General features: G+C 38.4%; 1 protein-coding gene and 1 non-coding gene across 2 annotated transcripts; both read left to right on the forward strand.

Annotated features, from left to right (window-relative positions):
* The first annotated feature begins 28,383 nt into the window (after window positions 1-28,383).
* On the forward strand, window positions 28,384-30,489 carry LOC145116365 (putative F-box protein At3g16210). Its single transcript, XM_079052704.1, has 2 exons — window positions 28,384-28,686; window positions 29,122-30,489. The coding sequence occupies exon 2, from the start codon at window positions 29,131-29,133 to the stop codon at window positions 30,259-30,261; it is 1,131 nt and encodes a 376-aa protein (XP_078908830.1). The 5' UTR covers window positions 28,384-28,686; window positions 29,122-29,130; the 3' UTR covers window positions 30,262-30,489.
* Window positions 30,490-61,429: 30,940 nt separating this feature from the next.
* Window positions 61,430-61,536, forward strand: LOC145118275 (small nucleolar RNA R71). The gene has a single exon (XR_013713234.1). It is a non-coding gene; the product is annotated as a small nucleolar RNA R71 (small nucleolar RNA).
* The last annotated feature ends 10,553 nt before the right edge of the window (window positions 61,537-72,089 follow it).

The raw sequence follows: 72,089 nt of genomic DNA on the forward strand, positions 1-72,089 counted from the left end.
AGTCACCAATCTACTCGACGAGTCACCTCCTTATTGAGATTCCTTCCCCTTTCTAAGTCTTTTGAATTCAGGGTGCTACATACACATATTAGCCACTCGAGGCTATAACTCTGAAAGACCCTCCGGTCAATGTGTCTTAGTGGGACCCTCCAGTCCCACAACTCTGATGGACCCTCGGTTCCTAACTCCGTGGACCCTCCGGTCCTAACTCTGAATAACACATAACATAGCATATATATCACACAGACAAAATGCATAACTCAAGTAAGCACATAAGACCCTCTGGTCACACACAAATAACACTCAAGGTAAAGTATAGTGAGAAGGCTCACTAGGCAAGCAGCAATCAATCATCCTCGAACTCGCATCTCGAACTAGCCATTGCATAACACATAGGGTAAATATCTCTAATTAATACTCGACTCCCGACTCCAAGTAACCAAATGTTACTCTTCTCTCTCTAACTCTTGAATTGGGTAAAAGACCATTTTACCCCTCTATGGTCTCCATTACTCATGTTGACCAACCCTAAAGTCAACAGAAGTCAAACTCGGGTCAACAATCCATGTTTGACCCGAATCGTCGAGTGCACTCTTTCGACTCATCGAGTCCCCTCGTTTCCTCAGAAGCCTCGAAAAGGTCCAGCTCAACTCGTCGAGTTGACCCCCAACTCGCCGAGTTGTCGCATGCTCAAGCTCATCGAGACAAACCCTCACCGACTCGTCAAGTCAACCCATGGACTCGGCGAGTCCCTTCGATCAGATTTCTCATTCAGACGATTTAAAATAGATCTATCACTCCAAACACTACATCTGTCATCCCAAGGCTCAATAGTCACGTAAAGCTTTGATCTTTAGGTTCATGCATTATTTTATTGCTCCAAAATGCTAATACATGCCCTTCATGAATGATTAAGCCCAAAAACCCTCATATAGATGAATAAAGCTGGGACACCTAGACTCTAAGGACCTCACAAGGTCCAGATCTGAGGCCTAGACTCCTTGATAACTCATGCTACTCAAAAACCTAAACAAAAGATGACAAAAATCCCGAAAACTCCATAGATATGAGATCTATCCAAAATAAGAATAAAGGTGAAGACTTCTTACCTTCCTCGGGAGCTCTGGACAAGAAATCATTGGATCCAAGGACCTCACCTCCAGCTCCTTGCTTGATAACCTCATCCTCTTCCTCAAATGATGCACAAGAACCACAATATGATCTTCTCTCTCACTCTCTAGCTCAAATAGCAATTAGGGTTTGCTCTCAGGGGTGTAGGGTAACTGATGAGATGAAAATGGAGGCATAAGTTCCCTTATATAGGTCCCAACCCCGGGAAATTAGGGTTTCTCTGCCCAGCTCCTACTCGGCGAGTCGGTTCTCTGACTCGTCGAGTCCACTCATTAATTCCACGCGAGCAGTTCGACTCGACTCGGCGAGTTAGACCCTCAACTCGTCGAGTCTCTCCCCAAACCTCAAAATTAAGATACACAACAACGAACCTGAAAATTCGGATGTTACATTCTTTCATATATGAGATTGCTCATTGTGTTGAAATCCTTCATTTGTTTTACATGGAGATTGCTTGTGAAGCAAATCAACTATCGGTTTTTGGAGCAAAAGAGACAAGCCAGCTATCTGTTTCTGTTTCTAGTGGAAAAAGACAAGTAAAATTTGATATTTGAATGATTTATTTTATTAATTTCAAATGTTTTTTAAACTCTTGTTCAACAGGAGATATTGAGTCACTCAATGAACCTTCAATGGTAAGCATAAACTTCTTTATCACACTCATAGCTACATTTTGGCCGATTCTTTCAATTTGTATATTAAGTGAGTAATTGTAGATTAACATTATAATGTAGCAGAAACATTTGGAGAAATGACACAAATGCCCTATGAAGTTTCTACGGTTGGTCCATTCAGTCCCTAAAGTGTTTTTGTTGCTTTATAAGAGCATAAGGTAGGTTACAACCTACTCTTTTAGTCAATTTAAACCATTAATAACCTGTACATCATGCGACAAAGATCATTTAGACCAAATGAACTCTCATTATGCCCCCATAAAGCCAAAAAAATAATTTGAGGGATCATTTAAACCAAAACTCAAACAATTCATAAAAACAAAAATTTTGCATCGTTTCATGGTGGTGTTGTTAGGAGGAAGTTGCAATTCAAGTGGGGATTTTAACTAGACTGTTGACAGCGAGTTGGATTCAGAGGAAGGAATGAAATTGGAATAAGGAACTACTTGCATTGACGATGTTGGTGTGGGTAACTCGAGTGGGACAACGACGATATCAATTTTCCAATTGGTCCAACCTGGGTGGCGCTCCGGTGAGGGATATCATGTGTGACTGAATTTTTCCATGACAGAAGTATGTTGTTAGCACGTAAGTAGTGTCGATATCTCGTTTTCAGCTTCACTTGTCTCCCGTGCCCTATCGACTCCCACTCTACCGACGAGTCGAGGCAATTGGGAATAATGTGGAGGACTTTTTACGGTCATTCCGAGCAGGAGACGGTGGCATTGCGTTTTTGGGGAATGGATTCCTGATTGTCGTCGGCATGTAATTATTCATTTGATTAAGGAAAATGTTTCTTTTTATGAATTCTTTGAGTTTTGGTTTAAATAATCCTCCAACTTATTTTTTTGGCTTTATGGGGGCATAGTGTGAGTTTTGTTTGCTCAAAATGGTCCTTGTCGCATGGTGTACCGGTTATTAAAGGTTAAAAAGGGACTAAAAGAGCACGTTGTAACCTATATTATGCCCTTATAAAGCAACAAAAATACTTGAAGGATTGAATGGACCAACGCTAGAAACTTCGTAGGGCATTTATGTCATTTACCCTGAACATTTTCGACATTTAAACATTTTGGTTTTGTCTAGTAGTTCATTGAGCTTGTTTCATATGTGATAACTAAACCTTTAATATATGTCATCCTTTTTTAATAAAGTACCCCCCCTCTCCAATACTATCTTCATATAAGCTTTTTCATGATTAAAAGATGTGTAACATCCGGATTTCCAGGTATGATAAAATGAGTATTTATTTTCGAAGTTATGAGGAGTGACTCGACGAGTTGGCGCCTTAACTCGTCGAGTAGGGTCGCGGCTTGGTGAGGTGAAAAATGAATGGACTCGACGAGTCGGAAAGCTGACTCGTCGAGTCAGCGCTGTTAACAGAAACCCTAATTCTCTCGGGCCTGGGCCTATTTAAAGGCACTTATAGCCTCCTTGGCCCCTTCCCATCAGTGTCTTCGTCCCTTTAAAGAAACCCTAGAGTTATTTGTGAGCTAAGAGGAGATAGAGGCTAATTGGAGGTCATTTCTTTGAGAATAAGGTCAAGGGTGTTGCAAGGATCTTAGATGAGAGTTGGTGGATCAGTTTCATCTTCATTTCAAGCTTCAGATCTGGTACAAGATCTTGTCTCCCTTGTATTTGAGTAGATTTCCTTTGGTGGTTAAGTTAGGGCTTGTATCACCTTGTTGATGGGGTTTGGGTGCATCCAAACCCTTTTTTGAGTTATTTTGTAGATCTGGACCTTGTGAGGTCCAGAGAACCTGAAAGTAGGCGGCCATGAAGGAGTAACCTTGGAGATTTGAAGCTATGAAGCTTCAATGGAGTCATAATGATGTATAGAGCAAAATACACCATGCATGAGCCTGAAGTTCAGACCTTTACATGACTTTTGGGTGCTAGAAGGCCAGATCTATAAGTTAGAGAAACAGATCTGACCTCAGAAGGTCATTTGAGTGTTGCCATGGATGGAACTCGCCGAGTCCATAAGGGGACTCGACGATTCGAGTCGGGTTGCCCCGCGATTCGTGACCCGTGGTAACCCGTCGAGTGGAAGGATCACTCGACGAGTCAAGTGAGGCCTTAGGAGGATTCATAGGACACGCTTACACTCGCCGAGTCACCCATGTGCACTCGACGAGTCTGGTCAAAGTTTGACCGTTGACTAGAGTTGACTTCAGTTGACCTTGGGGTTTTGGTCAAGCTGATTCAAGAGAGTCCAGAGAGGGGTAGAATGGTCTTATACCCATTACTAGAGATGAGAACATGAGAGGATTTTGATTAGAGATGTTATCCTGTTGATAGGAGGCTAGGTCGGGATATTCGAGCATGAGAGTTTATCCGACTTCATACGAGGTGAGTCTTCTCACTATACATTACCTAGATTGGTATCTATGTGCAGACCAGAGGGTCTTATGTGTTATGTGTATGTTCGAGATTATGTGCCTTGTGATATATGTATGCTATATGTTATATAGACCGGACTGGAGAGTCCAACGATATAGATCGGACCGAAGGGTCCAACGATATAGACCGGACCGAAAGGTCCAACGATTCAGACCGGACCAGAGGGTCCAACGAGCTACGGTACCGGAGGGTCCCACTGAGACACATCGACCGGAGGGTCGTACTGTGTTATAGCCTTGAGTGGCATATGTGTTGTGTGTGCTATTTTGGGGAACTCACTAAGCATTTATGCTTACTGTGTTATGTGATATGTGTTTCAGGTACTAGCGAGGATCGCGGGAAGGCGCCGGCATGGTCTGTACACACTGATGAAGATTTATGTACTTGAGATTCTGGGGTTGTTTATTGAGATAATATGTGATACAATGGGTTTTGAAATTGTTCTTATGAAATTTATTATGATTGAAAATGAAAAATTGTTTTGGAAATTCACGTTGTTACAAGTTGGTATCAGAGCCTTGGTTTGAGCGATTCGGATGCACCTTCGGGCGTATCTGAACTCAAACTGAGGATTTGAGAAAGTTTTTCATAAAAAGGAACAATTTTTCTAAAAGAGTAAAAGACTTTGAGAAAAGCAGAAAGGAGCAGTGTGTACGATCAGCCAGCGCCCGAACGGTGATTTCCCAAAATACCCTTACATTATGTATTATGAGATATGATATGATATGCTATGCATGCTAGAGTAGGCTAGGTATTCATATTAGGAGTAGAGTGGCCTGATTTGTGATGCATTAGCTTAGGAGGTTACTGCTACTATGAGATACTTCGAGAGCGAGTAGGTATCAGTGAGGAGCTTATGAGTGATCTGCCGGAAGGTAGCCTATGATTAGCAAGATATAGAGTACTTGTGATTTGGGATCCTAGGAGGAGGACTTGGGGTGAATGCTGATGCGGTGTGGAAAGTCGTATAGGGCCCGTACTACTGGAAGCATCGGATCAGTGAGCAGTCCAAGTAAGAATCCTTGGGATGCTAAGGAACAAGTAAGGCTGAGTGATCGAGTGCAAGTATACTCGAGCGAGTCTCTGATTCTTTTATGTTGAGAGACATCATGGTTGGTACACCACACACACCGGAGACCAGCGGTGTTAGCGATGATGAGATTCGCCGTATGATTCATGACGATATGGCCGCGGCGATCCGGAAGGCTAATCCGGAGGATTCTAAAGTAGCGGATTGAGAAGTGATGACATGGTTCGAGTACCATGATAAGTAGCGGATTGAGAAGTGATGACATGGTTCGAGTACCATGATAAGTAGTAGATTGAGAAGTGATAACATGGTTCGAGTACCATGATAAGTAGCAGATTGAGAAGTGATGTCATGGTTCGAGTACCATGATAAGTAGCGGATTGAGAAGTGACGTCATGGTTCGAGTACCATGAGTTGTAGCAGGTCAAGAGGTGATGTCATGGTTCGAGTTCCATGATGTGAGGTGGATTGAGAAGAGGGAACATGGTTCGAGTACCATGATTCGTAGAAGATTAAGAGGAGATAACATGGTACAGGTACCATGATTCAGAGCAGATCGAGAGGTGGCCACACGGTTTGAGTATCATGTCATGTGGCGGTTAGTGTTTCTGGTTTTTACCGGTTATTCTGTGGGGATTGTCTAGACTGAGATCAGAGGTGAATGAGTATGGGGCCAAAAGGCCATGATGAACAAGTTTTAGTGGAGCATCCCTTGAAAGGGGAAATCGAGTGAGCTCCGAGGGATTGTGGGCGATATGCCAGTTGGAGTCGCAAGACTCAGGGATGAGTAGGGATGGTGCGCTATGGGAGAATACGGTCTGCGCTGGGCGACCGGCCGATAGCGGAGAGATCACTTTCTGTGACCTGAGTGGTGCTATTTCCGTTTCCTGTGGAAGACATAAGAGGTGTTGAGATTTCGGTTTTTGAGTTTGGGGGTGAGCCATGTGGGATTGCACGGATGGTGATCTTCAACCAGAGTATATGGCAGTAGGTCTGCCGCAAGGTAAAGATATAGCTTGAACAGGTCGTCAGTGGGGACTGAGATGGTCGAGGACCAGGATACACCCTAATTGAGTATAGTAGGGCATGTGTTAGCTGCAGCGTCAGACGATCAAGAGGAGTATATCAGGGCGGTGGCCCTTATTGTCTTTGATGCGTGTTAAGAGTGGAAGTATGGTTTCTGCTCTTATGACAAGTGACGTGATGGAACGTTGGTTGAGGAGTCGATGATGAGGAGTACGGTAGATCATTACTTCCAGACTAATATTTAGGGTTAATACTAGACAGTTGGGAGGTCCGGTGATGGAATGGTGTGAGATTCTTAATGACTAGCGGCAGTCATGGTGGGAAGTTCTGAGGATCTCATCTGAGTTCGGGGCATTTGGAGTTGCTCGATCTCTGTCGGGAGATCATCGAGCGCTGCGTAGCACCTTCCAAGAGTAGGTGCGATGTTACTGGTGGAAGCAGTCTGTGGGATAGATTGCAGGTGCACCGTTTGGGGATGGTTCGAACCCTAAGTGGGGGAGAACCGGGTATTTATTTGAAGGGATCATAGATTCGATCGAGAATGGTTAGAAATCGGGATATAGAGACCGGCGGTGTGAATTCATGAGCCCAGGGTTATTGGTGATCGAGGCTAGGTGCAGAGCGAGATAATATTTGTGATATGTGTTTGAGAAAGAATGAGCGAATTGGAAGATTCTTTGTGGCCTGTGCTTCTCGGGGTTAACATATGTCGAGTTCGAGTGCGATCGGGTCGCTGGATTGCGGGTTCAATAGCTGGGATTTGCAAGTGAAGGTATAGACTGTAATCTATACCCCTGAAAGGGGCAGCGGTTGATTCGTCAACCAGTTTCAGGGTCGAGATGAGTAGTTCCGTATGAGTAGTGACCAGTAGAGGGGGAGTTTCGGGTTCTCGACAACATGTTCTGAGCCATTATCGATGCCTTGATGTTTTAAGTTGGGAGATGGAATACTCTGAGGGTTCAAGTGGTGCGAGAGGAAGATCGGTTGAGAGGTTCTGAAAGAGCAATGCGGTATCCAAGCAGGGTGTTGTGATACTGCGGGGAGCCGTAGTACTCACTAGTCAGCGAGAGGGTGTTGTGATACTGTGGGGAGAAGTAGTACTCACTAGTCAGCGAGAGGGTGTTGTGATACTGCGGGGAGCCGTAGTACTCACTAGTCAGTAAGAGGGCGTCATGTTGCGGCAGGGAGCCGCGTTAATTGTTGATCAGAGCATGATGTAGGAGAGTTCTTAGGCTTGAGTAGCCTTATTGGGTTGAGTATTCGGGATCGTGGGGGCCAGATCAGGAAAGAGACGAAGGTCTCTATATTTGTCGGGAATCGTTATACTCTGATTTGAGTTGTGGTTGTCGCAACCCAAGGGAATTGGAGAAGAGGTACACACGCGGGTTGCAGGTCATGAGTCGTGAGTTGAGTGCTTCATTGGATTGAGCGGTTCCAACTCTGGGTCGGACCAAACTCTCGAGTTTGAGTTTGGCTCTGGTGATGCGTTGGATAGGCGATATGAGATTCTGGATTCTGAGGTGGGTTCCACGTTGAGGAGTATTGTTTGTCATCTGATGTCTTAGACCTGTGTGGGTCAGTACTTGGGTACGGGAGGTACTGCAAGTTGCATGGAACTATGAGCAACAGATGACAGAGGTCGGGGTTGAGTCGATCTTCAGTTAGGAAGGTAGCATTCTCTTAGGTTAAGCGAACTTCGTTACTTGTGTGTCACATTGGGCCGATGTGGTTATAGTAAGAAGGAAACCATGGAGACAGTTGGGATAATGCAACAGATGAGGAATACAGCTGAGGCTTGTGATTTTTAGATGTCTGAGGACATTTCAGAGCGAGCACGATTATTCTTTTGGGTTTGAGGGCAGAGAGTTGAGAATTCTTTGTTCGGTTGGGTTCCGATAGCAGTTTAGTGGATGAGCCCTGCTTGGACGTGAACCCTTCTGTTTCTTGGGGCGTGATTCGTATGGTTGCTATGTTTGATATGAGGGATCGGTAGCCGATTATTGGATTATGTCTGGAGAGAATCTGAAGGGTTGGTTTTCCTCCGGGATTGGGAATCCCTGTGGGGATCCAAGTGTACAGAGAGGATGGAAGCTATGTGACATGAGATCCTATCGATGGTGTCATTTGGTTATTGGATTCGATCTGTATGTGGAGGAGCGATTTCGAGGGCGGAATCTAATTTAAGTGGGGGAGAATTGTAACATCCGGATTTCCAGGTATGATAAAATGAGTAATTATTTTCGAAGTTATGAGGAGTGACTCGATGAGTTGGCGCCTTAACTAGTCGAGTAGGGTCGCGTCTTGGTGACATGGAAAATGAATGGTCTCGACGAGTCGGAAAGCTGACTCGCCGAGTCAGCGCTGTTAACAGAAACCCTAATTCTCTCGGGCCTGGGCCTATTTAAAGGCACTTATAGCCTCCTTGTCCCCTTCCCATCAGTGTCTTAGTCCCTTGAGAGAAACCCTAGAGTTATTTGTGAGCTAAGAGGAGAGAGAGGCTAATTGGAGGTCATTTCTTTGAGAAGAAGGTCAAGGGTGTTGCAAGGATCTCAGAGGAGAGTTGGTGGATCAGTTTCATCTTCATTTCAAGCTTCAGATCTGGTACAAGCTCTTGTCTCCCTTGTGTTTGAGTAGATTTCCTTTGGTGGTTAAGTTAGGGCTTGTATCACCTTGTTGATGGGGTTTGGGTGCATCCAAACCCTTTTTCGAGTTATTTTGTAGATCTGGACCTTGTGAGGTCCAGAGAACCTGAAAGTAGGCGGCCATGAAGGAGTAACCTTGGAGCTTTGAAGCTATGAAGCTTCAATGGAGTCATAATGATGTATAGAGCAAAATACACCATGCACGAGCCTCAAGTTCAGACCTTTACGTGACTTTTGGGTGCTAGAAGGCCAGATCTATAAGTTAGAGAAACAGATCTGACCTCAGAAGGTCATTTGAGTGTTGCCATGGAGGGAACTCACCGAGTCCATAAGGGGACTCGACGAGTCGAGTCGGGTTGCCCCGCGATTCGTGACCCGTGGTAACCTGTCGAGTGGAAGGATCACTAGACGAGTCAAGTGAGGCCTTAGGAGGATTCAGAGGACACGCTTGGACTCGCCGAGTCACCCATGTGCACTCGACGAGTCTGGTCAAAGTTTGACCGTTGACTAGAGTTGACTTCAGTTGACCTTGGGGTTTTGGTCAAGCTGATTCAAGAGAGGTTAGAGAGGGGTAGAATGGTCTTCTACCCATTACTAGAGATGAGAACATGAGAGGATTTTGATTAGAGATGTTATCCTGTTGATAGGAGGAGGCTAGGTCGGGATATTCGAGCATGAGAGTTTATCCGACTTCATACGAGGTGAGTCTTCTCACTATACATTACCTAGATTGGTATCTATGTGCAGACCAGAGGGTCTTATGTGTTATGTGTATGTTCGAGATTATGTGCCTTGTGATATATGTATGCTATATGTTATATAGACCGGACTGGAGAGTCCAACGATATAGATCGGACCGAAGGGTCCAACGATATAGACCGGACCGAAAGGTCCAACGATTCAGACCGGAGCAGAGGGTCCAACGAGCTACGGAACTGGAGGGTCCCGCTGAGAAACATCGATCGGAGGGCCGTACTTTGTTATAGCCTTGAGTGGCGTATGTGTTGTGTGTGGTATTTTGGGGAACTCACTAAGCATTTATGCTTACTGTGTTATGTGATATGTGTTTCAGGTACTAGCGAGGATCGCGGGAAGGCGCCGACATGGTCTGTACACACTGATGAAGATTTATGTACTTGAGATTCTGGGGTTATTTATTGAGATAATATGTGATACAGTGGGTTTTGAAATTGTTCTTATGAAATTTATTATGATTGAAAATGAAAAATTGTTTTGGAAATTCATGTTGTTACAAGATGTAACACTCGGATTCTAGTATGTCCCTTTTACTCCTTAGGTTGTTAATTTTAAAAATGAAGCCACTTCGTACGTTGGGCATACGTCTATGTATGTTAGGCGTACGTTTATGTACGCTTAGCGTACTAGGGCATGCAGAGTCGGGACCTTGAGCAATGTACGCGGGGCGTACATAGCCATTCACTAAAACCCTAATTTTAGGGAATGAGCGCTATTTAAGCTCACATATGACCTTAGGACCTCACTTTTATCGGCCTCTACTGCCTCTTAACGTCCCTAAAAAACCTAGTACCCCTTAAGAGTTATCATTGAGCTTGAAAGTGACTTTGGTGGCCTTTTTGGTGTGTTTTCAAGAAGAAGAAGTTGGTGAGCAAGCCTTGGACGTGGTTGAGCTTCAAGATCCTGAATCTACATCATCGTAGGAGACTTTTGGAGGTAAAAAGCTCCTACCTTGTTAATCCTTTTGATACATAGAGTTAGGTTTTGTTTATAAGCTCATTTTAGGTCTGTGGATTCTCTTTTGTGAGTTTGGGCAACTCCAGAAGCTTGCAACGCTAGATCTTAATCACTTTGGTGTATTAGAGGCATAAAATTGCTATCTTGATGGTTGTTATGGCACCATGCATGAATATAGGTCCTTAAAGTGAGTCTTAATGGAAAAAATGGGATGTTGGGCTGCCATCAGGCATGCAAAGGCATAAAGTTGCCAACTTATTCCCTTGGACCCCTTAAATGACCGAGATCTGGAAGTTGACAAAGTGACTACATGAATTAAGCACTTAATGGTTGAAAGTGCTTAACAGCTTAGTACGTTAGGCGTACTAAGATGTACTCTGCGCGTAATGCTTGAAGATCGAGGACGCGAACCATATTGATGTTGTGCTGCGCGTACGCCCAGTGGGTCGTTGGTCTATTATTGGACTCTTGTGACTTGTGGGCTTAACTACTTTTGGGCATTAACATGTTTAGGACAGATGGGCCTACATTTCTGTTGTGGGCCTTGTGTGTCATGATTTTGTCCTTTTGGGTCGGGGAGCCCGTTATTGTGATTGGGATGAAAGTGGTTAGGCCCATTATGGGAAAAATGAATGGGACAATTTTAGGAGTAGGACTTAGGGTTTTGGTCCATGTTTTGAATCTGTGACCTAATTCTGATTAGGGTAATTTGTGTATATTCAGTGTGAGATTGTCGGATCGGTAGTCGGGCAATTAGTATTACCAACAGACTGATGTGAGTGTCCTTACTATGTGTTTGCTTGTCTGAAAGACCTTGGGGGTAGCCCGTGGCACTTATGTAAAAGACCACGGGGGTATCCCATGGCATGGAAGACCGTGGGGGTAGCCTATGGTACTTGGATATTAGACCATGGGGGTAGCCCATGGCATTTCAGGGAAAAGATCATCGGGGTAGCCCATGGCAATTGTATGTATGTTATGTGTTATTTGTGGGGAACTCATTAAGCTTTTGCTTACATTTTCTATTGTGGTTTCAAGTACTTCCGGTACTAAAAGGAAGGGCCCGACTTAATGGCCCAGGTTTTACTCTCCATTATTTTCCGCACTTACTGATGTTGTTACTCTAATAATTTGACACGTTTATTTTGTAATGGATTTTGGAAACAAATTACTACTGTAATTCTTAATTGAAAATGAAAATTTTTTATCTGGTTTTTCGGCTGTTACGAGTTGGTATATGAGCCTTGGTTTGAGGGATTCGGGCACACTCTCCCCTATGTCAGAACTCAAACCGAGGAATGATAATCTTTTAAAAGAAAAATACTTGAATTTTTCTGAAAAAGTTTTTCTTAAGTAAAAAGGGAGAGTGCAATGTGTGCGATCGGCCGAGCTCAAGTATGTGTTTCTCAATTTGCCCATGCTTATGTGTTATGATTAGTATGCTTGATATGTGAAATTGCATGCTAGAGAAAGGGTATGGATGCCATCAGGAGCTATATGATAGAATTTCTTGAATTGTGTGATGCCTTATAGCCTAGGAATAATTTGATGCCATGTATTACTTAAAATCGATGTTGACTCTGTTAATTGCTAAGTTTATGCTTTCAAAGTTATATATGCTTAGGATTGCATATCCCTGGAATGATGGATTCTGCGTCATTTCCTATTCCTTGTTTGCATGTGGACTTAGGGTAGAAACTTTATTTGACAATCTATGTGATTATGTTTATGTATAAATTGCATGCATATGGCAACCAACGATGTTGATTGAGGTTTCTGGTGCTGTGAGGATTGAGAAATCCTAGAAGAATCTAGGATATGTGTGTGTTGTGTTGTATGAGTTATGTTTCTATGTATAGTATGGTGAATTGGAGGAATCAGGCTTGACCTCAAGGAAGGTATAGGTAGGTGTGGAAGGTAGTATTGGGCCCGTACTACTGGAAACACATGACTTGTACCCGAGACGAGTGCATACCTTGAGACTCCAAGGAGACCGGTGAGGAGAAGTCCCCTCGAACCTCTTTATCAATCGTTTTTTATGTTGTATTTTCAGTTTGAGGATGGTGATGACTACACGAGGAGGTTCAGGTTCAGGATTGGGCTCTGGTTTGGGTTCAGGTTCAGGTGCCGAGCCGATTGATTAGAGGCTCCATGAGCTCATCACAACCATGGTTACTCGCGACATCCTTGACACAACCCCGGTGATTTTTAGTAATGTCAAGGAGGGGATTATGGAGATCATGGAGGAGTGGCTCAGGTCATTTCGAGCCGAGATTTCCGCAGGTCAGATTGGAGCTCATAATCCCTTGTTTTGGGAGTTCAAGGCATGAAGAGTGCTTGAGTTCTTTATGGCTAAGGACCTCATCGTTAGCCGATGCTGGATCGCTAACATGGAGAATGCTCAGCGCACGGGCTTTTGCCCCGAGGCAGCAAAAGTGGGATTCGCATCCTGCATGCTGAGGGACCAAGCGTGGGACTGATGGGCAGAGGTTACACGTGATGTACGGATGGCGGGTGTGACAATTATGACATGGGAGAATTTTGTGCAGAGGTTTCATCAGAAGTTTTCACCGGCTATTGAGGTACAACAACTGGCGAGGGAGTTCCAAGACCTTCGCCAGACTACTAAGACTGTGGCGGAGATCACCGCCAAGTTCAGGGGGATGGAATTGCTAATTCCATTGTATTTTGCGGATGAGGAGATGAAGAAGACGAGATATCATGTTATTTTGAGGGTTGATATCAGAGAGTTCGAGAGCTTTTCAGGGTGCAAGACCCTGAATGATATGATTGAGGAGGCACGTGAGCGGGAAATTGAGTGGAGTTGCGAACGAAGTTTGTCACAACTAGGAATTTTGATGCTTTGTAACAACAACAATGATAACATTTGTGAACCAAAAATGTGAAAGCATGTATGATGCTTATTCAATAACAACAAACTTCCATCAAACACTTTATACAAACACTGCAAATAGTCAACAAAGAATTGGAAACCCTAGAAATCCTGGTTTAAGTCCATTTTGGACTAGGATTTTCATATTGGGTCTAATGGACCGATAAGCTTCCAAATTGACTATTTTGTGCTTAGAACTATTAAATGGACCCTAATTGGACCCTTTTACATGAAAGTTAAACTTTTGGGCCTTATAAGCCTAAAATGAACTAGGTTATCTTTAATTGGCCTTATTGGGCCATAACAAATCTAATTAGCCCTTATGGGCCATAAAACTCATTTCTTGACTTATTTTGGGCCGTGAACCCTCTCCAAAGACCAATTGGGCCAAAAATCATCTAATTGGGCCAACATATGGACTTAAGCACAAAAATCCCAAATTCTTTTCTTTCTTCTCCTTCTCTCCGCCCAACTACACAAATGGGGGGAAAAAGAGTTGACTTTCCTACATGCCACCTCACCATTATACATGGGACATCCATGCAAATATCCCATACTTCCAAGCACCTATCACTTCACACTCTCTCTTCTCCCCTCTCTTTTCTTCTTCGCCCGAGAACACATCACACACACTCACACTCTTCCAAATTCTCTCCAAACACTCTCAAAGAACACTCTTGCTTCTTCATAAAAAATTTCGAGATTTAAGGGCTTTTCAAAGAAGTTATTCCACAAAAATCATCATCTTAGGTAAGTTGATGCTTGGATCCATAATCTAGACTCTTTGTTTTATCAAAAACCTCTCCTTAACTCATACAAAATTCGTTATCTTGCATCTTAGAACACATCTAAGCCATAGATCCTCCAAGAAGCTTGCTAGGCCGAGAATAGCATCAAACTTCTTCCATTCTTCTTCAAAACCGAACCGACAAAATCAAGGTGAGTTCATACCCATCTCTTTTCGGTTTTCATAAGTTTTATGGGGGGAGAATACAAGTAAAATGTGTAGATCTATGTGTATGTGTATGCTATGTATGATTTTATGCATGTATGTGTGATTATAAGTGTTTATGTGGTAAGTATGTAACAAAAGGGAAGAAATCACGAAATCTATGGCATAAGAAGGAAAACAAACATGAACTAAGATATATTACACTAAACAAGTCAAGAAAATTACCCTCCAAGATTATGATAAACATATTGTAACATAAAACCCATTTTTGGTCCTAAATTGTCAAATAAACAAAAGTTGGGTTAAAAATTGCCATTCACGGTTTTCTTAAGGGTCAAAAGTGTCAAAACAGTTAAAATAAATGTTTTTATGAATATTATGCTCTTCAAAGGACTTGAAATGTAAATATTAGCTTAATGGGCCAATTTTTGGGCTTTTCGGCCCATTAAGCCCAAAGTTGCGAAAAACATGATTTTCAAATGGCTGAAATGATAAATTCCTCAAAACAGGGGATAAAAAGTTAAACAAAACTATTTCAAGGGTTAAAATGCTTTTCTTTTCCAAAAAGGATCAAAAATGTAAAGTTTTTTTTGGATTTTGGGCCAAAATTGTAAAAGTTGCAAAAAGTTTGGACTTTAACCGAAAAATACTTTTCTGGAAGGTCTGAAACTGCCAAAGAGTAATTTTTGAGCCAAAAATATCACTTGAACAAGTCTATGGGTCAAATGTGTCAAGAAAATGGTTTAAGGGCTAAAATGTCTTTTTTTTATATAAGGGACTAAAATTGTCATCTTTATTAAAGAAGGGCTGAAATGGGTCAAACCAATATTTTGAATCAATTCTTTTACTATTAAGATGTTTGAGTCAAAAATACAAAACTACAACTCATGAAGATGAATATATGTATAATTCCAAAAATCGTTAAAAACAACCGAACGGCCTCGTGCCGATTCAAAATTATCAATCGTTCAATCGAACTTTCCAACAATTATGCAATACCTAAAACAAGTAAACATTCAAAACTTTGGGCTTGAAAGTTCCAATCATGCTTGTTGGGCCTTTGTGATCCATTAACATGATTTTTGGGCCCAAGGGATAATAATAATAAATGTTATTGAGCCTTCTATGACCCAATTTCATATTAAAGGGACCCTCAATGGATTTTAAGTGCTATTGGGCCTTAGTGGCCCATTAGCATTGCTAGTAAGGTCCAAGTAATCAAATGCGAAATGGGCCAACGTGTCCTTCGTATACCCAACAGCCTAAAATAACTCACAAAAGTAACAGGGCTTTGTATTCCTCTTCTCCTCGTTTGTTAGGCTTATGCGTAATCAAAGTAAACAAATTCAGGTCGTTAATCAACAGTAATCAAAGTTGTTTGGATTAAGTGAGTAATAACGGGCGACACCTCTAAGGGTCGTTCGTAGTCTGTAGTTATAATCAAAGTCTCCTGGAAGGAGAGCGAGAGTTTGTGTATAGATCTATACGGGGGTGACTCCCCCACACCTCAGTTGTTCGCTACAGTTAGACTCGGCCAGTGTAGGGTGACAAAATCTTAAGATCAATCCCGGTGTACGATAGATTGCCAAGACAGACGAACTAGTCATTATTATGCATGGTTATAACGACTCACAAAATTAATTAATCCAATACCATCCGAGTAATCAAGGAAGAGTAATAAAAAATCATTCGTTGTGGCGGTATAGCAATTTGAGAAACAACTATATTTTATGTATTCGGAAAACATCGAGTTTTTTGAGGAAATCAACACCACTCGCTTGTATTTTTCTATAACTATAATACAAAACTCCCTTTTATACACGTTTTGAAATCATTCATGCATCAACTTATGGATCTTCACACTTTGGTAAAATATTGTCTTTTCAGAAAATATCGGATTTTCTGGGTTTTATAAACTACACAAATCATTTTTATCACAACCCTGCTTATGAACTCACCAACATTTCATATTTTGACGTTTTTCAAATAACTTGTATTCTCAGGTAACAGGTAAGCTGCAGGGTAATATCAAGTATGGTAGGAAGCTATGTTTTGAAAACTCTTAAACAATTTATGTTATGGATGTGTAATATTTAAAACAATGTACTGGATGTGAACAATATCAGTTGTAATATATTGATGCATGGTGATGTTTATGTTATGATTCATGAATATTCATTGTGATGATATTCAATTTAAGTCACGCGAGCCCTCGGACGTTTCCGCCGTCTGGTTTCGGGGGCGTGACAAAGTTGAAACCGGAATAAGTGCATATAGCAGTGGGTTAGGCCAAGAAGCCCAAGACCTCTGATAATTCTAGCAGAGGCCAACATGTTAAAGTCGTTGTGCCAAGTGTGGCAGGCCGCACAGTGGGGCCTATCAGGTAGCAGGCTCGGTATGTTACAATTATGGTCAGTCGGGCCACATGACCAGAGAGTGCCCCAAGAAGGGCTTGATTTGTTTTCACTGCAACTAGACTAACCATAAAAAGGTCGATTGTTCGAGGTTGTCTGGTGGAGCAGTGGTGACGCCTGCACCAGCTACCTTGAGGATTACCGATGGCCTCCAGGGTAAGGCAGAGACTCATGTGGTGAAGAGCAGAGCATTTCAGTTGACCACCGATGAGTCCCGTGCAGCGGCAGATGTAGTTACTGGTATGTGACTTAACTTTATCTTTTATTGCTTTCTTGTTATGCTTATTTTTTTTATGATCTTGTATAGGGACATTTTTGGTCAATGGGTTGTCTGCTCATGTTTTGTTTGATTCATGGGCTACCCGATCCTTTGTATCTCTTGTGCTCAGCAAGAAGTTTTGAGACGCTCCGAGAACCTTGGACTCCCCTCTGGAGGTGGAGATCGTGGACGATCATACTGTGAGCACTGTGAGGGTATTCTGAGGATGTGTTCTGAACATGTTTAGTGAGAGGTTTCCTATTGATTTGGTACCAATCCCCTTAAGGGGATTGAAGGTGATCATCGGGATGGACTGGTTGGGGCCTAATGGGGCGGTGATTGATTGTGAGCAGCAGTTAGTGAGAGTTTGAACCCCAAGTGGGGGAGAGCTAGTCATTACTGGTGAGAGAGCTTCGAATGGGCCAACTGTATGTTTATCTGCGAGGGCTAGGATGCTTCTTCAGCAAGGTTGTTTTAGGTTTTGGCCTATGTTTCGGATACACGGGTTGATGCCACATCAGAGTTGAGCAGGGTACCCATTGTACGAGATTTTCCTGATGTATTTTCATGGGAGTTTCCGGTAGTGCCTCTCGAGCGATAGGTCAGGATTCAGATTGATCTGATGCCTAGTTCGGCTCCCATAGCCCAGGCACCATACCGCCTAGCACCGTCTCAGATGCAGGGGGTTGTCTATGCAGCTGCAGGAGCTGCTAGATAAGGGTTTCATCTGTCTGAGCAGTTCCCCATGGGGAGCATCGATCTTGTTCGTGAAAAAGAAGGATGGGTCACACAGGATGTGTATCGATTATTGGGATTTGAACAATCTAACGGTGAAGAACCGTTACCCACTTCCGAGGATCGACAATTTATTTTAGCAGCTTTAGGGTGCATCTCAGTTCTCCAAGGTTGATCTTCGGTCAGTATACCATCAAATGAGGATCAGGGATGAGGATGTTTAAAATACGGCCTTTAGAACTTGTTATGGTTATTACGAGTTCATGGTGATGCCTTTCGGGCTCACCAATGCACCAGCAACGTTCATGAATCTCATGAACTAGGTTAGCAGGCCAATGCTGTATCGGCTGTGATTATTTTAATTGATGATATTTTGTTCTACTCTAAGACCAAGGAGCAGCATGAGCAGCATTTGCAAGAGGTGTTGGAGACCTTGAGGAGGGAGAGGCTTTATGCCAAATTCTCCAAATACGAGTTTTGGTTGCATGAGGTACAATTTTTTGGGTACATAATCAAGCATGGTGGTATCTTGGTGGACCCGGCCAAGATCGAGGTTGTGATGCGTTGGGAAGTTCCGAAGAATGCATATGAGATTCGGAGTTTCTTGGGTCTTGGGGGGTATTATCGAAGATTTAGTCAGGACTTCTCCAAGATTGCAGTGCCTCTAACCCACTTGACCAAGAAGAATGTGACCTTTTGGTGGGGTTCAGATAAGTAGTTGGCCTTTGAGACTCTGAGGAAAAGATTGTGTAAGGCCCCGATTCTTGCGTTACTTGAGGGATTGGATGATTTTGTGGATTATTACAACGCTTATATTTCAGGATTAGGAGTTGTCCTTATGCAGAGAGGGATTGTGATTGCTTACGCCTCGATGGAGCTGAAGCCTCATGAGGAAAATTCCCCCACGCATGATTTGGAATTGGAGGCGGTGGTGTTTGCCCTCAAAATCTGGAGGCACTACTTGTACGGGGTCTGATGCACTATCTACACCGATCATAAGAGTTTGAAGTATTTGATGGATCATCGGAACTTGAATATGTGGTAGCGGAGGTGGTTATATGTGGTAAAAGACTATGACTGCGAGATTTTGTATCACCCCGGGAAGGCCAAATGTGGTGGCTGATGCTGTGAGCGGTAAGATGGTGTGCCCATCGATCCGAGATATTTGTTTGAGGATGACTGTTACTTTACCTTTGATGGATTTGATCAAAGAGGGTTAGGTAGAAGGATTGCAAAAGGAAAATTGGAAGACTGAGCGAATTAGAGAGCAAATTCCTTTGTTTATTAGAGACAATTGGGGGTTATTAACCTAGTGTGGTAGGGTATGGGTTCCGACATCAAATGGGGTGAGACAGACGATTTTGGAGGAGGCTCATAAATCAATGTTTTCTATCCAATTGGGGGCCACAAAGATGTACCAAGATTTGAGGTTGAGTTACTGGTGGCCTGCATGAAAAGAGAAGTTGCTTGGTTTGTTGAGCAGTGTTTGACTTGTAGGAAGGTCAAAGCTGAACATCAGAGACCTCCCAGAAAGGCGCAGCCGTTACCCATCTCTATGTGGAAATGGGAGGACATCACTATGGACTTCATCACCAAATTTCCCATGACGGCATAGGGTGTTGACTCTATTTAGGTCATTGTGGACAGGTTGACCGAGAGTGCACATTTTATTCCAATTTCCGAGAGTATATCCGCAGAAAAAGTTAGCAGATATCTATGTTTGGGAGGTGGTAGTCAGGCATGGGGTGTTGGTATCTGTGGTCTCGGACATTGATGTTTGTTTCACCTCCAGATTTTGAAGGAAGTTCCATGAGGAGTTAGTCACTCAATTGCATTTTAGTACAACATACCACCCCTAGACAGACGGTCAGAGCGAGCGGACGATCCAAACACTCAAGGATATGCTCAGGGCTTGTGTGCTGGATTTTGGAGGGTGTTGGGATACTTACCTTCCAGTGGCAGAGTTCTCCTACAAAAATAGTTATCATGCTAGTATTGATCGACCGCGCATTCGAGATGTTGTATGGAAGGAGGTGTAGGACCCTGATTTGTTTTGGAGAAGTCGTACATTGGGTCATGGGAAGCACTGAGTTAGTGCTCAAGACCACTGAGTTGATTCAGTAGGTCCATGACAGGTTGCAGGTCGCGCAGAGTCACCAAAAGAGTTACGCAGACCGACACCGTTCAGACCTTGAGTTTCAGGTGGGAGACTTTGTGTTGCTGAAGGTTTCACCTTGGAATGGTGTCATCCGATTTCGGAAGAGGGGAAAGCTGGGTCCCTGATTCATTGGTCTATTCAAGATTTATGCCCGTGTTGGCAAGGTTGCATATTGGCTGGATCTTCCTGATGATCTCAGTCAGATCCATAACACCTTCCATGTATCTCAGTAGCGGAAATGTGTAGCCGATGATTCTACAGTGATCTCATTGAATGATATTCAGGTGGATGAGTTCCTGAATTATGTGGAGAATCCCATTAGGATTCTATACAGGAAGACTAAAACTCTGCGTAACAAGGTGGTGAATTTGGTGAAGGAGCAATGGCAACACCGAAGGGGCTCCGACTGGATATAGGAACCATAGGACGAGATGAGAGAGCACTACGCAGATTTTTCGCGATAGCAAACTTTGAGGACAAAGTCTAATTCAAGTGGGGGAGATTTGTAACACACGGATTCTGGTATGTCCCATTTAGTCCTTGCGTTGTTGATTTTATTTCAAAAGAAGCCCCTTCGTACGCTAGGCATACGCCTATGTACGCTTAGCGTACAAGGGCATGGGAGTCGGGACCTTGAGCTACATGCGTGGGGCGTATATCGTCATTCACTAAAACCCTAATTTTAGGGCATGAGCCATATTTAAGCTCACTTATGACCTTGGGCCCTTACTCTTATCAATCTCCATTGCCTTTGAACGTCCCTAAAAACCCTAGTACCATTTGAGAATGATCATTGAGCTTGAAAGTGACTTTGGTGGCCTTTTTGGTGTGTTTTGCTAGAAGAAGAAGTTGGTGAGTGTGCCTTGGACATGGTTGAGCTTCAAGATCTTGAATCTACATCATCTTAGGAGGCTTTTGGAGGTAAAAACCTCCTACCTTGTTAATCCTTTTGATACTTAGAGTTAGGGTTTGTTTATAAGCTCATTTTTGGCCCATAAGGCATGCAAAGGCATAAACTTGCCAACTTTATGCCCCAGGACCCCTTAAATGACCGAGATTTAGAAGTTGATGAAATGACTGCATGGATCTAACACTTAATGGTTGAAAGTGCTTAATAGCTTAGTACGTTGGGCATACCAATATGTACGTTGCACGTATTGCGTGAGGATCGAGTACGCTAAGCGTAGTGATGTTACACTGCGCGTACGCCCAGTTGGCCGTTGGTCAATTATTCTACTTTTGTAACTTGTGGGCCTTAACTATTTTTGGGCCTTAGCCTATTTAGGATAGTTGGGGCCGGTTTTCTATTGTGGGCCTTGTGTGTCATGGCTTGGGCCTTTTGGGTCGGGGAGCCTGTTATTGTGATTAGGCCGAAAATGGTTAGACCCATTATGGGAAAAACGAATGGGACATTTTTTAGGAGTTGGACTTAGGGTTTTGGCCCATGTTTTGTATCTGTGACCTAAATTTCATTAGGGCAATTTGTGTATATTCAGTGTGAGATTGTCGGACCAGTAGCCGAGCAATTAGTATTACCAGTAGACCGAGGTGATTCTCCTCACTATATCCATGGGTCGAAGGCATCAATGTCGGCCCATTACTTATCTTGTGGAATGTTAGTTGCCTATGTGTTTGCTTGTATGAAAGACCTCGGGGGTAGCCCGTGACACTTCTATGAAAGACCATAGGGGTAGCCCATGGCATGGAAGACCATTGGAGTAGACCATGGCACTTGGATATTAGACCATGGGGGTATCCCATGGAATTTCAGGAAAAGACTATGTGGGTAGCCTATAGCAATTGTATGTATGTTATGTGGTATTTGTGGGGAACTCATTAAGCTTTTGCTTACAATTTGTATTGTGGTTTCAGGCACTTCCCGTACTAATGAGAAAGGTCTGGCTTAATAGCGCAACATTCACTCTCCACTATTTTCCACAATTACTGATGTTGTTACTCTGATAATTTGACATGTTTATTTTTAATGGATTTTGGAAACAAATTATGGCTGTAATTCTTAATTGAAAATGAAAAATTTTTATCCAGTTTTTGGGCTGTTACAAAAAGATACGTCCTGGATTTATATCATGATTACTGTTATATATATATATATATATATATATATATATATATATATATATATATATATATATATATGTATTTCTAACATAGGGTTTTGAGACTTTTCTAGTTTCTTTATTATTGTTTCATGATTTAGGTGTTGGTTCAGCTCCTACGATCTTTGAATAAATAAGAAAAAAACAAGTAGGTATGCTTTGTTGCTACTACTCTACACGAGAAGAAAAAAAGAAGAAAAACATATGAAACCTTGTTTCTTTTATTCAAAAGGTTGCTTCATTAACCTAAAAGCAAAAGGCTATAAATAGCCTACAATGACTCAATTGAAGTAAATAATATCAAACATCATTTATTCAAACACTAAAAAAAACAAATAAAAGACTAAGGCGCTATTTGTTTTTTGTCTGCAGATCTTAATGGCCTCTTTTGTCTGCGCCGTACAAACAACGCATAGACATTAGTCATCGCACATTGTTTGTTTTTTTTTTGAAGACTGTAGACCTAAAAAGGTCTACGCGTCGTATTCTTGGCGCAGATGTGGACCAGAGTATTCTAACATCTTCAAGCCTCTTTAACCTAAAAAAACACATATATCTTCGTTTTCTTTAGGTTTTTTTTTAACTTAGATTTCTTCCAACTTTATTAATGATAAACAATTTGGAAAAAAAGTTAAAAAACTTAAAAAAAAGTTCGGCGACACAAAAATGTCCTTTTGTCAAATTTATAAATGAAGATGTAACGCCCCAATTTCCCGAGTATCAATTTATGGTTATAAATTTACATGAGTTCAGGGCTACTCGACGAGTTGATTGCCTGACTCGCCGAGTAGCAGCGGGCGAGTCCACCAGTTTAAGTGACCTGCTCGCCGAGTCCAAGAAGGGACTCAGCGAGTAGGAGCTGGAGGATGAAACCCTAATTTCTGGTGTTTTACACCCTATTTAAAGGATCATAAGCCTCCTTTAGCCCCTTTACAGCCCCTTGAGAGCCCAGAAGACCCCTCTTTCGTGTGAGAGCTTTTGTATGTGTGTTTTGAGCTTTGGAGAGTGGATTTTGTGGAGAAAGCTTGAAGGTCAAGTAGCTTGCAACAAGGGACTCGTGGGGGATCTTCAAAATCTACCTCAGTTAGCTTCCTTGGAGGTATCAATTCGTGATCTTGGCCTCTTTTATTTCTAGATCTCATATGGGTGAAGTTTAGGGTTATTTTGTCTTGGTTATGAAGTTATGGTTGTGTATGAGCTAGATCTGAGGTTGCAACTTCAGATATGGATCCTTCTTGGGTTCTAGGTTCATAAAGTTTCGAGCTTGGTCATGTATGAAGATTTCCTTTTTAGTTAGACTCCATTTCAAGTTGGATTTGGCATAATGAGCCATTAGATCCATGCATGCACGTAAAGTTCGCAACTTTACGTGATAAACATGCATTGGGAAGATGGATCTACAATTTGGAGCCTTAGCATGGCTTAAAAATCCTCTGTATGGATGAAGTACTGAAGGGACTCGACGAGTCGGACAGTCAACTCGACGAGTCCGATGGAGATTGTCGTAGACCCGGCGAGTCAGATGATTTACTCGGCGAGTCCGTTGAAGATTGTCGTGGGCTCAGCGAGTTATATGAGTGACTCGGCGAATGGTCGAGTTATGCAAGGAACTCGGCGAGTGGCTGAGGGTACTCGACGAGTTGAGGTCAACATGGACTATTGACCTTGACCATTGACTGGGACTTTGACCAGGTTTTACTGAGTTTGACTTCTGAGGGGCATTTTGGTAAATTGGATATTTATGGCAATGGATCATTGATGGTTATAGGTGTTGGAGTTTGGGGCAGTGGTTCGGGAGCGTGATTTCGTGCTTAGGTTCGTCAGTTGCGAGGTGAGTTATCCTCACTTTATCAACATGGTCTAAGGCACCAAGGCCGACCCTTTATGGATTGTGTTCAAATTATTGCAAGTTATGTTTACTGATTTACATCCTGTTAGTTAGGATGGTGATATGCTATGTTATGCTTAGTGACCTGGTTAGGTCGGTGTCCTTGTATATATGGTGATGCTATGTTAGTGACCGGTTAGGTCGGTATCCTGGTTAGGATGTTGCTATGTTAGTGATCGGTTAGACCGGTTTGGTTATTTATGGACTGTTATGTGATTATCTGTTTCTGTGCACATGTTGTTGGTATAGAGGTTGGGTTGAGGCGGGTCCTGCTTTGTGCTGTAGGCCAACATACCCAGGGCGGACCGGATAGACTGCAGACCCGGGAGGGCACATAGTCAGGCTGAAGGCCCGGCGAGCGGTCCGGATAGGCTGAAGGCCCCGAGAGGACGGTCCAGATGTGCCGAGGCTTGGAGAGTGGGCCAGATAGACTGAAGGCCCGATGCGGGCGGTCCAGTCATATTGTAGACTCAGAGAGTGGACCAGGTGGACTGAAGGCCCGGTGCGGGCGGACCAGTCACACTGTAGACTCGAGATGCATGGTTGTTCTGTATTTGTTATATGATATGTTATGGTTATATGAGGTTGGTACTTTGGGGGTAACTCACTAAGCCTTCGAGCTTACATTTATCGATTATCGTGTCAGGTACAGCGGATGACCGCGGGAAGGCGAAGGTGTGACCGTACACTTCCTCATATTTTGATTTGGATTTCTGGGATACTCTGATATGAAACTATTTTGAAAACAGATTTGTAATGACTAATGGTTTTTGAATGTTTTAAAAAGTTTAAATTGGCTTGATTTTTATGGATGTTACAAAAGATTTATTACAATAATGGTTATTGAATCTGGTTTTACAAATATGATAAAAATAATAATATTGTCTTATATTTTTGTGTCAAATTTTATAAGATATTATTTAATGCAGTATCATTAATTTCTTGGAAAAAATACTTACGGTATGTTTTTAATTGATTTAATAGACAAGTAAAATGAGAATTTTGAAACTTTTTATTTTAAAATCGAAGTTTATTTCCATCCATCTTATTTGTTAAATTCTTTGATCCCTAATTAAAATGCTAAGGTGTAACTTTGCGACCAAAATTGTTAGTTTTCATCAAACATATATATTAATTCGTACCATTTTATTTTCATTTTTTATACAATAGTACATAAAAGTTGATCCATATTTGTTAATTATCTATAATAACTTCATAAAAAGATTAAAACAACACTTTGATGTTAAAAAAACAATTTATTCAGATTTTAGTTTATTTTAGAAGCCCGCAGGTGTTAAAAAAACAAATAGTCTTCTTCTTTCAGATTACAGATGTACGGTCCACCTCTTTTACTGCAGAGGTCTACAGATGTGGTCCGCAAACTGCATATATTTTGCCCAAAAAAAAACAAACAAACCTAACTATTTGAACCATACCCATAATTCAAATAGCATATCCATGTCAAGATTACCCAAGGTTGTAAAAAACGTTCGACGTTAGCTAGTCGGTGGACTGGGGTCAAGGGATTAATCAGCTAGGCGGAGATTAATCGGGGTCCATTAATTGCTAATTTGTTGAATTTTAAAAAATTAAATATGACTAATATCATATCAAAGTACGTAAATACCACTAATATGATAACAAAATAGGTGAATATGATTAATACAACACTAATCGTGCCTCAAATAGTTTCCAATGAGATAAAAATTCTTCAAAATGTTACAAGTTCATCGTTTTATAATGTTTCATTCATTATGTATGCTAGGATTAATCGCTAGGTGCCCTCTAATCGGTCGAGTAGCGCCTATGGATTATTCGGAGATTAATCGGGAAGTCGGAATTTTTACAACAGTGAGATTACCCAAAACTAGGTTGTTATGTGTATATAAATTGAGGCTTATCTATAAGCAAGTTTTTTTTTCTAGATTTTTAGATTATTCACATGATATCAGAGCCTTATCCTTAGTCCTGCTTGAATCTCACTGGAACTCTACGCAGTGTGTCCGACCTTCTGAAAACCTTTAGATCTTGTTCCAGTTGTTTCTCGTCCGAGTTAGCCCCGTGTCATGTCGAAGCTCATGACGGAAAAGACTCAAGAGATATGAAACTTTTGATGTAACGCACCCATCATCTTTCGGGAGAATAATTCACCATGATTTCAAGGATAAAAACAAAATTATGAAAAAAATATATCAATTGGGCTTATTTTAATTATTATTATGTTTGTATTTCATTTTAATATGTATGCAATATTTAGTTTACTTTTGAATTAATGAAAAATTTTGTTCAAAAATCTATCGAAAAGTCATTATATTTAGGCTTCATAACCAATTTAGTCATTGTCTTTTTTTAGTCAATGAAGTCCTACAAATTTTTAGGCTATGTTTGGCGTGCCACAGCTAGCTGATAAACTAGCTTCTTTTTTTGAGCTTTTTTATGTTGTCGTGTTTGGTAAGCCAAAAAGTAGCTGATAAGCTAGCTTTTTGAAAAGCTACTTAGACTAGCTTTTTAGGAGCTTTTTAAAATTTTTTCAAATACACCCCTTAATTAATTATAGAAACACATATTCTTACATGTCCTTTATGTAATTTTATATATTTCAGCTAGCTTTTCAGCTAGTTTTACCAAACGTTATTTTTATCAGCTAGCTTTTCAGCTATGAGCTAGCTTTTTATTTAACAGCTAGCTTTTCAGCTAACAGCCAACTTTTGAGCTAGTGCGCCAAACATAGCCTTAGTCAATGAAGTCCTAAAAAACCGGAAAATGTATTCAGTTTGACATTTTTAACAGTCAAACTGAATACATTTTCAAAAATTAAACTTTTGGCCTAGATTTTAAATTTTATTAAAATTTCGTCCAAAATTTACACTTTTGGCCTGGATTTCAAAATTTATTACAAATTTGGTATAAAGTTTACACTTTTGGCATAGATTTCAAAATTTTGTTACAAATTCATCTTAAATTTAGTTTTTTTACCTCTTTGTTTTTCAAAAAATTGTTTCGGATGTTTGTTGGCTTTATAAAGTCATATTTATACAAAAATCATATTTTCACATAAAAGCCTTCCTTTTTCTATATAAAGACTTTTAAAAAAAACATTTTTGTATATGAAATAACTATTTATAAAATTAGGTATTTATTAAGTGCATATATATATATATATATATATATATATATATATATATATATATATATATATATATATAAACCATGTATACAAACATGTAGTTTATAAAAAAATAAATATACAAACACCTATTTTATAATAATTGCATTTTTATATAAACATGTTTTTATAAAAAAAATGTATAAAACACTTATTTATGTGCATATAAATGAATAAATATATAAAAATACTTTTACTATGAAATATGTATTTCTATATATTTTTTTAAAAAGCGTGTTTGTATACATTTTTATAAAAATAGGTGTTTGTATACATTGTTTTTATAAAAACATGTTTGTATATATTTTTATAAAACACATGTTTGTATACATTTTTTTTGTAAAAAACATGTTTGCATAAAAATATATTTATTATAAAATAGGTGTTTATAAAAAATATCGAAATTTATGTATAAAACTCCTATTTGTATGGATATAAATACATAAATATATATAAATACATTTACTATGAAATATGTATTTCTATATTTTTTTTATAAAAGCGTGTTTGTATACATTTGTATAAAAATACATCTTTGTATACACTTTTTTTTATAAAAAGGGTTTTGTATATACATGTATTTATTATAAAATGTGTTTAGCATACAATAGTGTTTTAAAAAAAAGTTTTTATATAGAAAAAAGAAAATGTTTATGTGAAAATATGTTTTTTTTTTTGTATAAATATGATTTTATAAAGCAAAAAAGACATATTCGAAAGAAAATTTTGAAAAAAAAGATGTAAAAATAAATACATTTTTTGGACCAAAAGTGTAACAAAATTTTGAAATCTAGGACAAAAGTGTAACCCTTGGACCAAATTTGTTATAAATTTTGAAATATTCGTTAAAAGTGTAAAGTTTGGACCAAATTTGTAATAAAAATTAAAATCTAAGTCAAAAGTGTTATTTTTGAAAGTTGAATAACTTGTTACTGGGTAAAGGGGTCAAAATGTCTATATTTTCTGGTTTTTTGAAATTAATTTATTAAAAAAAAAAGAAAGATGAAAACTAAATCGGTTATAAGGTTTAAATATGTAAACTTCTCAGTCGATTTACCTTTACTATTTATTGTATTATTAAAATAAAATTTAAATTTTTAAATAATTACTTAAAATACAGAAAACTAAAGGAATAAAGGGTTATCATTTCCTAAGGTTTAGGAATTAGGAGAGTGAAGGAGATGTGGGAATATGATCTACGCTAAGCCAGAGCAAAAATGAAATTAGCGTGGCAAGTAAAACCTTGATCTAAAAAGGAATAAAATCTTCAAAACTGAGTACATTAAAATGCTATCACAAAAAGAATTTCATTATTCACAAAAAGAAAACATGGAAGAAACAGGGGGAACGTTGGGCCCAAATGAAACCTAATTAAGCCCCAGCAAGACTCGGTCGATCGTCGATGTTTTGGGGCTACACAACAAGATTTCCGCAGCATCGTCTTCATCACTCATCAGTTTACTCTTCCTCTCCTTCCTTTCTCTGGTGAGTGATTTTAATCGTCGATTCCCCTTCAAGTTTTTATTTTGTTGCCTTTTTAATTGATGTGATGATGGCTAAGATTCATATAATATACCTAATTACCTTTTTGAAAGTATATTAGATATTTTAGTTGATAACAACGATCATTTTTTTTTTCTATTGAATATTTGTATGCAGAGGATATTCAACTAAATAAGCAACTCACTAAACATATAAGAGCCCGATATATACCTGTTTCATTCACAACCAATTACTTTTTCCATTTTATGGATGATGTAAATGATATTACGATGAGAACATAAGTTAGTTTGATTTTATTTAAGAAAATTTACGATTTGACTGAAACATGATCCTGTTGAAAAATCTTTAAATAGAAACACAGATGGTTTTGATTGCATGCTATCAGTACTGAAGTTTCATCTCCTTCCAAAAATTCAGGATTACACAATGTCAGATTATCTATGCCAAGAGTTGATAATTGCAATGTTCACAAGACTGCCGCCCAAATCCCTCCTCCGGTTTAGATCACTCTCCAAATCATGGTATTCTTGTATTTCTAGTCCCTCTTTCATCCGCATGCACGGTTCTCGATCCACACAAAAACTCCTCCTCAGACATCATCTTCGTTATGGCGTTGAATACTTCCATACATTATTGTCAGATGACTTTTATACATTACATTCAGAAGACCAGTTGCCATTGTGCCCCACAGAAGGATACAATGGTATAACAGCAGTCCAGTTTCCATGTAGCAGAGCTTTCATAATTGTTGGTTCATGTGATGGAATATTCTGTTTGAGTGAGCATAAGAAGGGAATTAGTCTATGGAACCCTTCAATAAGGCGCAAAAAAAGCCTGCCTGATTGTCCACGGAGACCTAGAGGCCCTTTGGAAGGGTTTGGGCTTGCGCTTGGGTTTGGTTTCGACCCAATCAGTGATGATTACAATATTGTCCAGATATCATACGCCAGAGAAAGTTCATATTTTTATTCACTAAAGACAGGCAGTTGGTGTGCGATAGCCTCCCCTACACCTTTTTTTTCTGAAGTAAGGAGAGGCATTTGGGGGTCATGTTTTGTGAATGGAGCTTTGCATTGGGTGGTTGATCGTTATCATACAGAATCACATCACAGTGAGATTCCTTGTATAATGACATTCGATTTGAGCACTCATGTTTTTGGCATGATTCCATTGCCTGAACCCTTTCGGAGATTGACAAGACTAACAACCTTCCAAGGTTCTCTAGCAATGATTTCTGGGTATGATGATAACAGTTACTATAGTGATTGTTGGATTTGGGTGAGGAGAGATGATTCTTGGTCTGTCGTTTATAAATCGAAAGAAAATCAGTTTAAAGGAGGATCAATTATGGGAGTTTTGCAACCGACCATCAATAGAGATTTTTTGCTTTCCGCTATGAATGATCAGGGGATGGAAGTTTATCTTATTAAGATGGGGACACAATCAAGACTAGTGGAATTCCATGCTGCTTCTTTCATATCCGAGATTGTTCAGTGTGTCGAAAGCCTTCATTTGTTAGAAAACGCATGCGAAGCAAATCAACTATTGGTTTCTTGAGGAAAAAAGACAACTAAAATTTGGTATTTGGATGATTTATTATATTATTTTTCTAATTCCTTTTACACTCTTATTCAACATGAGATGATGTCACTCAATGAACCATCAATGGTAAGCTTAAACTTCGTGATAAGAAAGCATAGCTACGTATTGGCTAATTCTTGCAATTTGTTTGTTAGATGCAAAACTGTAGCTCAACATTAAAATGCAGTAGAAACATTTTCAGCATTTCAACATTTTGGTTTAGTCCGATTAATCATTGGACTTGTTTCATTTGTTGTGGTAAATCAACACATATACACAAGGTACATGTACATTTACTTTAATCCCCCGGGGTCCATTGGTTTTTAATACCTGGGACGAGATAATAATTGTATGCATTTATATAAGTACCGTACAATAGACAAAAAGGCACTTAAAAATTTTATAAAAAACAAAATGCAGTAAATTTTATAATCAAACAAGTAATATAAACAAAAAACCTATAAAAATCACCTAAAACGATGTCTTTATGCATTTTTTTAAGCAAAAAAACATCTCTTATTTTCAAATATAAATATTTTGTAAAAAATCACTTTCGATATTAAAAATTACCAATCTACTCAAATTTTCTTGAGTCATGGTACTTCGGAGATACAATTTAAAAAGTTTCAATTTTGAAAATTTATTTCCGATGAATCTTATATGCAACCAACATGTTAGGGAGCACATACATTCTTCTTGCGTACTCCATTATTTGAATAGATGTCTAAAAACTTTCACCTTTGTTTTTTTCATTTTCAACAAAATTTGTAACTCGATAAATAAATTTATTCCATCTCTTTACCATTGTATGCTTTCACAATGTTGCATTTGTTAAAATCTACGTTTCAATTGAACAAGAGTCGGATCATATGAACTACAAAACATTTTGATTTCTAACAATAAATCTATTCATTCTCCCTCGTAAATGATTTCACTTTTTGTTTTTCATTTTCTGGTTTTAGCAACCGATAATTGTTTTCGGGGAAACATATTTAAAACACAAATGAAGTTAAAAAGATGGGCAAAGAAATAAACAACTGACTATGGTTTTGTTTCCACTTTCTACACGAAAAGTGATCCGGAAAATAAATCATAAAATCATACATCTGAATCCATTTTTTAAATTATTGTCAATAAGAAACAATGGAAAAATCATAAAGCTTGGCTGCCTCCAAATATTCAGAATAAATAAAAAAATATGACTCCTAAATAACAGAAATATAACATAATATTTTAGAATATATCTCTAGAAAAGTTTTACCTTAAGTAAACCTCAAAAATCAGTCATAAACCAGCAAATTTCATACTCAAACAGAAGAGAAATCGGACCTCTGGACTTGATCGAACTGCAACGTATCATTTCTCTTGTAATCAAACTTAAATAGGTACAAACCCAACTCCTACAACATACCATAAAAGTGAGAAATCAGACCTCTGATATGATAGTAGGTACAGAGAGAAATTAAAATCACATTAATAAAAATCAAACTCACCCGATAGCCAAAAATCAGTTGAAAAAAAATCGAGATATCTAAGATAATCGAACTCAAACAGGTAAAAATCAAACTCTCAAAACAAACCATAACCACAGTACACAAAAACCAGATTAATTGATGAAGATTGATTACAACGAGTTTAGAAAGAAATTAGAAAAAGATTAAGAAAAATCAAAGTCAAGGAACCAGTTCAAGAGAAACCAAATCGAAAAATCCAACAAGACCTTTCTAACTTTCTACTTTCGTTGTCGGTTTCCCTAAGAGGTTTGCTTCATGGTAACTTGCAAATATGAAATCGCAATATGAAATAGAACTCCAACTTGCAAATCTAAAATCGTAATACTCTAAGATTATTGAGAATCTTAGATGATCAATTAAGTGCAACAGTAGGCTTAGAGAGAATTAGTATTAGAAGTATGAATATAAATCGGATGTAGAAGGATGGTCGAGATTCCGCCTATAAACACCCCTTCAACCCTCATTCCTCCTCACATCACTTCAGAACCTTTCGTTTGAAGTATTCAACCTTTCCTCCGGTTTTTCTTTAGATTCTATGGTATTTTAGTTGTCGGGAGTATTTGAGAGCTCGACGAATAAGCTCTCAAGTTAGACTTTTGTCAATGCGATTTCCAAACTTTTTGGCAGGAGAATCTGTGTAGGTTAAGCTACACTTGTATCGCTTGTAGTGTAACTAACATTTACATTCAGTGTCGTTGCTATGGATATATAAATAAGATTTATCAGTAATTCCAGTTATAATATTGATGGATCTACTTACGGGAGAGGTGTCTAGAATGACCATGTTGGATTTCAGAAATATCTAGCTTTCAATACCATATTGTCATATTAATTAATAAGTTATAATATTATAGGTTAGTACTAGTTAGGCACGTTACCCTCCAGTTGGATCAACAGTGGAATTGCCTAGATAACTGTCAATCTTCGGACTAATATCCAGCTGAGTTACCTCACTATACCATGTGGTACGATATATAATTATGTGTGTTAGGATAGAGAGCTAGTGTGGTACCAGTGACAGAGCTTGAAGTTATTATTTGGGGGGGGGGGAATAGAATACGTATAAAAATTGAAGAACAGGGGGGGGGGGGGCAAAGTCAAATTTTATAGTTTTGGGCATAATATGTATCCTTTTTAATACTTATGGACTATATATAAAAAAATTAGGGGGGGGGGGGCATAGCCCCCCTGGCCCTATGTATGCTTCGTCCATGTGTGGTACAATATATATTTATGTGTGTTAGGATAGAGAGCTAGTAGAGTAAGTACTAATAATATAATCTCTCTAGGCTTAAGTAGAGTGGAAAGTACAAATGTGCCTACACTAGCAAAATAGTCGAATTGTCTATGAATCAATGGTATATACTATATATAATACTTATTAAATATTAATACTTGATACATTAATACATTTAAAAATAAAATATTTTTTTAGAAACTCATATATGACCCGTTAAATAAACGGGTTGGTGGGTTGGCGGGTTAAAAAAAACTCAACCCAAACCCATTTATTTCGTGTCGTGTCGCGGGTCGTGTTGTGGGTCGTGTCGAGAAATGTCAGCCCTATCGTAAGTACATATAGACTTGTTTTAACGAAATTGCGTGAAGGTCGTAAGTATATATAGACCTGTGTTAATGAAATGGTGTGAAGGTCGTAAGTACACATATTATTGTTAGATCGTGAGGCATTGTTTTTATGCATGAATATGTATTATGGTATATGGTATATTGGAGAACTCACTAAGCTTTGTGCTTAGCTACTTGTTTATAAATGTTTTTTAGGAGCATAATTGGTTTGTGAGAAGGGAAATGTTATACTATACACACGTGCATTCGCAACATGTTTCCACATAATGTAATTACACTTTAATATATTTTAATAAATATAATGAAAAATTTGGGTTAAAAATCGGGATGTTGCAAAGCATCAAGAGGGGCACGATCTAGAAACATCTTTGTTATAAGGACTCATTGTAACGTTGTGAGCGTTCTGAATGCATTTATATATAAGATGGGAAACCATTTATATATATACAGAGAAAACATTGTTTTTGGTTTAAAAAGTATATATTTATATAAGTTGAAATTGTACTTATCTACAACGTAAACACTACTTCTTTGTATAAAAAGTGTGTGTGTGTATATATATATATATATATATATATATATATATATATATATATATATATATATATATATGGTTAAACACATAATTTTTAGGGCTAAAAAGTATATACTTTATGGTTTTAAAGTATATTCAATAACATACTGTTTGGGTTAAAAAGTACATATGATTCAAACATTACATACCTGTGAACTAACTAACCAACATTATGTTGACGCTCTTTCAAAACGCATGTATTCTCAGGTGTAACATCGTGGTTTTTCACCCAAATTTTTTTTAAAACGTCATTTAACATAATAATACAATAGTAGTCTTATTTTTGTTTTTACCAATGCATCACCAATGTTAATTTCTTAACAAAAACTAGTCCCATCATTATTAAAATTCTCAAAACCAACACTGATAAAGTCCTAAAAAAAAAGGGTAATGAAAACCGTCGACATGTCCAAAGTAGTATCATCACTAAAATTAGACTAAATTTAACTACCCAATAGACCCCATCCTCACCAAACCATCTGAATGTGCTACCTATACCAATACAAGGCAAACAACAAGCAAAGAAACATGAGTCAACATATGCAAAGTGAGCTAATCATAAATAAGATGTTATGGAACGTGCATATCCCAAATGGGTTAAGCATGCATTCAAACACTCACATAACATGGAATTAGATACATAACATAACCAACACAATAATGCTCAAATAATATTATTCTTCTTTAGAGCTTTTACATTTAGTTACACTTTATTATTCATCTTTTTTACTAATTATTACTTCAGACATCACTATAATATTATAATATAATATTAATCTTTGTTTTCAACATCAGTAATTACTCTTATCTAATCACCCTTGTAATTATTATCAAATACTTCGTATTTACGGGTCTATATATTCATCAATAACCCCCAAGGTAAGTATCTTGTTCACTACTAACGTGTCCAGCACGATCAAATGCATTAAGTGAGGCACGCCTAACACTTGTAAAATTTCCCCTGATTTGTTGTGCTCATTACTCCGAAGTTACACATACAAGTATACGCATTGTCGTTAAGGATTGGTACAAGCGGTGTCATTTCCATCTTGTTACACCTCCTAAAACGACATGATGTTTGCGTTGACTTACCTCGTAGATCCAACATCACTCCAGTTCACCAATCTTTAGGTCAACCATGTGTCTAATTGGTCGTCTAGAATAACCATTCGACTAGCTTTCCTGATAGAGCTAACGTCAACTAACTTTCCTCATAGAGTCAGCCGTAACTGGATATCCTCGTTGAGTCGACACTACTTGGCTATCCTCATAGAGCAAATCCTATTGTCTTTCCTCATAGATCCAACCCTAGTTTTCTTTCCCCATGGAGCCTAACCTAATTAGCTTTCTTCGTGGAGCCAACACTACCCTTTTCCCTCTAAGTGTATTCCCCATTTTAATTAATCTAATATTAATTCGCCATTCAATGGTCACACAACATCCTTCTCCATCATTGCAAAGTAATCATGCTCTTTTATTATGTGTTACTTTAAGGCATATTACTTCAAAGTTCATCACTATGTAAACATGCAAGTATGTCATACCATGTTAAAGCATTTTACATCACTATATAATCTTGCACATGTCATCATTTCAACATTTAGGAACATTATACCACTAGCATTGATTGTCCTAAACATCATAGAAAAATATTTCCAAGAGATCATGGCATACATACATCACATATAATCAGAACAAAACACTCTTTCTATGATGGACTTAACATGCCTCTCACATAAAAAAATAAGAATCTAGCATGTATGCATCTTAATTTCTCATATATAGTAAGAAAAATGAACTGTACCAATAGAAAATTATACACAATAGGGGTACATGAAACCTTTACAACCTAGGTTCATTCCATTCCATCTAAGATACGGAATTCACAAACAAAGTACTTAAATTGCTCAAATATTAACTCACTTTGTTATGAAAACATTTTTCTTCACTTTGGATCTCATAAGAACTTGAGGTGTCACACACCTCATAATACAATACAAAGAAGCCTATAACTAAGTGTTTTCAAGTACTCTACTTTCACAAAGAAAGTGTTAGCATTATGAATAGGTTCATTCTTATTTTTATTAGACTTTTAGAATTTCCCAGTTGACCCCCGCTCAGTCTTTGAGCATAAAACAATTTTTTTGTAGCTCCATATGATATTTAATTGGACTCTGGAAACTCAACATGAGTTCCTAGAACTTTGTTCTTGTGGTGACTTTCTCAAATTTGGAGCAGAATGGCCTCTACAGGCCTCGCAAGACAGGTCGTCGAATCTATCCAGATTGGTAATTTTGCCAATATCAAAGACACATTAAAAGTTTAGCCAAAGGATTAGCATTACTTAAATTTTCAACCATTTGGCCTTGATCGAGTGCATTAAGACCTGAAATGAGTAATTAAAGCAAACACCGAAAAAAATGATTAAAACTTGATTGAAAGTAGGATGCTATAATCACACTAAACACATAAATCAACACCCACCAAAATCAAGAGTTCATTAAGATCCATATTGGGTGGAGTCTAGGAAATATTTATGCACCATTAAGGTGCTTATTTCAATCCTTAATTCATTGTTTAAAAGACATAAACGGGAGATGGAAAACCAAACACTCTATGAACTTTAAAGCTAGATAGTGGGAGTTGTCCTTAAGGAAACATGACATGGTGCATTGCGACTCTTTAAAGAAGTTTAAGGATGGTTCATAACAGCCCAAGGACAACAAGAAAAAACATACAACTCAATGAACCATCAACGGTAAGCTTAAACTTCGTGATCAGAAATCATAGCTACATATTGGCTATTTCTTGCAATTTGTATGTTAGATGCAAAACTGTAGCTCGACATTAAAATGCAGTAGAAACATTTTCAGCATTTCAACATTTTGGTTTCGCTCATTGGACTTGTTTCATTTGTTGTGATGCTTCAACACATATACACAAGGTACATGTACATTTACTTTAATCCCCCGGGGTCCATTGGTTTTTAATACCTGGGGCGAGATAATAATTGTATGCACTTATATAAGTACCGTACAATAGACAAAAAGGTACTTAAAAATTTTATAAAAAGCAAAATGCAGTAAATTTTATAATCAAACAAGTAATATAAACAAAAACCTATAAAAATCACCTAAAACGATGTCTTTATGCATTTTTTTTAAGCAAAAACATCTCTTATTTTCAAAGATAAATATTTTATAAAAAATCACTTTTGATATTAAAAATTACAAATCTACTCAAATTTTCTTGAGTCATGGTACTTTAGAGATACAAGTTAAAAAGCATCAAATTTTGAAAATTTCTTTCCGCCGAATTTTATATTCAACCAACACATTAGGAAACGTATTCATTCTTCTTGCATACTCCATTATTTCAATAGATGTCCAAGAACTTTCACTTTTGTCTGTTTAATTTTCAACAAGATTTGTAACTCAATAAATAAATTTATTCCATCGATATCAGATTCTTCACCTTTGTATGCCTTCACAATGTTGCATTTGTTAAAATCTACGTTTCAATTGAACAAGAGTCCGATCATATGAATTACTAAACATTTTGATTTCTATCAATAAATTTATTCATTCACCCTCGTAAATGATTTGCCATTTCTTGTTTGTTTATTTATCCATTTTCTGGTTTTAGCAACTGATAGTTGTTTTCGGGGAAACATATTTAGAGCACAAATGAAGTTAAAAAGATGGGCAAAGAAATAAATAACTGACTATGGTTATGTGATTTAGGCCAGGGACAATATGGTCCATTTATTTTCTTTTTTCTAATTATAATTATTTTAAAATATAACAAATTATTAAAAAATATTTAAAAAATAATTTGGGCAAATATGATATTTCAAAAAATTAAAAAGGCTAAATATGATATTTAGACATTAGGTTTGACAAATATAATATTTTGGTTTTTAATAAGGGTATATATTATATTCACCCTAATTATTATTATGTTTATATTTCATTTTAATATTTATGCAATATTTTATTTACTTTTGAACTAATTAAAAATTTTGTTCAAAAATCTACTTAAAAGTCATCATATTTAAGCTTCATAACCAATTTAATCATTTTTTTAGTCAATAACGTCCTAAAAACCAGAAAACGTATTCATTATGACCATTTTACCCGGTCAACAATTCATCTAACTTTAAAAAATTACTCTTTTGGCCCTCAGTTTAAAATTTATTAGAACTTTTGTCCAAAATCCACATTTTTGGCCCTGATTAAAAAAATTATTACAAATATGCTCTAAATTTTACACTTTTTGTAACGCTCGGTTCTTGGTATATATTTTTTAATCAAGTTGTTCACATTTGTACAGGAACTCGTCTGAGGCCCCAAACTCTTCGAGTAGGAATGGATTTTGGACGCAGGATATAAAGTCTACTCGACGAGTTGGGAGCCCCAACTCGACGAGTAGGGCTGCCAGAGTGAAACCCTAATTTTTAGGGTTTAACACCCTATTTAAACTCTTTAACCTCCAAAGGCTTACGTCATTTACAGCCTCCATCATCCCAAACCCTAGCCACGAAACCCTAATTCGTTTTTGAGAGCATTGAGCCATTTTTGATGCATTCTTGAGGTTTGGAAGAAGATGAGACTTGAAGAAGGAGCAAGGAAGTGAAGGAGAAGAGTAGATCCATAATTTGAGCTCCATTTCTGGTTCATTGGAGGTATAAAGCTCCTGTCTTGCCTATTCAATGCTTAGATCTAGTTTTAGGCTGTTTTCTTCATGTTTTGGTCCAAGTATGTGGATCTTTGGGACTTGGACGTCCCATATGGGAAAACCTTTCAGATCTAGGGTCTACATGGGACTCCATGGCATAAAGGTGCCAACTTTATGGCCATGGAAGTCCCAAGCATCCTATAGTCCATCCTTTTGGCCTTTTGAGCCGAGTAGTCCATGTATGCAAGTAAAGATAGGAACTTTACGTGATATGCCAGCCCTAGGGGACCAGATCCATGGTTTGGAAGCATTGAACTCGATTGGAAGTGACTGAATGGATTGAGACTAAGAGCAACTCGACGAGTTGTTCATCCAACTCGGCGAGTTGGATTGTGGTCCCTCGACCCTTTTGGGTTACAGAGCAAACTCGGTGAGTCTAGGAGATGAATCAGTGAGTTGGCTAAGGTTATTGGGTTTTGAAGACTAAGGAACTCGTTGAGTTCAAGGAAGAACTCGACGAGTTGGTTCGAAAAGTCCTGATTCTGTTTTAGGGTAAAACTCGCCGAGTTGAAGGATAACTCAATGAGTTGGATCGCTATTTTAGGGTTTTCCGATTTATGGAACTCGACAAGTTGATGGGTCCTACGCACACTTAGCTACTACTCAACACACATAACATCTACGGGCCGGTCTTGGTGCCTTAGATCCATTTAACGAGGAGGAAACTCACCTCACTGTTAGATGATAGCTAAAGCGTCTCTACCCGGAATCAGCTCTACTCACTTCCTGAAGCAAAACAACCCCTTAGAAACCATTCTATACTCATAACCCGTAAGGGTCAACTCTGGTCAAATCAAAGTCAAAGTTAAGTCAAAGTCAACACTCCGAGTTGAATCAACTCGTCGAGTTGACCCTTCAACTCATCGATTTCTCTTGAATCAAAAAATCATGAAATCACGAAGCAACTCATCGAGTTTCCTTCCAACTCGCTGAGCTCTTCCCTTTAACAGAATCAAGACTGTTCGACCCAACTCGTCGAGTTCCTCCATGAACTCGCCGAGTTCCTCATAGTTCTTAGTCTATTAAGCATTTTCTTCAGATCTAAGGTTCCAAACTATAGATCTACATTGTTTCCATGGTATACATCTATAAAGTCGACAACTCGATGACTTTGCATGCCTCAAATGGACCCAATCTCGAAATATAGCAATCTACTTCTATGGTTATGGCCTTTTCTTGGACATGAACGGGTTTAGGACCCTTTTTATGAGTCTAAGGGCCAAATATCACTGAAGAATGGAAGTTTTAGCATCTGGACTAAGAAGGTTTATCATGCTCCAACAATGGGAGTAAAAGAGATGTAAGCTATAAAGCATAAAGCTGGAGAGTTTTTACCTTAGAAGGTTGACAAAGATAGACAAAATCCCAGATCTAGTGCTTCTCCTCAAGCTCAATGACCTTCTAGTTCTTCACCAAACACAAGAACACACAAAAATCCACTCAAAACCTCTAGATTCTCAACAACGAGCTCACAATATGATTTAGGGTTTTAGGGAGGCTGATGAGGGGCTGATGTAACGACCCATTTTTACAAAGAAATTTTTTCATTTTTAGTTAATCAAAACCAATCGCATAAACCATGAATTCCCAAAACATTTGTTTTCAAATCAACATTCATTACATCATTGTTTTCCTTTTTAAAAACACCATAGGGTCCCAAACACACTAAAAAGAGAGATAGAGTGCACGCCACGTCATCACGCCTTGCCCTTGCCCTTGGGCTCAGAAGTACATGAAACAAATCAACAACCTGTAAGCGAAATGCTTAGTCAGTTTCCCAAAGCATACCACACACAATCATATACACATATCCTGATAGCTAATAAATCTACAAACATACCACATAAACTATGCAATACGATTCAATAAGAATGATATGGGGTAACCCACATGGTTTTTACCTAGGACTGCCATGGGCTACCCCACATGGCCTTACATCTAATGTCATGGGCTACCCCACATGGTCTTTACCTAGGAATGTCATGGGCTACACCACATGGTCTTATATCTAATGCAACGGGCTCCCCCTGGGGTCTTCCATACCAACATAATATCACATAACATATCAATTCATAAATGAATAGCTCACACATAACATGTTCACATAATGGGTCGGCCTTGGTGTCGTAGACCCATATGTATGGTGAGAAGACTGACCTCTGTCCGATGAATACGAATATTGTCCTCCTAATAATCCGCAACCTCCCGAGCTGAATAATAACAATAATAATATAATCAATGGTAGGACCTTATATTACCCCAAGGAAAGGCCCAACCTTCAAACCCTACCCCCAAGGCCCAATTACCCTATTCTTGAAAATGGGCCCCAAAGTCCAAGTCCAATATCCTTAATGGGCCCCTTGGCCCAATAAGGCCCAACCGATATGTCCAAGGCCCAAACAAATGAAAAGGCCTCTAACTCACAGAACCCAGTCAAGCCCAACAACCAAATGGGGCCCAAAGGCCCAAAACAGCTTAGGGCCCAACTGAGCTGCGTACGCCCAACGTACCACCCTGGTACACGCAGCGTACTGAAGGTTTAGAGACTACGTACCGGGTACAGCCAGTTACGCCCAACGTACAACCATTTTAAGCACTTTTTCCATTAAGTGCTTAATTCTCGAATCCTTCACGTCCAAAAGCTAGATCTAAGTCTGAAAAGATGTCCTAAGGCATAAAGTTGGCAACTTTATACCCTTGCATGTCTCATTCACACCCAACTACTCCAGTAAGACCTTTCCAAGGTCTTTTACCCATGCATGAGGTCAAATCTCTCATCAAGCTTCCATTTTTATACTTCTAAATGACTAGAGGACCTCAGATCTGTCTTTCTTATCAAATGGGGTGGCCTAACTCAACAAAAGAGGTCCAAAGCTCATCAAAGGGACAAACCATCAAAATCCTAGCTAGATCTAAAGATTAGAAAGGAAAGATGCAATCTTTTTACCTCTAGAAGATTTGCAAGATGATTTTGATGCATGATCTTGAAGCACCCACTTGATCCAAGCTTTCTTGACCACCTCTTCTTCTTGAAATACACACTAAAAAGCCACAAATGCACACTTCATGGCCCAAGAATGATCTCACATGGTTTCCAGGGGTATATGGACGTTCTAAGGCTGTGGAGGCTCTCTAGGGTTTAGTCCAAGGGACTTAAAGTTGTTTAAATAGGCCTCAAGTTCAGAAAATTAGGGTTTTGCGTCCCTGGCGCGTACGCCCCGTGTAACTCAAGGTACGCCCATCATACCTTGATTCCTCCGCGACCACTTCCATGCAGTACGTTAAGCGTACATTTAAGTATGTCCAGCGTACTTAAGGGACCATTTATGCAAAAATATCATTCCTTAGGGTTTTCAAGACATACCAGAATTTTGGATGTTACAACTCTCCCCCACTTGAACTAGACTTTGCCCTCGAAGTCCGTGGCTGAAAACAGTTCGGGGTAATGCTCCCGCATCTCCTCCTCTGGCTCCCAAGTCCATTCGGAGCCCCTTCGGTGCTGCCATTGCACCTTTACCAATTTTACCTCATTGTTCCGAAGATTCTTCGTCTTCCTGTCTAAAATGGCAACCGGCCTCTCGAAATAATTCAAGCCCCCATCCACCTGAATATCATCCAAGGATATAACTGCGGACTCGTCAGCAACACACTTCCGAAGCTGAGACACATGGAAGGTGTTGTGAATCTGACTAAGCTCCTCTGGAAGCTCTAAACGATATGCTACCTTGCCCACTCGGGTTATGATCCTGAACGGGCCTATAAATCGAGGCCCCAACTTGCCCCTCTTATGAAACCTGATAATCCCTTTCCAGGGTGACACCTTCAGCAAAACAAAATCCTCCACCTGATACTCAAGATCCGATCGCCGTCGATCAGCATAACTCTTCTGACGGCTCTGCGCGACCCGCAACCGGTCGCGCACCTGCTGGATCAACCCAGTGGTGTTGAGCACCACCTCCTTGCTTCCCATGAACCGATGTCCAACCTAATCCCGGCATACTGGGGTCCTACACCTCCGACCATATAACATCTCGAATGGAGGTCGATCAATACCGGCATGATAACTATTATTATACGAGAACTCTGCCAGTGGGAGGTATGTATCCCAACTTCCTCCAAAATCCAGCACACATGCTCGCAGCATGTCCTCCAATGTCTGGATTGTCCTCTCACTCTGACCGTCAGTCTGAGGGTGATATGTTGTACTGAAATGCAGCTGAGTCCCCAGTTCCTCATGGAACTTTTTCCAAAACTTGGATGTAAACCGAACATCCCTATCCGAAACCACTGACACCGGAACCCCGTTCCTAGCCACCACTTCTCGAACATAGATGTCTGCCAACTTTTCTGCGGATATACTCTCAAAGATCGGAATGAAGTGGGCACTCTTCATCAATCTATCCACGATAACCCATATGGCATCCACTCCCTCTCCGTCCTCGGTAGCTTCGTAATGAAGTCCATAGTGATCTCTTCCTACTTCCACAAGGGAATGGGTAACGGTTGAACCTTGCCATAAGGCCACTGATGCTCGGCCTTGACCTTCCTACAGGTCAAGCACCGCTCCACAAACCAGGCGATCTCCCGCTTCATGCAGGGCCACCAATAACTCAGCCTCAAGTCCCTATACATTTTTGTTGGGTTTTGAGCATTCCAACACTCCTAAGGTGTACATGCAACCCTAAATACCTTCGATCCATGTTTTCTCTGTTATACATGGAAATATGAATATTCCAAGGTATTATCCTAACTAGCATACAAAACATTGATTCATATGGAATAATACGAGTTAGAAGGCATACCTTTTGGTGTAGCTTGATTCCATGGAGCTTAAGAGCCAAGTGCCTCAAGTGTGACATCTCAAATAGTTCGCACAACATCACCAACATCTTGGAATAACTTAAGAGAAAAGGTACCTATGCTCAAATCGGCTAGCCCTCATGTGTACACATACTAGTGCCAATTTCTTGAACCAAGGACACCTTTATATACTATAGAGGATTAGCGTTACATCCATGTAAACCCTAATACCCATGGCCTTTCATTTCATATGATCCATGGATTAAACACTTCATGGACTATCCATGAAAGCTTAGCCCAACTTAAATGAACTTGGCCCACCATATATATAAAAGAGTCCATATCTAATTAGTTCCTTTTGATCTCTAAATTAATTCCAAATTAATTCTTGATCAATACTAATTAAATAATATGATTTCATATTAATATATTAGAGCTTATAATATATTAATATAAATCGTAAATAACCTTTTTTCTCACATAAAGTCTACCCAAATGTTCTGATGCCATGCAACCCAAATTGACCATGCCAATCAAGTCAAGTTCATACCAATTATAGTTATGGACTTAGACACTAATCCAACAGTCTCCCACTTGGATAAGTCTAAAAATATTATTGCATATGACTTCAAAACCTGACTGGCAATCGTAGCTCTTGAAAGCCGTTGTCGAACTCTGAACAAATCAATGACGCGTCCATTAGATAAGTGATCATATATTCCTCCATTCTAGATATCATATAGACTGAGACATGGATTATAATCATTCTCTCTATCTATTTGTTGTTTCCCGATTTCCGATTTATGACGACCGACTAATTGAACAAATCAAATCAGTCTAGACTTGGCCAAGCACTTTGAGGTGTCATCACTAAGTCATCGAGGGGCCCGCAGATATCGCTTTTATCCCTTTAAGGGTAAAAGGAATGGATAAACTTCGACTCATATGCTTGTTCTACTACTTGTTGAATCATACACAAAGGCACGTTTTATAACATCGAGTTACCAATGCGTTTTCGTATAATCAGTGTATAACCAACTCATAGGCAACAAATCCTATCTCTAGGTTTGAAGAATATAAGATATTATCATCTCATGATCACTCGTGATAAAATCCATGAAGTGAGTCAAATGAGCGTGGGTTGAATCCAATACTCAGAACTTATGAGCACTCATGAATGTTGTAGCAACTCTTGTTATGTCCACTACCTTGGACATCTACAAACCAGCTTCATGATAGTCTTGATTCATATCTACTTCCAACATATGACCGACTGTGGATGGTTTGAATAACTTAGTCATTCAGTAAGAACGACCTAGTTGTTCTGGAAGTCAAAACATGCAAAGTGAAACACAAGAATAATCGAATCCAATATGGTCTCAAAACTTATGAATATAAATAGAACACCTTTTATTTATAACCATATTGATTACACATTATTCATTGCATACTGTTTCAAACTATCAACTTTATACTTGAATTAAAAACAATAGTTTTCCCATGCTCCAAGCATGTACACTATGTTTTCTAAACACTAGTCATGCCATACACCAAGTATGCACACTATGTTTGTCCAACCATTAGTTATGCCATAAACCAAGTATGCATACTAAGTTTGTCTATGATCTTTACATTGTGAAATAGATCGATTGCACATAGTTCCAATGATTCTCATTTCACAATCCCAAAATCTTATCGTAAATGTAAGAATTCCAAACTCTTGCCATTTACTATAATCTGTTAGACTCTAAACTTATATGCAATGATCCTCTTGTAATGATTATGCACAAAGTCACAAAGACTTGTCAACAGACATTACAGAGTATTCCAATGGAGATTCCATGGAAACGAAGTCTCGAATTCAAAGTACATTACTTTGAACATCCTTCTTGCATTAAGTTTTCTCATCTAACACAGATTGAATAACTTCCACCTATGGAAACATTTCCATATTCCCATTTTGACTATCACTTCTGAACAAGAGTTGCCTCTTTCCAGAATATGTCAATATGGTCCTTTTCAAAATTAACACTATACTTCCAACTGTCCACTTCCAACTGTCCCTGAGCAACCAATCTTTGGTAAACCTTAGATTGTCCTCGACAATTTCTTAATCATTTTAGTCATATTCAACTCTAGACTTTTCCCCTCTTAATACCCTGGGCATTTAGAAAATTTAGAAAGGATGAATATTATAGCACATGCAATCGATCCTATATCCGAAGCATATAGGACACGATTCATGATGTCTCACATAAAGACATGATACTAGACCAGTCTTTTTGCTATAATATTTCTATTCCTATTTGCCAAGTTCTCATAATTCAGATTATGAAAAGGGATGCCGTAATCATAATCGAATTTTAGAACTCAAATAATGGACCCATATATAGAATTTCCTTATGTTGAGCCATTCCAACATAAAATTCATATATATATTCTTGACTAAAGATGATTAAAACCTCAATATAAGCTTTTAGAATTGAAATGAAGTATAATTTCCTCATATATATTTATAGAAAAACAATTTTTACCAATTGAACTTTTTGTTTTTCTATAATTAACATTGCTAACTTGCAACACTTATCATAATTATCATGCTCCCACTAACATGATGATTATTAGCATAACACTGATGCTCCCACTAACTTTGACACGTACTTAGAAATCAGCTGGACTTCTAGAAATCAATACTTTATTGACTTCCTTACCAAAGTTCAGATTTCTGATACGAGATGCTTTGATAAAACTTTATCAAAATCATACACCTTTCCTTAGATAGCTCACATGTGTGTCTAAACAATTTTAGAACTATGAAAAGGGATGCCGTAATCATAGTCTCAATTGTTCAGAACTTTTCCATTTCTCACAAGTCCATGTTAGTGTGCAGGTTAACCACACACGCTCCACTAACGAATTTGAGAATGCAAATATCACACTTGCTATCTACCTAAAATCTACTTAGTGAAAGCGTTTCCTCACCATCATTTTCATGAATCGGAGAGAAACCTTATGACACTTAGATTTTATGGTGTATGTGTTCCTATCCATGTGAATTTGTCAAAACCATAATCTCAAGATAAGGTTAGTGACAAATCTAAACTCATATGGATTGAACTTGTGCAATCTTAACTTCTTGCCACCTGGCAGCACAAGGGTCTGTCATTGCTTCCAAGTTGTTATGCAACCAATTGAGAACTCTCAGAACTCATATGCAAAGCCAAATTTAACTGGAATGGGCAAAGAAATAGGAATATGCCAACACGATAGGTTAAACCTCAAGTTGTGTGCTAGTAACGAACAATAGGTTCTATCATTGATTAGTTCTTGAGACTTTCAAGACCTTTAAGACTCCCACTGTCCTCTTGATATATAAGACTCCCTTGCCAAATATTCAAGAGATAGTGTGGTTTCTTATCAAGATAACACTTCTCACAATTGGCCTTAGTTGGTCTCTGTTTTATCCATAACACCACAACTTACCAATTTCAAATGTACAAGAGTAGAACACATTTTACTCTTACATTTCACAAGTGTTATAAACCTTCTTTAAGATATGTCACTTGAGTTACAATCTTGGAGTATGACTCTAAGAATTGTTTTGGAATGAAGTATGACTCATCTTCTTGATTTAACCACTTCAACAATTCATGACTCTTCTTCTTAGCCATAAGAATGCACTAAGAGGTCCTTAGAGTATTAATTGTGATATGGTATCTTAATCATTAAGATGTTTATAAAAATGATACTAAAGTACTCTTCCATCTTTTCAGATTTGAGAAACTTTTATTTTTCTGCCTAATTTGATTATTCTCATTCGTTCTGCCATACATCGAAACTTTTCCAATGCTTCAGAATTATACTTAAACTTGTAAGTATAATCATATTTACTAAACTTTAGTAAAGCATGACAAATAGTCTTATCGATCTTTGTGGTGGACTTGACCAATGCACAAGAATGTGTACTCGATCCCTTAGTCCTTCACTTGACTCACATATACATGTGAACAAGGAATTAGTCTTAATTTTACAAAAATGAAAATTCTCATTCACCACACAATACAAGTTGCATGATTCCAAGTTTCTATCCAACTAAAACTTGGGTGATGAAAACCTTTCCTTATTTGGTAAATAATGACACCACCATAACCGAAAGAATCAAATCCATTTTCCAATATTGCTATCAATGGAATCATATAAACAACCATTTTTCACAAATGCCACTCTAAGGATATTTTAAATAAATAAAAACAAAACCTTATCTTTAATTTTAAAAATTGCGGAAAAACTTATCCTTACACTGCAAATGCATATGAAAACTTGTTATATATTCCTAAAGAATATATCATAACTCCTAAGCAATAGCTCAAACTTCTGATCACCGAACCATGCGATCGAAATCCATCTTCGCGATCAGAATCAGCATATTCTTCCTTTAAGCTTCCTCTCTTCGATTCTACAAAACATCAGAATCTCAAATAGGAACTTCATAGAGTCAGATAGTGGACTTTACCCGAAGTAGAGTCAAACTCTTTGACTTGACCAACCTTATGATATTTCAGGTAAATAGGGCAGCTTCGCAACCAATGCCCCTTCCTTTGGCAATAGAAACATTCTGACTCTTTGGGAATGGTTCACGGGACTATCGCAGACTTAGCCTTTCTCTTTACCATTTGGTCAACCGAGTTGACTATGGCCGATCCCTTTCCATTGGGAAGAGAAAGCTTTTTCTGGATATCCAAGGTGTGAATAACCATGCAAATATACTTGGTACCCTTATTATTTACCCCTCAATCGATGTGTCGGTTAACCACACGCGCTCCACCGATACTATGATAAACATTAAGTTACCCTTTCCCTACCTTGTTAAATCCAGGTTAGTGTGCCGGTTACCCACACGCGCTCCACTAACGACTTAAGCAAAGTGCAAAGTGTAATTTCATGGGTTAACACCAAATTCACATTTTCCTAAGTAACTAAGATTGTGAATTCATAATAGTTTAGTTACTTATTATTTATCATTAATACTTTTAATGAAGGGAGAATTCTAGTCCTTGTCCTACCCGTTTGGCTAACGACCCTCCACCAGTCAAGGAAGCGGTGGGTGAGAGTGGACACCCATTAAACTGACATTTTATAGGCAGTAACCTCATACCCCCCTTATAGACCGGCTTCGTGAATGAGGCCTACTAACGGTAAGACTGACTTTCTCTTATACATATATATATTATTGACTTATAATACTATAAAGTATAAGGGTTAAATTTTAACTTTTAAAATTCTAGGGCTTAACTTGGAATTAAAGTATTCATGATGGAAACTTTACAAATTCCAAAACTTGAGGGCAAGTTTTAAACTATTCAAAAACTTTTGGATTTTCATAAGTTATGAGTTTAATTAAAGTTTTAAAGACTTTAATGAAGAGACTCTTGAACATCCATAACTTGAGGACAAGTTATGGAGTTCATAAAACTATTTATGACAAAGATGACTCTTTAATTTTGTAACCTATGACACTTTTATGAGTTTTAAAATTCATAAATGTGACTTTTCATATAACTTGAGGACAAGTTACAAAAACACATTTTATGAACTATTTCTAGATCAATTTGGATTGAAAACAACTAACACACAATTTTTTTTCATTAATCCAAATTAACTCATAAAACAAGGTAACACAAAAAAAAACTTTTTTTCATGTTCCAAAACTTAAGAAAAAGTTATGGAATACTTTAAAACATTCAGACCAAGTTTTGTAACTCCATAAAAAACTTTAAATCAATTTTTTTTAAAACATTTTCATATCCATAACTTATGGAGGTTTCAAAAAACTCTTTAGATCAAACTTTTAAAACTAATAAAATAATCATATCATTTTATCTTTTACTAAATTTGACCTAATTCAAATCATATAGCAAATGATTCAAATTTTACAAATAATTAGTTTTTCAAAAAAACAAGTAATTATCTTAAAATTTGACAAACGTCATGTTTTTTTTTTCATTTTTTCAACTTGAAAATAAAACATTTGCATCAATATAACAGAAAACAACCCATGGCTCTGATACCACTGTTGGGTTTTGAGCATTCTAACACTCCTAAGGTGTACATGCAACCCTAAATACCTTGGATCTATGTTTCCTCTATTATACATGCAAATATGAATATTCCAAGGTATTATCCTAACTAGCATACAAAACATTGATTCATATGGAATAATACAAGTTAGAAGGCATACCTTTTGAAGTAGCTTGATTCCATGGAGCTTAAGAGCCTAGTGCCTCAAGTGTGACACCTCAAATGGTTCACACAACATCACCAACATCTTGGAATAACTTGAGAGAAAAGGTTCCTATGCTCAAATCGGCCAGCCCTCATGTATACACACACTAGTGCCAATTTCTTGAACCAAGGACACCTTTATATACTATGGAGGATTAGGGTTACATCCATGTAAACCCTAATACCCATGGCCTTTAATTTCATATGATCTATGGATTAAACACTCCATGGACTATCCATGAAAGCTTAGCCCAACTTAAATGAACTTGGCCCACATATATATAAAAGAGTTCATATCTAATTAGTTCCTTTTGATCAGTAAATTAATTCCAAATTAATTCTTCATCAATACTAATTAAATAATATGATTTCATATTAATATATTAAAACTTATAATATATTAATATAAATCGTAAATAACCTTTTTTCTCACATAAAGTCTACCCAAATGTTCCGATGCTATGCAACCCAAATGGACCATGCCAATCGGGTCAAGTACATACCAATTATAGTTATGGACTTAGACACTAATCCAACAATTTTTGTTGCACCTGGATATATAGAAAACTTGGACTTATGCGCTTCCTCTAACAACCTCTGCCTCACTCCCCCTGATACCGGTACCCATACTCGGCCACACTGTGTCAAAAAGCCGCGGCTATCCTTAACGAACAAAGGATACTGCCCCCGAATTTTCTCCATTTTCCAGTTCTCTTTCTTCACCCCCTCCACCTGGGCCCCTCGAATCATGTCCAACAAAGGCGAATTCACAGTCATCCTCATACAAATATCCCTAATCGGGGGCCTCGTCGCATTGCGACTCAAAGTATCGGCCACAACATTGGCCTTCCCTGGATGGTATAGGATCTCGCAATCATAATCCTTCAGCACATCAAACCATCTCCTCTGCCGCATATTAAGGTTCTGCTGATCCATCAAATACTTTAGACTCTTGTGATCGGTATAAATAATGAACCGCACCCCATACAAATAATGCCTCCAAATCTTGAGGGCAAACACCACCGTCCCCAGCTCCAAGTCATGCTTGGGGTAATTTGCCTCGTGAGGCTTCAATTGCCTCGAGGCATAAGCAATCACGTGCCCCCTCTGCATGAACACTGCACCCAACCCTGATATCGATGCATCACAATATACCACTAAATCATCCAACCCCTCAGGCAATACTAGGACTGGAGCCTCGCATAACCTCCGTCGTTGGGTCTCAAAAGCCCTCTGCTGATCCACATCCCACCGGAAAGTCACATTCTTCTTGGTTAAACGGGTCAATGGCACAACAATCTTGGAGAAATCCTGGATAAATCTCTGATAGTAACCTACTAAACCCAAGAAGCTACGAATATCCGAGGCATTCCTCGGTACCTCCCATCGCATCACAGCCTCCACCTTAGCTGGGTCAATCGAAATACCCTATTGGTTGATGACATGCCCCAAAAACTGCATGTCTCGCATCCAGAACTCACATTTGGAGAACTTTGCATAAAGCTTCTCCTCCCTCAAGGTCTCCAACACATCTCTCAAGTGCTGCTCGTGCTGCTCCCTGGTTTTGGAGTAAACTAGGATATCATCAATAAAAACGATCACTGACTGATCCAACATCGGTCTGCACACCCTGTTCATGAGATCCATGAACGCGGCCGGGGCATTGGTGAGCCCAAATGGCATCACCACAAACTCATAATGCCTATAACGAGTTCTGAAAGCTGTCTTCGGTATATCCTCATCCCGAATCCTCATCTGATGATACCCGAACCGCAGATCAATCTTGGAGAACCAAGATGCACCCTGAAGCTGATCAAATAAATCGTCGATCCTTGGCAAAGGATAACGATTCTTCACCGTCAGCTTTTTCAGCTCCCTATAGTCAATGCACATCCTGTGCGATCCGTCATTCTTTTTCAGAAAAGGATCGGTGCTCCCCATGGAGAACTGCTCGGACGGATGAACGCTCGGTCAAGAAGCTCTTGAAGCTGCGTAGATAACTCCTGCATCTCAGGTGGTGCCAACCGATACAATGCCTTGGCTATCGGAGCGGCACCCGACACCAAATCGATGCAAAACTCCACCTGCCTCTCCGGAGGCACTCCAGGCAACTCTTCGGTAAAAACATCCCCAAAATCCTGCACTACTGGAACACTATCAATATCTGTCACCTCCTCTATTCGCGTATCCGAAAAATAAGCTAAAAATCCCGTGCAACCCTACTGCAAAAACCTCCTAGCCCTCGCGGTTGAACAGAGGGTCGGGCCCTGCGAGGCCCTCTCACCCTGAATAACCAATTCCCCCCCCCCCTTGGGGTTCGAACCCAGACCAACTGCCGCTCACAATCGATCATGGCCCTATTGGACCCTAGCCAGTCCATCCCAAATGATCACCTTCAATCCTCGCAACGGTATGGGAACTAAAGCAACGTGAAATCTCTCGCCATACACATTCAGAACAAAGTCCTGATATACCCTCGCAGCACTCACAGTGCGATCATCTACAATCTCCACCTCGATCGGGGTATCCAGAGTCCTCGGCGCGTCTTAGAACTTCTTTCTAAGCGCAAGAGACACGAACGATCGGGTAGCACCCGAATCGAACAAAACATGAGCCGACATACCACTGACCAAAAAAGTCCCTATACAAAGCATAATACATACATATAAGCATTTAACAAACATAAGCAATAGAAGAATAAGCACATACCAGCCACGACGTTTGGCGCTGCCCGAGTCTCCTCGGTAGTCAGCTGAAATGCATGGCTTTTCGCCGCTGGAGTTTCCGCCTTGACAGGGCGGCCATCAGTAATCCACATAGTGGCGGGCGCGGGCGCCGCCACTGATCCTCCTCCTCCTCCCTGCAACCTCAAACAATCGGCCTTTTTATGGCCTGTCTGGTTGCAGTGAAAATATATCAAGTCCTTCTTGGGGCAATCCTTACTCATGTTGGCCACAAGAGTAACATCCGGATATCCCGACTGTCCGACAAGCCCCATTATGAAACCTCCCGCACTTAGCACACCGGCCCCGACCCTACTGGCCCCTACCCGAAGAATCAGAAGTCTTAGGCTTCTTATCCTGAGCCCCTGGTTCCTGTACCTGCTCAGTCTTCCGCTTCGTGCGGGACTTCAACTCCATCTCCCTCTCCCGGGCCTTTTCCACCATCTCGTTCAGGGTTTTGCACCCTGTAAAGCTCACAAACTCCCGAATATCATCCCTCAGCATAGCATGATATCGGGTCCGCCTCATCTCCTCATCTGTAGCAAACTGAGGAATCAACAAAGCTCACTCTCGAAACTTGGCGGTGATCTCCGCCACAGTCTCGGTGGTCTGCTGCAACCCATGAAACTCTCTCACGAACCGTTGCACCTCAATAGGCGATGCAAACTCCAAGTCGAAACATCGAACAAACTCAGCCCACGACATCTCAGCCACTCCGGCTGCTCCCACCTGACTAGTAACCTCGCCCCACCAATCTCGGGCCCTGTCCCTCAGCATACAGGAAGCAAATCCAACCTTTGCCTCCTCCGGGCAAGAACTCGTGCGCTGGGCATTCTCAATGTCCGCTATCCAGCGTCTGATCTCCCGAAACGAGGGAGTTCAAGCTCCACATGCCTTGAACTCCCGAAACGAGGGAGTTCAAGCTCCATCATGCCCTCCTTGACCGTCCCAAAGATGACTGGGGTAGCGTCAAGGATGCCCCTCGTAACCTCGGCCGCAATCAACTCACGCAACCTCTCATCAATACCATCAGCAGTGCCGCCTGACCCAGCCCCGGATCCAGATCCAGATCCCGACCCTGATCCTGATCCTGATCCCCCTGCTCCTAACCGTGTGATCACCATGCTGAACTGAAATACCAAAACATAATGATCAGGATACCCATAACGAGGGTTCATCCACACTGGTTTCCCTCCCCTTTGGATCCTCTGGGTAAAACATAATTTTGGGTACAGGTCTTGTGCTTCCAGTAGTACGGGCCCAATACTACCTTCCACACCTACCTGTACCTTTCCCCCACTGCTCTACCTAATGACCCCAATACAATCCAACACAATACCATGTCACACAACTGCCACACGAAACAAATCCTAGGCTTCCCTATGATTTGTTCTACCCATAACCATCAAACCAATCACAACAGGCTGCTTTTATGCATGCAAATTATACACACAAAGGATCAACTAGACTTTCGAATAAGAGATTCTACCCTAAGACCACATCCAAACAAGGAAAAGAAAATAAGGTCAAATAAATCATTATGAGGCTATAAGCTTGATGTGCACGAAAGTACCCACTAATTTTAATATTTATAACCTAACAAACTTAGACTAACTATGAACTTGTAGGCAGTGTACCTAGTCAGATTACAGTATAGCTTAGGTAAGGCGGGTGTCGATCATAGGGAACAGTGTTATTAATTACTTTATTTACTACTAAATTAATCTAATTATTAACAAGCTAAAAGGGTTTTTTTTATCTAATTTTGCAAGTTTAGATGAACTTAATTCTTTAACAAAAACTAAATCAATAAACAAAATACTTCTGTTAGTTCGAATCCACTTTCACTCAATGGTTATACATGAGCTATAACTATTGCTGTTGCTGACCAATTCAGAAAGTATTAGCAATTTAGTTATAAATCTACTAATTATCAATCAATTCATGTAAATCTATTTATGTTCATAAAATAGTTAACACAGAATCAATTATTAGATAAGATTGGAGCCATGAAAGATTGATTAATCAAAACACAATTACAGTCATAATATGAGTTCTCTAACACAACTTAACTTAATTATTCAATTACTAATCTAAGATTGGTTTGACCTTAGCTCCAATAACTAGTGTTCACTATATTATTAGGTATTCAAGTTAATGCAGAATTGTGTTCACTAACTACACAGAACAAGAATTCAAAGCAATCAAATAACTAATTTAAGCATGCTAGGTAAAATCAATCAACACAAGCATATCACCAACAATTAAAGTTAAATCTAATGCATTAAATCCATGAGTTCCAGCTTCATCTAGCTAACAGAAGCAGCTAGATTTAGCTGGACATATTAACAGCTAAACAAACGAATACTATAATCCAAAACATGTTAAAGTGTACCAAACTATGAATTAATTTATGTACTTCTACTTCCTTGGTGTTGGAACCAGCTTTCAGATCTTCTTCTCCTCTGAAATTCGTCTCCAGAAATCTCCCTAAGCCAGCCAAGAAGTCCTACAATCGTAATGACCAAGAATATATATATATATATATATATATATATATATATATATATATATATATATATATATATATTCTGAAAAATCCCGTGCCACATCGAGGTTATCTATACCACGTCGTGGTTTTAGCGAATTCCGTACCGGGCAAGGACTCCTTCTTTACGTAATCTTGTATTCTAGAATATTCATACCACGTCGTGGTGTACTCTTCTACGTCGTGGTTTTAGCGAATTCCGTGGCTTTCTTTATCTTTTGCACTCCAAGCCTCCAATGTTCCATGAATTGTAAAATCTGGTCCCTTTCTTCGAAAATACTTCTAATTGGCTGCTAGTAACAATTTAAACTCATAAGTACCATTATTCTAAACATATTACCAACTTATTAATAAAAATGTCAATAAATATTGCCTAAAAATAGGTATAAATATGGCAATATCAAAATACCCCATACTTGGGCTTTGCTTACCCTCAAGAAAATATAAACTTAAACCTAACATCACATAGAACAATCCAATTCCAGCTCAGCCATTATGCCAAGACCTCAACGCATGTATTTGTGTCTAAATTTTTTCCTAAAGTACCCCCATATTCTAAATACTCACAATCTTTATAAACACGCACCCACTTCTTTCGAACAATGCTCATTTTATGCAACCCTCCGAATCCATCCTCAGAAAGCTTTCTAACCTCAAGATGTTTTTGTAAAGCTACCCAAGCATACATAAACTAGAGAATTACAACTTTTATAAGATACCACAACTTGGAGCTCTTGCATTCTTCTTTTCTTTGATGTTAATCTTTAACTTCATTGAATTCACTTCTTTCATGATTTTTGGCATCTTCAACTTTTGATTCCTTAGAACTTTGATCTTTGATCTTCACACTTTGATAGCTCCAAAATTCTTCAAGAATTCTTACTTTTCAATAATTTCTCTGTTTTTATTTACATGCATAACTCACTTTTTTTTCACTCAAAACCTACATGCTTAAGCAGGGGTGCTTAACTTCAACCTTTATTGGTTAAGACATATCTTTCCTGGATACATTTCAGGTTTAGGCTGCTAAACATTTTGCATTCCTCAAACTAAGCGGGGTTATGTTTTTGTTCCATGATTTCACTAAAATAAGGGAGGCCACAAATGCACTATAACGTGTATTGGCTCAACTAAACATTTGAGCTCTTATCGGATCATCCCTTGCAACAATATCAACTACAGTTCAAATTATTATTACTAGAATAAATTATTAGATTATTATTTCAAACCTACGTCTAAATTTTCAAATTCTAAAATTTTCAATTTTTCTAGCAATTTACTTTTTCTACCCCTTACCCCACACTTATTTCATACAATGCCCTCATTGTATGCATAAAATAAATCAAAATTAAGAAAAAGGGAGAAAAAGGAACAGACTCCCCTGGGATAGTGGTGTGAGCATCTCCAAAAGCGTGGAAAACGTGCATCTTGAACATGGACCTCTCCAAAATATGAACTTGGTGTTGAACTGGATGAATATGTAAATAAACCACGAACACGACTCGAAACTTAAATTCTTCAAAGTGGGTGCAAATATGTAGAAAAATGTGGGAAAGTGTACTCCACATTATATGTAGGAAGAAACGAGGCAAAATAGTCTTCATAATGATCCCAAGAAGAAACATGACAAGCCTCAAGGTAAAAACGCTAAGGATATTTAGAACGAATAGAAGAACATAAATCACGTCGTGGTGCAGAATACCACGTCGTGACTTCTGATAAAAACGCGAACAGAATGTATCACATTTAGCATGCCATGACGTGGTGAAAGAAGGCCACGTCGTGGAAACTGGATGTCAGAAAAAAAAATTCCTCATTACTTTATTCATCCTAGCAGCTTGATCAGTGTCGTAATGGGTTAAGACTCTTCTATGTAAATATACATTTCTACTTTAACCTCTCTCCCTCCAACGTACCCCACACTTATCTTTAATTGTGGGTTTCGACTCATGACTTTAACCGAACCTTGACTTGACTAGACAAACACGACTCTTGACTCAGCCTTACTTGCTTCTGAAAATTCCAATGCTAATCTGAAAAAGGAACAACCCAAAAGAAATAAAAGAGTAACATAATAGTCTAACAAAGTCTTACATCACAAACCAAATTCAAACATAAAAGAAAACTACTTAAAATAAAACAAGAAAAAAAAAACTAATTAGAGAAGAAATCAATCATCATCCCCTCGTCCCTGCACTCCACTCGGTCCTTCCCCATCATTCCGCGGATTCCAAAGTTCCTCCCATGTTGTAAAATACGGATAATGAGGTGGCATAGATGGTGGTCGGGTGACACCCAAATGTGAATAAATACCCTCGGTAAGCTGAGTATGATAAATAGCATTTCCCCGGAGGTTATCCAAATAAATTCCCACCCGACTCTGAAAAGGGTCGGTGGGTATTCCTTGTACATGCTGTGGAGCAGCACGCTCTCTCTCCATCTCTCCTCGAGCTCGAAAATTTCTACGCCGAGGTCTGGCTGGTGGTTGTTGCTCTGGTTGCGCCTCCTCCTGCTCCTCATCTACTGGTGGTATAACAAACCCGCCCCCAACATTAACCACGACCCGCATAAGCCCCATAACTTGACGCGACAATTCATTGTCGGGAAAACGTGTCAAATTCCGCACAAACTCCGGAGACAAAATACCATATGAACGAGCAAGACGGGTGACCAAATGTCCTCCCGTGATTGGACTCCCTTGCCGAGAACTAACAGCTTTCCTACTTATGAACCTTGCAAGCATGTATGGCAAGTCACAACAAACTCCCGGAGTAATAATACTCCATAAAAAGAACATATTCTGAATTGAAACCTTGTCACCATGATGCTTGTGATTAATGGAAAAGGTGATAAGGCGATGCAGGAAACGGTATACGGGGCTCCGAATTTGCGACTCACTAGAATCACGAGCATTGTACTCGTGATTGGAAATATTTCTCCAAAACTGAACATCCAATAGGCCTGGAGTAAAATCCCAAACACAACCAAGTAATAAGGGTACAAAGAACGGAGATTGGGTTTCTATTTCAGTATAAAGTCCCATTCGCCAAGAAAACTCTCGAAGGCTGCACTCCCGATAAACTCCGCCTAAACGGAAAACTAGTGCCCTGTTGTAATCAAAATCTACAGTCCTCTCCTCAAAACCAACCGTAGCAAAGAACTCTACGGACAATTCCCGGTAAACAGGTTCTTGGATGGCAAAAAGATTCCTCCATCCGTGACAAGTAAAAGTAAAATTTAACCCCTCATACAATTTTGTCCAAAAGTGTTCCAAGTCAGAAACCAGACCCACTTCACGCAACCATCTCCAATCTACTATGGGCGCGATTGCAAATTCTCTATTATATAACCACCCCAATCGGTTCTCATACGTAGTCAATAAATCCCGAGAAATGTTTTGTGGAAATCGATATAGAGGATGAAGGCTTGCCAAATCAATTTGGACATTTTCCTGTGGAATATTGCGTCTTGGAGCCATTCCTGAAAAAGAAAAGAAAACCAAAAGAAAGAAAACACCCAAAGTATTAAAAAAATAAAACAGTTTCTGCTGAACCAGGAACCACGTCGTGGCTGATAACGGCACGTCGTGGTTTCGTAATCGGGACGTGGTGTGCAGATCGTCTTCACATACTCGGTTTTAGCCAAAATTATCAGTTTGGGTTTGTTCCTAATGATAATCTAAGGTATGTAAACTAAAAAACATCAACCAATTTCATCCAAATTCGAAATTTTGGTTTACACAAAACCCTAACTAAAAATGTGTAAATTGCAAGTACCACCTACAATGAATGGTTGAAACACATACCGTATGGAGTTAAAGGACAAGAAATGCGAGAACTTTGGAAAGAAAAGTGAAGAAATCGGCTGTGGGGCACTTGGTCTCCGTTTGTGAGGCACCAACAAATGAGGAACAACTTAATGGTCAGAAGGGTAAAGTACTGGTCCCCCCCCCCCCCCCCGAGACTTTTTAAAGGACACGTAGTGGTCGGCCATACCACGACGTGGTGCTTATAAGATCCTAATCTGTTAAACATTTCAAACTATCCCCGTAATTACTCTGTAATCACGACGTGGCTTATGTTTGGACACAAAAATGAGTAAAATAACGAATTTTAACTAACTACTTTGTATTCCATTTATTAATTAAAGCACCTCACAGCTAATTCTTACCAAGTATTAGTTATTAGACGATGAGTTGATATCTGTCCTAATTAAAACTCAAAAATAATAAAAAAAAATGCAAACCAAGCTCGGGTTGCCTCCCGAGAAGCGCTTCTTTTTGATGGAGTCGTGAGCCGGACTTCGTGCTTCCTACGTTGAATCTTCTGAAGAGTCCATCACCAGCTGGACCTTTTGTTCCTTGAAACGCCTCTTGTAAGCTTGCACACGTCTTTTATATGCCTTTTTCGAATTCTCCTTCTTTGTCTTGACTTCATCTATATCGAGCTTGCGTTTAATCCCTTGAGTCTTTAATTTTTCTTCACTCTTAAGCTCCATACTACTTGTCTCTTCTTTCACCATTCGCCTTGTCACCTTTGAAGTAACCTCTTCTTCATCACTTGTCATCTCATCATCTTCCTTGCTCACCCAAGAAGGTGGACTCTTGTAAGCAATGACTTCAACTAAATAGGGATCAGATGCTCTTGGTTTTGTTCTTTTGTCTTGATGAATTAGCTTAACTTCATCTTCCATGAGCTTTTCTAATTCTTCAAGTTCATTGTCTTCATCAATGGTGAACACCTCTTCTTGAGCATGATTCTCTTGAAAGCCATCTTCTATCCCAAAGATTTCCTTTTCATCACCAACTCTCAAGGTGAGCTTGGACTCGCGAATATCAACAAGAGCTCCAGCAGTGTTAAGTAACGGACGACCAAGGATAATTGGAACATCGGGATCTTCTTTCATATCCAACACTACAAAATCTATTGGAAAAACAAATTTTCCAATTTTTACTAAAATATCCTCCACAATGCCCTGGGGTTGTGTCACTGAACGGTTCGCCATGTGAATAGTCATTCTTGTAGCCTTCAACTTCTGAATATCCAACTTCTGATAAAATGAATAAGGCATCAAATTAATGCTAGCCCCAGAATCGGCTAAAGCCTCAACCTTCATGTTGTTCCCAAACTCACATGGTAGAGTGAGGCGTCCAGGATCCCCCATCTTCTTAGGTATCTCTCCCAACACAGCTTTTGAACTTTGCTCACTTAGAATCACCTTAGAATGCTTCTTTAGTTGCTGACGAGTGGCTAACAGGTCTTGTAAGAACTTCGCGTACTCTGGAATTTTTGCAAGCATCTCAATAAAAGGGGTATTAATCGGAATACCCTTTATTTGTTGAATAAATTCCAGATGCTCCCTTTCCAGTGGACTGAGATGCGCTCGAGACGGAAATGGTAAAGGAGGTTGATACATCGGAACAGGCTCAGGAACTTTTTGTTCAGACAAGGGCCACGACGTGGCCAAACAAGTGCCACGTCGTGGTGCAGGTGTTTCAGCAACCTTTTCACTTTCGAACCTTGGCTTCTTTGGCTTTGGATTGGGCTGTTGTGGTTCTTCTTCTAATGCTTCCAGGAACTCAGAGATGGCCTCTTCTTCAGTATCTATGGCCATTACATGTGATTGGGTCTTCGTTTCAGGATTTTTCGGGGACAGCTTCTCATGAACCAGAGTGGCTAGTTGACCAAGTTGCACTTCGAGATTATTAATGGAGGCTTGTTGATTTTTTATTAAAGCCTGTTGTTCTACCATCAATGCATGATGATTCTTTACCAAAGTTCTTTGTTCATTAATAGCAGAATCAGTAGCCTCGTTTCTCTTTTCTGAAGCTTCCATAAACTTCATCAACATGGTCTCTAGATCGGGTTTCCTCTCAGCTGGTGGCTGCTCCTTTTTGTAGAAGCCTCGACCTATCTGCCTATACTTCTCTTCTTTTTTCTTCTTATATTCTTCATATGGCAGCCACTCTTTCTTTGGTTTCCTCCATTCTTCATCGTACTTGTCCCCACTCGAGTAGCACACTTGAGCCTTTTTATTTCCATACTCATCCAAATTGCAGTCCTTAGTCAAGTGTGGTCCATTACACCTTTCGCAACCAACTCTTATAGCATGAATTGATTGGTCCATTTGTGTTAACCTTCGATCCATATTATTTAGCATAGCCATCATAGCTGCTATTTCTTCAGTTTGTGCACCTCCATCGCCTTTGATTCCATCTTGCCTAGGGTTGTGGTACTCACGAGAGTGCTTCGCGAATTCTTTAATTAGCTCCTTGACCTCCCTTGGATTTTTCTTTGTCAAAGGTCCTTGAGAATCAAGGAGTTGTCTTGTCATAACGTTGACCCCATCATAGAAAATTGACATTTCTTGTTGCACATTAAGATCATGTTGAGGGCAATTTCTGAGCAAGCCTTTGTACCGCTCCCATGCTTCGTACAATGACTCCCCCGGCTGTTGTTCAAAGTTGGCTATTGCCTTCTTGAGTTTAGCTATCTTGGAGGGTGGGCGAAACTGCTCACGCATTGGAGCCCAAGTGGTGATTGTACCCGGTGGAAGTGATTTTAACCACTCTTTAGCAGCTCCCTTGAAAGTAATGGGAAGCATCCTGAGCAAGACGGTGTTTCTGTTGACATTTGGGACATTGAAGTAATCCGCAATGTCATTGACTTCATCTAGATGCTTAAAAGTATCCTCATGATCTTTCCCATAAAATGGGATATCCTTCAGTGCAGTCAAGATGTGCCCCTTCAGCTCGAATGTGGCAGTGGCAGGTATTGCTGGTTGGATCAAACCAGGACCCACATCTTCTCGGATCCGCTTCTTGTAAGCTCCCATGGACATCTCCTCAATGTTTTCCATTTCGTTCTCTGGTTCGTCTTCGGGTTCACTTGTAAATAGTGCAAATTCTGAATCGGTTTCGTATTCGGATTCGTGTGGATCAGAAACTGGACCAAGTTCTTCAACTTTTCCTTTGTCCTTTGGGGTTGAACTTGACTCTCCTTTCTTGTTTCCCGACTTTCTTGAAAAGGCTGATTTTAGTTCTTGCAATGGCGTCTTCTTTGGCGTGTGATCTTCCTTCGCGTTCTTGTTCTTATTTTTGTGAAGTGTAGACTCGGGGTCTTCGAGTGGTGGCACCAAAGGTGTGTTAGAGCCTCTGGTCGTGAACTCCTGCAAACTAAACAAAATAAAAACGTAAAACTGGACTAAAATAGAAAAATAAACTAAGAACTAAAAAAAACTAAAATTCTCAGAAACCACGTCGTGGCACTTAGCTGGCCACGTCGTGTTCTCTGAAATTAAAAAAAATTAAACCTTGCTGGAAAATTAACTTTTTGCGGGTTTTACCCCACAAAAAGGATCGATTAACCTAAAGCAAATAAATAATAAACTAAGCCGATCCCCGGCAACGGCGCCAAAAACATGATGTGCACGAAAGTACCCACTAATTTTAATATTTATAACCTAACAAACTTAGACTAACTATGCACTTATAGGCAGTGTACCTAGTCAGATTACAGTATAGCTTAGGTAAGGCGGGTGTCGATCACAGGGAACGGTGTTATTAATTACTTTATTTACTACTAGATTAATCTAATTATTAACAAGCTAAAAGGGTTTTTATCTAATTTTGCAAGTTCAGATGAACTTAATTATTTAACAAAAACTCAATCAATAAACAAAATACTTCTGTTAGTTCGAATCCACTTTCACTCAATGGTTATACATTAGCTATAACTATTACTGTTGGTGACCAATTAAGAAAGTATTAGCAATTTAGTTCTAAATCTACTAATTATCAATCAATTCATGTAAATCTATTTATGTTCATAAAATAGTTAACACAGAATCAATTATTAGATAAGATTGGAGCCATGAAAGATTGATTAATCAGAATACAATTACAGTCATAATATGAGTTCTCTAACACGGCTTAACTTAATTATTCAATTACTAATCTAAGATTGGTTTGACCTTAGCTCCAATAACTAGTGTTCACTATATAATTAGGTATTCAAGTTCATGCAGAATTATGTTCACTAACTACACAGAATAAGAATTCAAAGCAATAAAATAACTAATTTAAGCATGCTAGGTAAAATCAATCAACACAAGCATATCACCAACAATTAAAGTTAAATCTAATGCATTAAATCCATGAGTTCCAGCTTCATCTAGCTAACAGAAGCAGCTAGATTTAGCTGGACATATTAACAGCTAAACAAACGAATACTATAATCCAAAACATGTTAAAGTGTACCAAACTATGAATTAATTTATGTACTTCTACTTCCTTGGTGTTGGAACCAGCTTTTAGATCTTCTTCTCCTCTGAAATTCGTCTCCAGAAATCTCCCTAAGCCAGCCAAGAAGTCCTACAATCATAATGACCAAGCGTATATATATATTCTGAAAAATCCCGTGCCACGTCGTGGTTATCTATACCACGTCATGGTTTTAGCAAATTCTATACCGGGCAAGGACTCCTTCTTTACGTAATCTTGTCTTCTAGAATATTCATACCACGTCGTGGTGTACTCTGCCACGTCGTGGTTTTAGCGAATTCTGTGGCTTTCTTTATCTTTTGCACTCCAAGCCTCCAATGTTCCATGAATTGTCAAATATGGTCCCTTTCTTCGAAAATACTTCTAATTGTCTGCAAGTAACAATTTAAACTCATAAGTACCATTATTCTAAACATATTACCAACTTATTAATAAAAATGTCAATAAATATTGCCTAAAAATAGGTATAAATATGGCAATATCAAAGCTCCTAACCGTATACATTTTTAAAAACATACACTCAGCAAATTCCACATAATCAACAAAGCTCAATATCAGTATAACATGGTTATTCAAATTGGGAAACTACTTACTTGGCTCGGCTGATCACACGCATTGCACTCTCATATTTTGGGTTCCCTTTAAATCCTTTTTTGGTTACTTTTTGAAAACATTTTATCACCTCCTTAGTTTAAGTCCTGACACACCCTAGGATGTGTCCGAATCCCTCAAACGAAGGCTCTGATACCAACTTGTAACGACTCATTTTTACAAAGAAAATTTTTCATTTTTAGTTAATCAAAACCAATCGCATAAACCATGAATTCCCAAAACATTTGTTTTCAAATCAACATTCATTACATCATTGTTTTTCTTTTTAAAACACCAAAGGGTCCCACACACATTAAAAAGAGAGATGGAGTGCACGCCATGTCATCACGCCTTGCCCTTGCCCTTGGGCTCAGAAGTACCTGAAACAAATCAACAACCTGTAAGCAAAATACTTAGTGAGTTTCCCAGAGCATACCACACACAATCACATACACATATCCTGATAGCTAATAAAGCTACAAACATACCACAGAAACCATGCAATATGATTCAACAAGAATGCCATGGGCTAACCCACATGGTCTTTACCTAGGACTGCCATGAGTTACCCCACATGACCTTACATCCAATGCCATGGGCTACCCCACATGGTCTTTACCTAGGAATGCCATGGGCTACCCCACATAGTCTTATATCCAATGCCACGGGCTCCTCCCGGGGTCTTCCATACCAACATAATATCACATAACATATCAATTCATAAATGAATAGCACACACATAACATGTTTACATAATGGGCCCGCCTTGGTGCCATAGACCCATAGGTATGGTGAGAAGACTCACCTCTGTCCGATGAATACGAATACTGTCCTCCTAATAATCCGCAACCTCCCGAGCTGAATAATAACAATAATAATATAATCAATGATAGGACCTTAAATTACCCTAAGGAAAAGCCCAACCTTCAAACCCTACCCCCAAGGCCCAATTACCCTATTCTTGCAAATGGGCCCCAAAGTCCAAGTCCAATATCCTTAATGGGCCCCTTGGCCCAATAAGGCCCAACCGATATGTCCAAGGCCTAAACAGATGAAAAGGCCTCTAACTCACAGAACCCAATCAAGCCCAACAACCAAATGGGGCCCAAAGGCCCAAAACAGCTTAAGGCCCAACTGAGCTGCGTACGCCCAACGTATCACCCTGGTACGCACAGTGTATTGAAGGTTTAGAGACTACGTGCCGCGTACAGCCAGTTACGCCCAATGTACAACCATTTTAAGCACTTTTTCCATTAAGTGCTTAATTCTCAAATCCTTCACGTCCAAAAGCTAGATCTAAGTCTGAAAAGATGTCCTAAGGCATAAAGTTGGCAACTTTATACCCTTGCATGTATCATTCACACCCAACTACTCCATTAAGACCTTTCCAAGGTCTTTTACCCATGCATGAGGTCAAATCTCTCATCAAGCTTCCATTTGTATACTTCTAAATGACTAGAGGACCTCAGATCTGTCTTTCTTATCAAATGGGGTGGCCTAGCTCAACAAAAGAGGTCCAAAGCTCATCAAAGGGACAAACCACCAAAACCCTAGCTAGATCTAAAGATTAGAAAGGAAAGATGCAATCTTTTTACCTCTAGAAGCTTTGCAAGATGATTTTGATGCAGGATCTTGAAGCACCGACTTGATCCAAGCTTTCTTGACCACCTCTTCTTCTTGAAATACACACTAAAAAGCCACAAATGCACTCTTCAAGGCTCAAGAATGATCTCACAAGGTTTCCAGGGGTATATGGACGTTCTAAGGATGTGGAGGCTCTCTAGGGTTTAGTCCAAGCGACTTAAAGTTGTTTAAATAGGCCTCAAGTCCGGAAAATTAGGGTTTTGCGTCCCTGGCGCATACGCCCCGCGTAACTCAAGGTACGCCCAGCGTACCTTGATTCCTCCGCTACCACTTCCCTGCAGTATGCTAAGCATACACTTAAGTACGCCCATCGTACTTAATGGACCATTTATGCCAAAATATCATTCCTTAGGGTTTTCTAGACATACCAGAATTTTGGATGTTACATCTGATGAAAGGGTTTAGTCCATTAAATAGGGTGCATAACCCTAGAAATTAGGGTTTCATCCCATCCGATTTACTCGTCGAGTTAAGGCTACCAACTCGTCGAGTAGGTTTCCAAAAACCCGTGGTTCAAATAGTCTCTACTCGACGAGTTTGGGGCTACCAACTCGCCGAGTTGCCCTATGAAATTGAATAAATTATGACCTTAAATACATACCGGGATCCAGGCGTTACAGAGGAAGTTACAATTAAAGTGGGGATTTTGACCATATTTTTTTACGGCAAGTTGGATTCAGATGAAGGAATTGAATCCAAATGAGGAACTACCTACATCGACAATGTTGGTGTCGGCAATTCGAGTGGGGCATCGATGATAATAATTTTCCAATTGATCCTGGGTGGCGCCCTATGAGGAATATCATGCGCGAATGAATTTTTCCACGACATGAGTCATTCATTAGCACGTAAGTAATGTCAATATCTTCTTCTGAGCTTCATTTGTTTCCTGTGCCCCATCAGCTCCCACTTTGCCGACGAGTCAAGGTGATTGGGAACAATGTGGAGGACTTTTTCTGGTCATTCCGAGCAGGAGACGGTGGCACTGCATTTTTGGGAAATGGATTCCTGACTGTCATTGGTGTGTAGTTATTCATGCGATTAAGGAAAATGTTGCTTTTATGAATTCTTTGAGTTTTCGTTTAAATGATCCCCTAACTCATTCTTTTGGCTTTATAGGGGCATGCGGTGAGTTATGTTTGCTCAAAATAGTCCTTGTCGCATGGTGTACCGGTTATTAAAGTTTAAAAAGGGACTAAAAGAGCAGGTCGTAACCTACCTTATGCCATCATAAAGCAACAGAAATACTTTAGGGATTGAATGGACCAACGCTAGAAACTTCTTAGCGCGTTTGTGTCATTTCCCATGAATATTTTCAGCATTTCAACATTTTTGTTTCGTCTACTGATTCATTGAACTTGCATCATATGTGATAATTAAACCTTTAATATATGTCATCCATTTTTAATAAAGTATGCCCTCATACTATCTTCATATGAGCCATTTCATGATTAAAAGATATGCCTTAGATTTATTTCATGATTACTATTAGATATATATGTATTTCTAACATAGGGTTTTTATGCTTTTCTAGTTTATTTATTATTGTTTCATGTTTTAGGTGTGGTTCAGCCCATACAACCTTTGAACAAATAAGAAAAAATAAATAGGTATGGTTTGTTGTTACTGATGTATACGAGAAGAAAAAAAGAAGAAAAACAGATGAAAAGTTGTTTCATTTATTCAAAAGGTTGCTTCATTAACCTAAAAGCAAAAGGCTTTAAATAACCTACAATGGCTCAACTGATGTAAACAATATCAAGCATCATTTATTCAAACATTAAAAAAAACAAATAAAATACTAAGGTGCTATTTGTTTTTTTGTCTGCAGATCTTTTGACCTTTCTGTTTGCACCTTGTAGACCACGCGCAAACATTTGCCACTGCAGACTGTTTGTTTTTTTGAAGACCGTAGATCTAAAAAGGTCTGCACGTCCTCTCCTTGGCACAAATGTATGACCAGAGACTTCTAACCACTTAAGACATCTTCTAGCCTTAAAAAACACATATATCTTTGGTTTTTTTTTAGTTTTTTTTTTTAATTTAGATTTCTTCCAACTTTATTAATGATAAACAATTTGAAAAAAAAAAGTTACAATACTTTAAGAAAAAATGTTTGACGACACAAAATAATCATTTTGACAAATTTATAAATAAAGATTTGTTACAATAATGGTCATTGAAGCTGTTTATATAAATATGAAAAAGATAATAATAATAATATTGTCTTATATTTTTGTGCCAATTTTTATTTAATATTATTTATTGTAGTATCATCAATTTCTTGGGAAAATATTTATGGTATGTTTTTTGTTGATTTAATTGAAAAGTAAAATGAGAATTTTGAAAATTTTCATTTTAAAATCGAAGTTTATTTCCATCCATCTTATTTGTTAAATTCTATGTTAATTACAATGTTTAGGTGTAACTTTGCTACCAAAATTGTTAGTTTCTATCAAACATATATGTTAATTCGTATCATTTTTTTCCCTTTTTATACAATAATACATAAAAGTTGATCTAGATTTGTTAATTATCTATAATAAGTCATAAAAATATTAAAAAACACTTTGATGTTTTAAAAAAATCAGTTTATTTATATTTTAGTTTATTTAAGTAGCCCACAGATGTTAAAAAAACAAACAATCTTCTTCTTTCGGACTACAGACATTTGGTCAACCTCTTCTACTACAGAAGTCTACAGATGTGGTTTGCAAATTGCCCCAAAAAAACAAACAACACCTAACTATTTGACCATTACTCATAATTCAAATAGCCCACCCATGTCAAGATTACGTAACACATGATATCACATATGACGCAAGTTTTTTTTTCAGTTTTTTAGATTATTTACATGACATTTTTAGATTTTTCACATGATATCAGAGCCTTATCATTGGTCCTGCCAGAACCCTACGCCAGTGTGTCTTACCTCTTAAAAACCTTCAGATCTTGCGTGAACTCACGATGAGAAAGACTCAAAAGATATGAAACTTTTGATGTGACGCACCCATCATCTTTCGGGAGAATAATTCACCATGATTTCAAGGATAAAAACGAAATTATGAAAAAAATGTATCAATTGGGCTTATTTTAATTATAATTATGTTTAAACCACTAGGGTTGTGGTGACTTGGCATGACATGTGGAAGATATGATGAATAACCTGTTGACTCATGTTCAAATCTAGGCACTACTCTGCCCCTATAGCCATGGAGGTTCATTTGCAGTGGCTCTAGGGCATGAGGCATAGCCTCATGTTTGCATCAGAAGATTAGTCGGTGCACCAAAACTGGCCCGGAAACCCTCATTAGGGAAGTTCCCTTTCCAAAAAAAATTATTATTATGTTATATTTCATTTTAATTTTTATGTAATATTTTGCTTACTTTTGAATTAATGAAAAATTTTGTTCAAAAATCTATTAAAAATTCATTATATTTAGGCTTCATAACCAGTTTAGGTCATCTAACATTCAAAAATTACACTTTGGCCCAGATTTTAAATTTTATTACAAATTTTCTCTAAAATTTACACTTTTGGCCCATATTTCAAAATTTATTACAAATTTGATCTAAATTTTACACTTTTGGCCTAGATTTCAAAATTTTGTTACAAATTCATCCTAAATTTAATTTTTACCACTTTGTTTTTCAAAATTTTGTTTTGAATATTTTTTTCATTCTAAGATCATATTTATACAAAAAACATATTTTCACATAAAAAACCTTTTTTCTATATAAAAACTTCTTTAAAAACATTTTTGTATGCAAAATACCTATTTATAAAATTAGGTATTTATTAAGTGCATAAATATATATAAATCCATTTTTTTATAAAAACAACGTATACAAACTCGTATTTTATAAAAAAAGAAATATACAAACACATATTTTATAATAAATGCAGTTGTGTACATACACGTTTTTATAAAAAAAATTTATAAAAGACCTATTTGTATGCATATAAATGCATAAATATATACAAATACCTTTAGTATGGAATATGTGTTTCTATATATTTTTTATAAAAGCGTGTTTGTATACATTTTTATAAAAATATGTGTTTATATACATTTTTTTTATAAACACGTGTTTGTTTATTTTTTTAGAGAACATGTGTTTGTGTACAATTTTTATTATTTTTTTTATTTTATTTTTTTGTGTAAAAAACATGTTTTCATAAAAATGTATTTATTATAAAGTAGGTATTTATAAAAAAATATATCAAAATTAATGAATAAAACACCTATTTGTATGCATATGAATACATAAATATAAACAAATATGTATTTGTATATTTTTTTAAAAGCACGTTTGTATACATTTGTATAAAAATATGTCTTTGTATACATTTTAAAAAAACAGTTTTGTATATAAATTTATTTATTATAAAATGTGTTTCGCATACAAAAATGTTTAAAGAAAAAGTTTTTATATAGAAAAAAGAAGGTTTTTTATGTGGAAATATGTTTTCTTTTGTATAAATATGATTTTATAATACAAGAAAAACGTATTTGAAATAAAATTTTGAAAAAAAAATGTAAAAATAATCACATTTTCGGCCAAAAAGTGTAACAAAATTTTGAAATTTAGGAGAAAAGTGTAACTATTTGACCAAATTTGTAATAAATTTTGAAATCTAGCCAAAAAATGTAAATTTTGGAAAAAAACTGTAATAAAATTAAATTCGGGCAAAAACTGTAATTTTTGAAAGTTGAACGACATGAAATGGTCAAAATGTATTGGTATTTTGATTTTTTGGACTACATTGATTAAAAAAAAAAAGACAAGGACTAATGGATTTTTCCGTAGATTTTCCTTTACTATTTATCGTATTATTAAAATAAAATTTAAATTTTTAAATAATTACTTAAAATACAGAAAACTAAAGGAATAAAGGGTTATCATTTCCTAAGGTTTAGGAATTAGGAGAGTGAAGGAGATGTGGGAATATGATCTACGCTAAGCCAGAGCAAAAATGAAATTAGCGTGGCAAGTAAAACCTTGATCTAAAAAGGAATAAAATCTTCAAAACTGAGTACATTAAAATGCTATCACAAAAAGAATTTCATTATTCACAAAAAGAAAACATGGAAGAAACAGGGGGAACGTTGGGCCCAAATGAAACCTAATTAAGCCCCAGCAAGACTCGGTCGATCGTCGATGTTTTGGGGCTACACAACAAGATTTCCGCAGCATCGTCTTCATCACTCATCAGTTTACTCTTCCTCTCCTTCCTTTCTCTGGTGAGTGATTTTAATCGTCGATTCCCCTTCAAGTTTTTATTTTGTTGCCTTTTTAATTGATGTGATGATGGCTAAGATTCATATAATATACCTAATTACCTTTTTGAAAGTATATTAGATATTTTAGTTGATAACAACGATCATTTTTTTTTTCTATTGAATATTTGTATGCAGAGGATATTCAACTAAATAAGCAACTCACTAAACATATAAGAGCCCGATATATACCTGTTTCATTCACAACCAATTACTTTTTCCATTTTATGGATGATGTAAATGATATTACGATGAGAACATAAGTTAGTTTGATTTTATTTAAGAAAATTTACGATTTGACTGAAACATGATCCTGTTGAAAAATCTTTAAATAGAAACACAGATGGTTTTGATTGCATGCTATCAGTACTGAAGTTTCATCTCCTTCCAAAAATTCAGGATTACACAATGTCAGATTATCTATGCCAAGAGTTGATAATTGCAATGTTCACAAGACTGCCGCCCAAATCCCTCCTCCGGTTTAGATCACTCTCCAAATCATGGTATTCTTGTATTTCTAGTCCCTCTTTCATCCGCATGCACGGTTCTCGATCCACACAAAAACTCCTCCTCAGACATCATCTTTGTTATGGCGTTGAATACTTCCATACATTATTATTTTTCTAATTCCTTTGACACTCTTCACAAGGAATCAAGGCAATAGGGGTGACATTTTTCTAATTCCTATTACCGTGTGGCTGTTGCTCAACAGTCATCACTAATGTGGTTGTCGCCCCTATTGATGTATGTCGCCCCTATTGGTGCCACCCCTATTTCTAATTAATTTTTTTAATAAAAATTATTGATTGCAAAAATACTATATGATTATGATGTTCATCTTGAATGGAGTTCATCCATGTTCTGCGTATATTCCTTCAAATGGTTCAAGATTACAAAAAAATGACCAAATATAATAAATAACAAACACAAAGTAAAAAAAAATATTCACATTAATCTAACAAAGTTTACATCTGTTGAAACATAGATAGGTTGTTCAAGAAGGAAGAGATAAGTGCCCAAAAGAACATATGTTGGCACAGTTCTGTCCTACCTTGTCTCATCGACAGAATGCTTCATATCATTCAGCGTGAGCATCAGCGCCAGGGAGAGAGCAGTTGGCGCTGAAGAAAAGATGCAGCGCCAGCTGCAACTAGCTCTACATAGAAGATGCTGCACCGAAGGAATGATACTTTGATCCAAATCAGTTAACATCAATGTTATTATGAAGACAGAAGATCCTG

The sequence above is a fragment of the Lactuca virosa genome, chromosome 5 (assembly GCF_052849685.1).
Source record: "Lactuca virosa cultivar CGN04683 chromosome 5, Lactuca_virosa_CGN04683_v6, whole genome shotgun sequence".
NCBI classification, from domain to species: domain Eukaryota; kingdom Viridiplantae; phylum Streptophyta; class Magnoliopsida; order Asterales; family Asteraceae; genus Lactuca; species Lactuca virosa.

Bases quoted from the DNA above. Each gene is read 5' to 3' on its own strand.
- LOC145116365 (XM_079052704.1), top strand. From the start codon at position 29,131: ATGTCAGATTATCTATGCCAAGAGTTGATAATTGCAATGTTCACAAGA.